This window comes from Ipomoea nil, unplaced genomic scaffold (genome assembly GCF_001879475.1).
Source record: "Ipomoea nil cultivar Tokyo-kokei standard unplaced genomic scaffold, Asagao_1.1 scaffold3069, whole genome shotgun sequence".
Classification (NCBI taxonomy): Eukaryota; Viridiplantae; Streptophyta; class Magnoliopsida; order Solanales; family Convolvulaceae; genus Ipomoea; species Ipomoea nil.
In genome coordinates, this window is record NW_017619497.1 from 4,506,018 (window position 1) to 4,575,192 (window position 69,175).

The 69,175-nt window shown below is 31.7% G+C and overlaps 6 protein-coding genes and 1 non-coding gene across 10 annotated transcripts; 5 read left to right on the top strand and 2 right to left on the bottom strand.

The window, feature by feature from the left end:
* Positions 1 to 414: 414 nt before the first annotated feature.
* LOC109164653 lies at positions 415 to 2,778 on the top strand. The gene is made up of 2 exons (XM_019313178.1): positions 415 to 585; positions 2,422 to 2,778. The coding sequence occupies exons 1-2, from the start codon at positions 421 to 423 to the stop codon at positions 2,515 to 2,517; spliced, it is 261 nt and encodes an 86-aa protein (XP_019168723.1). The 5' UTR covers positions 415 to 420; the 3' UTR covers positions 2,518 to 2,778.
* Positions 2,779 to 2,943: 165 nt separating this feature from the next.
* TRNAA-AGC lies at positions 2,944 to 3,016 on the bottom strand. Its single transcript has one exon. It is a non-coding gene; the product is annotated as a tRNA-Ala (tRNA).
* Positions 3,017 to 9,925: 6,909 nt separating this feature from the next.
* Positions 9,926 to 12,400, top strand: LOC109164649 (endoglucanase 1-like). Its single transcript, XM_019313174.1, has 7 exons — positions 9,926 to 10,173; positions 10,260 to 10,469; positions 10,597 to 10,797; positions 10,888 to 10,980; positions 11,061 to 11,222; positions 11,323 to 11,434; positions 11,758 to 12,400. Exons 1-7 carry the CDS (start codon positions 9,967 to 9,969, stop codon positions 12,243 to 12,245), a joined length of 1,473 nt encoding a protein of 490 aa, XP_019168719.1. The 5' UTR covers positions 9,926 to 9,966; the 3' UTR covers positions 12,246 to 12,400.
* A 5,748-nt stretch (positions 12,401 to 18,148) lies between these two features.
* Positions 18,149 to 20,063, top strand: LOC109164777 (growth-regulating factor 8). Its single transcript, XM_019313325.1, has 4 exons — positions 18,149 to 18,368; positions 18,504 to 18,653; positions 18,774 to 19,038; positions 19,287 to 20,063. The coding sequence occupies exons 1-4, from the start codon at positions 18,149 to 18,151 to the stop codon at positions 19,837 to 19,839; spliced, it is 1,188 nt and encodes a 395-aa protein (XP_019168870.1). The 3' UTR covers positions 19,840 to 20,063.
* A 7,005-nt stretch (positions 20,064 to 27,068) lies between these two features.
* LOC109164578 (NAC domain-containing protein 43-like) lies at positions 27,069 to 29,901 on the bottom strand. 4 transcript variants are annotated; one of them, XM_019313085.1, is made up of 3 exons: positions 29,533 to 29,901; positions 29,013 to 29,281; positions 27,069 to 27,942 (listed from the first exon to the last, which is right to left on the bottom strand). In XM_019313085.1, exons 1-3 carry the CDS (start codon positions 29,702 to 29,704, stop codon positions 27,253 to 27,255), a joined length of 1,131 nt encoding a protein of 376 aa, XP_019168630.1. In that variant the 5' UTR covers positions 29,705 to 29,901; the 3' UTR covers positions 27,069 to 27,252. The 4 variants fall into 4 exon arrangements, with proteins under 4 accessions (XP_019168630.1, XP_019168629.1, XP_019168628.1 ...); XM_019313084.1 differs by having other exon boundaries at positions 27,069 to 27,945; XM_019313083.1 differs by having other exon boundaries at positions 29,010 to 29,281.
* A 30,578-nt stretch (positions 29,902 to 60,479) lies between these two features.
* On the top strand, positions 60,480 to 63,133 carry LOC109164576 (alcohol dehydrogenase-like 4). The gene is made up of 10 exons (XM_019313080.1): positions 60,480 to 60,839; positions 60,935 to 61,071; positions 61,178 to 61,227; positions 61,301 to 61,629; positions 61,753 to 61,835; positions 62,039 to 62,114; positions 62,247 to 62,308; positions 62,438 to 62,533; positions 62,606 to 62,767; positions 62,930 to 63,133. The coding sequence occupies exons 1-10, from the start codon at positions 60,737 to 60,739 to the stop codon at positions 63,038 to 63,040; spliced, it is 1,209 nt and encodes a 402-aa protein (XP_019168625.1). The 5' UTR covers positions 60,480 to 60,736; the 3' UTR covers positions 63,041 to 63,133.
* LOC109164577 (alcohol dehydrogenase-like 3) lies at positions 61,108 to 68,807 on the top strand. The gene is made up of 9 exons (XM_019313081.1): positions 61,108 to 61,141; positions 66,382 to 66,469; positions 66,547 to 66,875; positions 67,001 to 67,083; positions 67,773 to 67,848; positions 67,973 to 68,034; positions 68,173 to 68,268; positions 68,348 to 68,509; positions 68,610 to 68,807. The coding sequence occupies exons 3-9, from the start codon at positions 66,701 to 66,703 to the stop codon at positions 68,718 to 68,720; spliced, it is 765 nt and encodes a 254-aa protein (XP_019168626.1). The 5' UTR covers positions 61,108 to 61,141; positions 66,382 to 66,469; positions 66,547 to 66,700; the 3' UTR covers positions 68,721 to 68,807.
* Positions 68,808 to 69,175: the final 368 nt, after the last annotated feature.

Sequence of the window (69,175 nt, forward strand, 5' to 3'; positions counted from 1 at the left end):
CGAAATGGCTAGATGAGAGAATGAAAAATGACTTCCCAAAAAAAATGATAAGTCATTTTTTCAAAAAAAAATTAACTATTTTCCTTTGACTTCTCTTTTTCCTGACTAGCCAAACACCATAAACTCGACAGATTTTTAAACACACCCTTAAAAATTTGCTACCCGCTCATTACCAATTTTCTTTTTTCAAATTACCATATTTGATGATGGTATTGGTCTGTTAAAACTTAAAACCATCAAAAAAAAGAATTTCATTTTAAATTTATCAAGCTCGAACTTAAATAAATAAATATTCACAACTCACATTTTATACGGGCCACTCTATAAAGCCCATCCATATATGGGTTTATATGTTCCGTTGGCCCAAAACTAACACTAACCAAACTGGGCCGCTTTTCGTGAACAGATTATTATGGATTTATGGGTAAAACAATAGAGAGAGAGAGAGAGGAAGCAGAAAGAATGGGGTTCGTGCTGAGGGTGAGATTCGCGTCTTTCTTCACCGGAGCAGCGGTGGCGTCGGCAATCGGACTTTACGTTCTCCACAATGATTACAAGACCGCCCATCATGCTCTCTCAACGCAGGTCCTATTTCTATCTCTCTCTAATTACTGAGAATTTATCATTTGATTTTCTTCAAAATTAGCCCTATTTTGATACTCGAAAGCGAACAGTGTTGATCTTCTGCGTATTCGTTAACTTAATAGGATAAAAAATTGAATGTGAGGAGATGCTTTATGCATTGCAGGACTGAGGATTCGAGCAAATGTAACTAATAAATTGTTAGGACTAGCTGTTTATTTAAGTTTTATGTTGCTATGTCGGTGGAAGTTCAAGCTTCATTTGGATTTTGATTGCAGAAAGATAGTATGTTGGGAGTTCAAGCACTATAGTGCTTTGAACTAGCTCCAACTTTAGGAGGTATGCTATAGCAAAATGATCTAAGGATTAATGTTTCATCTACTTGTCATTCTAGGTCATGAATCAAGATTTAGATTTATATGTAGGGATTTCAATCTAACCCGAAATCAATGGGTTGGCTAGAAAATACTGGAAAGTTAGTGGGCAAGGATGGGAAAATTTTTAGCACAATAAAAGATCAGCTTGATTAGCCTGATGGATTGAGCGGGATGGCCCGAAACTGAGTGGGATGACATTGTTTGAGCTTTTTTTACATTTCTAAACTTGAATGTGGAGATTTGGATTTTGAATTGTCTGTTGCATTATATTTTTGAGTTGGGGTTTGAAAATGGAGATATGGATTTGATTAAATGATGTTTTAAGATTATATTTATTAATGTAAATGTGCTTGTTTGTTAAAATTGAAAGTTTAGGATGTTAATTTCCCAATATTTTAGTTAAGGTCCTGAAAAGTCTAATTGTCCGAGGTTTTAGGGTTAGATAAAAAAAAAAAAAAAAAATTAGCCCAATAAAGAATCAGCCTGATTATTCTGATCCAATAAGCCCGATGGCCCGAGTGGGCTAGCTCAATTGACATCATTATTTATATATTTGGTGTTTGGAGTTCAAAACTAGACATAGTTGTGCATAAACCCTTTAGTCCCGTTTTCACTCTCTTTGTCAATCAATATTGCCAACTTTTTCCTAATTTGTCAGAAGTAGAAGGAAATTTCAATTTTTTCAGATAGATGCTGACGTAAAATTAGTCAATTTTGTGCTTCACTGCTTCTTATTGAAATTTGAAAATGAAGAATACAAAAGAATCATCTCCCTCAATCATGAGCTCTCCTAGCTCCTTCATAACTGTGGTATCAGTTACCATTCTACAGCCGATTAAGTGGCCATCAAATGATTGCTGTCATTATTATTATATTCTAGCACCTGCAGAAATGTCAAACCTAGTTCCAACAGCCAAATTTCGTTACCGAAATAACCTTTTTACCAGTGCTACAATCACTTCCATTCGATGTCTAAGTTTACAATAACTTATTTGTTTCCCAATTGGCATCTTAATTTGTAAATATGTTTGTGACCATAATTTGAGTTCATTACCATGCTTATAATTTGAGTCCATTAGCTCTTTTGTGGTGAAGATCCATTGAGTAATTGGCACAATTTTTTGCCCTAAAGTTGACTTTTTTGCCAATCTCCAAGGTGTGAATGATATGATGAAATTGATACTCAGACATATATTCTCTTCCTCAGCATTAATCGTTCATGAACAATGCATTTTATACGTAGTATCTGTCAGTAAAATTCTCAACCAAAATGAGTTAACACTAGTATTTTGATTACTCAATCCAGTGGACATTAATTGATGGCCAGTGGCATTGCAGTTGTTCAGTTTGATTGGTCTAATCTCCTCTATCAATCTATGCAAAAAGCAATAACAATATATATTCTTATGGTTTTATACAAGTCTCAACCACATATGATCGTTTCTGTTTTTGCTCTCCTCAGATGAATGGTGTCTACGAATCTCTAAATGGACGTATTTCAGCATTAGAAAAGGTGAAAGCAGTGGAGGCAACAAAACAAGTGGAAGCTGCTGAGTAGACTGCCCCATGCATTCCATTTCTAAATTTTCTTGATCTTTATTTTCCCGCATTTATGGGATCCAAAGAGTATTCATAAATGAAATCGTAGTTCATCATCCTTACGGTTGCTGCTCTAGAGGAATTGCAATTGTTCTGAGCTTTGCTCTGGGCTTGTTAATAAATTCACCCATCGTTTGGAAGTACTTACACAGTATCTCAATCTTAGGAACATATGAATCTTACCAACATGATGAAGTATTGAATTTTAAATTTTTAGGCATTGCAATGATATTGCCCTGCAGAGTGAAGAGTTTATAATACTGACATGTGAGATTAAATGTGAACTGTCAACATTTAGAATCGATAGATACAACGCCTTGTGTACATTATGAAATGTGAACCCCTCTTATCTTAGGAAAACAAAACAGATTTCACATAGCAAAATTGGAGATGCGGGATATCGATCCCCGTACCTCTCGCATGCTAAGCGAGCGCTCTACCATCTGAGCTACATCCCCTTTTGACTTCTCCTGCATTGTTTATTTATATATCGCTTTATTGATTTCGAAATTCAACGATAACCTTCCGGTTGACGTTGCAACTGCAGGTTTGCCTAATTTGATTGACTTTGATCTTTCTCAAAAAAATGTTAACATGTTTTTATTTTTAAAAATATATATAAAAGAAGACGAAGAAGATAATTAAGGCATGCATATATTTATTATATATTGACTAACGTAACCTATCCTACTCCCATTCAGCTAATGTCTAAATATGCAACAATTATTTAGACATTACAACGTTAACTTTTCCACACAAGAAATTAAAGTTAAGCTAACACTAACAGGTAGAATATGATTCTTATATTATGTCATGAATTTGATTATTGTCAATACAATTTCTATTGAACTCGTGACACAAGATGTTTTTGTGTGATTTATATCTTCATTGTTATTATATATTTTTTTCTTTTTGTACTCAAGGTTTTCAGTTTCACCGTCGGACACGTGACTAACTCCCACGCTGAATTCTAGGCACTTCTAATAGGTGAGACAATTGATTTAGTAATTTAAGACTACTTCATACCCATAGCTAACGATCAAACTCTTGACATTTGATTAAAGATATATGAATCTCTTTCACTCAATCATGCTATTACACACAATAACAAAATTTATTGAACGCACACACTTAAATAATAACTAAGGAGTACAAATTATCCTCGTCACCCAAAGAACACATCCTTCGAATTAAAGTTATTATTGTTGGCTTGTCAGAAAGACACAATTTCTGCCCAACATATAAACTATAATAAGTCTTCAAAATTCCCAGAAATCAAGCCGCACTAATCTGTCTGAATTCATCAAACGTATACCTACTTGCAAATGATTTCCATGTTCTTTTTATTATTAATATTTTTAAAGTTTTAGATTGAGAAAATATTATTTACTATATCTTTTTCTCTAAATCTTATATCATGTATTGGTGTTTGCTGGGTAAGACGTGGATAATCACTTTTCATATTCATCAGTGGAATAAGGGTCAAATAGACCCCCGAATTGCACATCAAAGTGCAATTAGGCTATCGAACTCAAAAATAATGCGGTCATCGAACTCAAAAACAATGCAATTAGGTCGCTAAACTACACAAAATCACACAATTAAGTCTAAAATGACCTATTGACGTGGCGGTTACCAATTTTAAAAATAAATTTTAAATAAAATAATTAATTAAAATATAAAAAAAAACAAAACAAAAAACAAAAAAAAAAGTGCCGGGGGCAGTCTTCGTCTCCCAAGCCATGGAGACGAAGGTCTCTTTATCTCCATGGCCGGAGATGAGGGATGGTCTCCTACCATGGAGTCGAAGACTGCCGGAGACGATTCGTCTCCAGCACTCCCCACTTTTTTTTTTTTAATTATATAATTTTAATTAATTATTTTATTTTAAAATATTTTAAAATATTATTTTTAAAATTGGTAACCTGCATTTCAAGTAAACAGGTCATTTTGGAACTAATTGCATAATTTTGTGTGGTTCAAGGACCCAATTGCATTGTTTTTGAGTTCGATGACCTAATTGCACTTTGACACCATTCAGTGGCCTATTTAACACTTATTCCTTCATTAGTTAACCATTAGTTAATTGGTTCTCCTACAAACTAATAGAACCATTTAGTACATATAACAGGAACATGAGTAGAGTGCATGATATTTTGTTTAAATTCACGTACTTATGGAATATGAGTGGAGCAACAATGTTTAAATTTGATCCAGCCTCGAAATGGATGGGCAAGTGAGTGAAATATGATTCTCGTATTAGAAGATCACAAGTTCAATTTCTGTCAGCACCTCGATTTAATCTGTCACGTACACATTATCTTCCTAGTTTGAATTATCTCTCCTGCACTCAACAGAAATAGCTATTAGATATTTGGGTTAGTGGGTTTGACAAACTTAATTGATAGCATTAGCTGATTGTAGAAAGATGTTTAGTAAACTAACTCTTAGCTGATTACATACAAAATGACTTATTGGATATCTCGTTGGTAAAACCGAATAATAATCCCACAAAAATAAGGATTATTATTTTCTGTAGAAAAAAGGAAGGAAAGGATGATGAGATAGGCTCGTGTTTGGTGTAGGATTTTTAGCAAGAGTCAAGCGATCACTATTTCCTTAAAACCTTATTTGCTACCTCCCACAAGTGTTAGGAGCTACATCCCACAAGTGTTAGGAGCGTTGTAGTCTAGGCTTCCCAAGATAAAACTTGCTACGATTCAATGTTTGAGCACCCAAACAAGGAATTCGGCGAACTAGAGCAACGTTTTGAACACAATTCGGCTAAGAAAGAGTAGAAGCAGAGAGTTTTTGAAGCTAGAAAACGGGTAAGTATGTGAACTTGTTGTTCTGTAAAAAGCTCTTGCACTACCCCTTCTTATATAGGGCTTGAGTATTAAATAGCTCTTAATCTTGGCATTAGGAAGCCGGTACGGCCTAGCAATGCACAAACCATCGAGATTAGGCTTGAACCAAGCCTTTTTCGCTCTCAGTTTGGGATTTGATTTGCACCACCACACCCCCCCCCCCCCCCCCTCCCGTGTGAGAGAGAGCATCTATACTATACAATTCAAAAAACCTCAAAAGAGCTCTTGTATAAATAGTGGGGCAAATCCTCTTCCCAAATCAATGTGGGACAAAAGCTTCACTTTTTCCCTTCATTTTTCGAACTCAATGCGTCTAATTTGAGAATCAATATCTCATTCACCCATTATCCGTTTTGAGCATACAATATATCAATATCTTCGTCTTACTACGAAGATCCCGAATCCATTTTGACCCGACTCAAATCGGAAGTGGACCCCACTGATAATTGTACCACAAAATAGCCACTTAACATGCCATTTTATGTCATTTTAATCTATTTTTTCCAACATGACTTTCTCAAAAAGCTGATCAAAAAAACTTCTTTGAACAACTTTTTGAATTTTAGCATTTTGGATCTATAAGATGTTGCAAAGAGCTAATTAATCAAAGACTTAACTAAGTCAAAAAAACTAATAATTGTCAAATAAGTCAAAATTGGCTGATAAGCTAACTAAGTTACCAAACATGGCACTATATATATATATATATATATATATATATATATATATATATATATATATATATATATATATATATATATATATATATATATATATATATAGAAGAGCGCTCATATGCGGCGGGGTCTTACGGTGCGACGGTGCGGTCAAATTCCAGAATACACCAACAGTGTTAACAATATGCACCAACAGTGTAATAAAAACACACCCCAATGAAATTTAATAAAACATCACAAAATACACCACAGACTCAAAAAAAACACACCATATAACTCACCACCCCCAATGGTGTATTTCCGAACAGTGTATGGTGTTTTTACTCACACCTAATGGTGTGTGTTTGGTGATGCAGGACTCTGTTTACTCTGTTTTGTGTGGTGTATTTCCTAACGTTGATGGTGCATATTTGGTGAACTATTGGTGTGGCCGCACCGTAAGACACCTGAACTCGCCTATATATATATATATATATATATATATATATATATATATATATATATATATATATATATATATTACAAAAATAAATAAATAAATTACGTGTTAGATTACGATACTTTAGCATGAGTTAATATAATGGATTCAAACCAAAAAATATATAGATTTTGGTATATGTGTAACAATATCCATTTTATCCGGTAAATTTTTGGAGGTTAAGTCAAGAAAAGTATTTTTGGTTTAGTTGGAGTCAAAGTTTGTGCAGTTATTTTCCCGTGAATTGTATATTATATTAGGTATGGAATTTTCATGGATTGCGCCGCTAACGTACAATCTTGTTATTAACAATTTGCGTGACCTTTCCATGTGATATTCATTGCATACATCCTGCTCTATCACATGTTATAACATTTACTATTATCTACTTCAAACATAACACCGATTTAATAGAATCGCTCTTAATTTAAAGATCAAAAGTTCCTAAAGAAGAATTGTGTTAGACCGATAAATTAAATTAAAAACAGTCTTTTAAGATCCTAATGCAAATACATTGTATGTCCTTTAATTTTTAAATAAAAACCAAACGTGTTTTGATTATATTTAATAGTCTAAAAGTGATTATATATATATATATATATATATATATATATATATATATATACACACACAAACACAATTACACATTGATTAAAAGTGAATTTTGTCTCTCATCAATTGTGGTTGGACTAAAGTATGTTGTGTACTCTACTAGACTTGATGGGACCGGCTTGGATATATTCTTTTAATGTTTTGTGTCGTATATTAATTAATTGATTGAGAAGATAATAATTATAAATTACGAAGTATTAATTTTTAATGCACACTTTTTATAAAATAAAAAATAAAAAAACAAAAAAAAACAAAAAAAACAAAAAAAAAAAAACAAATGAGAGCATTATATTATGCTCTTATAGGGAAACCAATAAATAAATAAATAACAATGAACTCAAGAGGTGATTTTTCAGGACTAATATACTTCTTGGACCATCCCTCTAGTAGCTAAAACATTAAAGACCCAGTTGACATAAGAATGTAACCAGTTTAGATTATCTAATTGACCGGTTCGTATTAAGAAGATTCATAAACAATTTTCATAGAAAATCAAATTTAAAATCTTGTAATTACTAAATAAATTGTATTTTCTATATATTTAATATCAGTTTAATGTAAAATACTGTTAAACAATATTGATCAAAATTTATATTGACAAAAGAAAAACAATTGTGCTTATTATAATATATATGGCTGCTAAATCTATGTTATCTTCACTTTTTAGGCGTGCATAGATTGAGGAATCAGAGCTAAATTACTTGGTTGAAGTGATTGGGCAATCCGTGAGCCGATAGGTATAGACTCCAACAAATTATTTTCTAAGCATACCAACACATACGCCAAAACAACCTTCCACATTTCTTCTGACAAAATGTGCAAATGGCTAATCCTTTTGGACTTTTTTTTACTCCCAATCCACCATAAATTACGCCCTTCATAAATCGCAATTCCACTCACTAATTCAAACCAATTACTATTTCGTATAATGATTTTTCAAAACACAATTGACTCCAAATTTTAAACAAATATATATTATGGGCAGGTTTGACAATTAACAATAACGAATATATAGTTAATAACAAATTGTACGTATTACTTGATAATTGATAGTGTTAAGTCAAAACATGATTTCTCGAGTCAAGATTGTAGACTGAGGTTGATATAGGTGACATGCAAAAGGTGTGGGCTAGCGGATTGGCCTAATGGAAAGACAACGCGAGCCTAAGAGAAAGACAACGTAACTCGGTTCAGGAGGAGGCAATTAAAGACATAAAGGACACTTGCATGATTTTCTTGAGAAAAAGAAAAAGATTGGATAACTTTGTGTAAGTGTAAGACAACTTCCTATATTTGAGAAGTTTATATTAATTAAACTAAGGTTGATGTAATAATAATATATAAATAGGAGTATTATTGTCTCCATATTTTATATTACATTTATTTTCCTTGCAACATTCTTGCCTTATTTCTTTGATTGAGTGCTGAGTTTGAGAATCTTAGTCATACTAGATAATGAATTATATTAATTATTTTGACCAACTAATAGTATTAATTATTTCAGAAAATATGTGATAAATTTAGTTGTTTACTGTTAATTGTTAACATATAAAATAACTTATAAAACTCGGTTTCACAATTCTAATTTGTCTATGTAAAATTACTAGCAAGCACGATGCACAAATTCTAGAGCTTTATAAAAAAAAAATTGTAACTTAAAATTATATGAATTGTATTTTTATGAAATTATATATAAAAAAAAAAGTAATTTGAAATAAGTCTAATAATTTCTCATGAGGAATGGTTAAAGAAATGCCAAATATATTAAAAGAAATGACTTTGAGCGTGTGTTATATAAAGTTATAAGTGTAAGCTAAGGTCTATTTTATTCACAAAATATCAAGGCACAATATTTTTAACTCATAGTACAATAGAAACCTTTTGGATGGAAAAAAAAAATTACAAATTAAAGTATAACTTTCTTCTCTATATATATAGTAAAACATAATAATGCATAACTTATTTTACTTTTTTAAAGTTTGGAACTCTAACTACACGGTCTAAATTAAACTATAACTAACACTAATGATTTTTAATGTTTAAGAATCTTAGGTATCTCTAGTCTAATTCTAATTTATTAGTACATTATTCAAGCTGAATCGTGGTCATATATCTAAAAATTCAAGTTTTAATGGTATAATATTGTCATACAATTTAAATTAATTAAATCAGCAATTATGAGGGAATAATACAATTTGTACAAAATTTTATACGATTTTATATTATTTTATTCAATTAATTCAGTACCACGAAAAGTGACACCTACTTTAATCGTATTCAATGTTACAAGATTTTGTATAACAAATTTGGGGAAAGTAATATTGTCTTTTGTCTATAAACATTATTGAGATGATTTGTTTGTTATAATTACAAAGTGATAATTAATGTTAGTTTTGTCGTTTAAGTTTTACGAAGTCGTGAATACTTTTGACACGACATTAACATGTATCGAGGTCCGGGTTCTGATTCTGGTCTGTATGCACTGACTACTTTCTTCCCCATTTTGCTTCTTTTCTGAATTTCTCTTCCTAAAAACATCAAAAGATGTCCCATTTAACGCAGCTAATCCCGTGACCGATGTGACACTCTTTTTCTACGTTTTTTTGTTGAGAATTTGTGTTGGGTCCCATTCACAGAAAAAGCTTGGTCAAACCACCAACGAACTTCTCAACCGCCATCTATTTAACCCAAATGGGGGTGAAGCCTTCCCTCCAAGTCTCAAACAACCTAACACATTCTCTCTATTAGGAAAGTTAGAAAGAAAGAAAGAGAGAATGGGTGTAGTTTACATGCATGTTTTGTGCATAACCTTTCTCCTCTCCTTCATCTTTTCTTGTTCTGCGTTCACTTCCCGAGACTACTCGGTTGCCCTCGAGAAGTCCATCATCTTCTACGAGGGCCAGAGGTCGGGGAAATTGCCGGCCAATCAACGTCTCGCTTGGAGGGGAAACTCTGGCCTGTCTGATGGCTCAACTTCCCATGTAAAACCCTATATACCTAATTAGATCAAGACTAAAACTTATTAGCAAACTATATATTCTAAATGTGTTTTGTTTTGTGTGTTTAGGTTGACCTGGTTGGAGGATACTATGATGCTGGGGACAACGTTAAGTTTGGGCTGCCAATGGCTTTCACAACCACGCTCTTATCATGGAGTGTTATTGAGTTTGGAGATTCAATGCACAATCAGCTCAACAACGCCAAAGCCGCTATCCGATGGGGCACAGATTATCTGTTGAAAGCAGCAACGGCCACCCCTAACACTCTATATGTCCAAGTGAGCAATTCAGATAAGACTGGGTAGCTCAGTTAGTTTTTGGGTGGCAGATTGTGGGCAAGATAATATATAATTGATTGATGCATCCAAGAATCATGGTTTTAACGTGTGTTTTTACCTGGAACAGGTTGGGGAGCCGAACCAGGATCATAGGTGCTGGGAGAGACCAGAAGACATGGACACACCGCGAAATGTGTACAAAGTTTCGCCGCAAAATCCAGGGTCCGATGTTGCAGCTGAGACGGCTGCGGCTTTGGCCGCCGCTTCCATCGTCTTCAAAGATTCTGACCCCTCTTATTCCACTCAATTACTCCGCACTGCAATGAATGTGAGAAGCATATATATTAGCTTAATTAACCAAATTTGCTTGCTATCAGAATAGCGAATTATGAACTATATATATATGTGCATCTTGCAGGTGTTCAACTTTGCTGACAAATATAGGGGTTCTTACAGCGACTCGCTTAGTTCTGTGGTCTGTCCATTCTACTGCTCATACTCAGGATACCATGTAAGACAAATGTGCAGTGGCTACCTATAAATTCTGTCTTAATTTTGGCTAATATATTGATTGGTTTTGATTATGTTCAGGATGAGCTTTTGTGGGGAGCATCTTGGCTGTATAGAGCTTCAGGGATTACCTCGTATCTGGATTACATTCAATCAAATGGCCAAACGTTGGGCGCAACAGACGATGATTATTCCTTTAGCTGGGACGACAAGCGTCCTGCAACCAAGATTCTCCTGTCCAAGGTTTCTATCACTTTGAATTTGGCTTTCCATGTTTGAATTCAATTCTTGACTCTTGAGCTGCATTTTTGTTAGTTGGAGTAACAATAATGTCTCAAAACAGGGCTTCCTGGACAAGAATATCCAAGAATTTCAGCTGTATAAGTCGCACTCAGACAACTACATTTGCTCTCTCATTCCTGGATCGCCTAGTTTACAAGCCCAATATACCCCAGGTCTGCATCTCTACCTCAATAATCCTAGCTAGAATTCTATGGTCTGACTGTTTACAATGTTAAAGTTCGATTCTCAGCGGATGTGTGACTTATTGATTGCCAACTAGAGTCATAAGACAGATGCTTATTGACCTTCTTATTTTGCACCAGATAGCTAGTTAGAAGTTAGCTGGTTCATCTTATTATGATCCTTTGTTGATTAGGGTTATAAGGCTAGTGGCTTTTTTGATTTGAGTCAGTCAGCCAACTTAGTATTCTCGGGTAGTAGTGATTGTGAATTTTTCTGACATTGCCTATGGTGTACGGATGATGTTTAATTGCAGGGGGACTTTTGTACAAAGAAAGCGAAAGCAATCTCCAATACGTTACATCCTCGTCTTTCCTCCTACTAACCTACGCAAAATACCTAAACTCGCACGGCGGAGCAGTGTCGTGCGGGTCGTCGTCTTTCACGGCGGACAAACTCATCGCGGTGGCGAAGAAACAAGTGGACTACATCCTCGGCGACAACCCGGCAAGAATGTCGTACATGGTCGGGTTTGGGCAGAAGTATCCGCAACACATTCACCACCGGGGCTCTTCTGTGCCGGCGGTGAAGCAGCATCCCGGCCGCATCGGCTGCAGCGATGGTTTCCAGTACTTCTACTCCGGCTCGCCCAATCCTAACGTTCTCGTCGGAGCCATCGTCGGCGGCCCTGATAATCGGGATAACTTCGCCGATGACCGGAATAACTATCAGCAATCGGAGCCGGCAACCTACATCAATGCTCCCCTTGTTGGAGCTCTGGCTTTCTTTTCCGCGAGATCTTAATTGAACAATGTGCTCTTCTTCTTTTCTCTTAGATCTTTAGTTTATCCATAATGGATTGGTATGATCATCCTCTAAGAAGGATTGCATCTGTATGGAATTCTAAGCAATTCAAAATTCCTCAGAAGATCGAAAAGTTTAGCATTTTGCAACATGCATGTCATATATACTTCTGCCAAAAATCTTGAACCAGAATAATATAAATTTGTAAATGCTTAAAAAAAAAAAAAGATAAACTTTTTTTTTTGAATGATATTGGCTCTATTACATTGTAGTATAAACACAAAGAACCAATAGGCTTGAACTCATATGGAAGTCCAACCCGGGTACCATTAGACCACATAGTCTTGGTAACTAATATAGACAATGATTAAAAAGTAGAAAACGAAAATAAAAAGTTGACAAAAAATTTAAATAAACAAAACTTAAATATGTCATAGGACACTTCTATTACTATTTCAAATTAGTGGTCTTGACTCTTGAGCACGTATTAGATCGTATATAACCAAATATTAGTACAAGAAATCTGTTTACTTTTAACATAATCCTTATATTATCATTGTTGATGTTTGAATCTAATATCTTCTATCAAATACTGTTCACTGAACTATTGAGCTAAGCTCGTGCGGATATATATTTTTACTGGGTAGAAAGCGGTGGTAGCAACTAGTAGACAAGACAAGAGGTGCGGCCCGCGAGGGTAGGGACCACAGTTGGTGGTCCCCACCTCATCCCAAAGATAAAAGCTGGTGGGCCTTAATATCACGTTTCTTTGTTGAAAATAGTAAACGGCGCCAGGTAGGAAACGGACCACTACAAGTCCGTTACGGTTCTTACCAGATTACTCTTTGCAACGCAATGCAATCATTCACTATTCCTCGAAACTCGGTGCACAAATCGACAGATAAATACAGAATAAATTTCTAAAATAGCAAATTATTACTCCGTAATTTTACTTATTAGTATAAATAAATAAGATAATATTTTCTTTTAAATGAAAAAAGATAATAATTTATAAATAGTTAGGTAAACGAGCAGGATAAGTTTATCAGTATAATTTGAAAAAAAAATAATAATTATAACGTAATTAAAGCTTATACTTGTGAAAGAAGTAGAATCTTTCACTACGTGTGCAATGCCATGTACTTTTACAGCTTAAGTCCCGATCGATCCTAAAATTGAGCATTGAACACATAAAAGTGGACCAACCTACAATATTACCTCTAGTAACTTTTTTTTTTTTTTTTTTTTTTGACTTGATTCATGTGATCTTTCATTTTTTGTTTTGTCTCTTTCAATAAGAATTTTGGTTCGTGTATTGAAGAATGAGAGATTTTAAACAAGTGTAATGGTTGAAACTTAAATTTTTTGTTCTGGCGTGACCATGTGGTACAAGATGAACCATTATGTTTTATTCATCTGCTTTAATCAACTTCTTTCATATGTCAACGCGATACAACATGTTCAATTCCGATTCCAAGTCTTCCATCTCCTCAAAGACCATTTTAAAATCTCCATAAATCACCAAATATTTCTTCCCTTTTTTTTAGGTTCTCACCCAACATTTCATGATTCACAAAAATAAGGTAAAATAGTAAGATAGTGCAATTTTAACCTCAATTAAACCAAAATCAGTATTCAAAAATGCACTAATTACATAACAATCAGGAACCGTTTAAAAACTTGTAACATATTTTTAGAAATTAATTTATGAAAATGACTCTTTAAATTTTTTTTTGAATGCTACTAGCTCTATTACAATGTAGTATCTGTTCATATACTTTCTCAACCTACTGAAACGCCTCCACTGAGGCTCGAAATCACAATCTTCCAAATGGAAGTCCAACCCGGATACTATTAGACCACATAGTCCTGGTTGACTCTTTAAATTTAATTTGGCTAAAAGTTAAAAAAAAATGACATTTCCTGTTTAACAAAAAATAATAATAATAATAATAAAATTATTTTTTAATGCTTGCTTCATCTTCTAAAAAATAACAAAAAGTTATTATAATTTATTTCCTATCAAAGATTAAATATTTTAATGATGCTAATAATTATATTATTATTTATATTAAAATAAAACTATAAATTAAAATTTATAATAGTTATATAGATTAACAATAACTATAATAAAAAGATGTAAATAAATAATTTTTAACTTATAATTTATAATAAGAAATACATAAATTAATAAGCATAGTTTTTTTTTTTGACAATGTAAAAAAAAAAATTAAAGAAAAAAATTTACTTTAAAAAAAAATATTGTGTTGTGGGTTGGATCAGGCTAAGAATTTTATTATTAGGCACTCATACGTAGTTATACAATGATACAATGTAAAAACTATGAATTAAAGACCCATATTTTAACTGTGCATTGATGAATGTAATAATTTATAAATAAATTAATTAAAAAATAATAATTTTTCTCTCTACAGATTAAATTCCCAACACCCGACAGAGCATTTGTGAGGATGTAAATCATGATAAATCAAAAAAATTTAATTTTTAATTTTATGGATTGTTGACCTGGCCAAACCCACATTTTTATTGTTAGTCTCGGACCAACCTGACCCATATTTTAACTTAAGTCAATCCGATCTAAATAATAACTAAACATATGGCAAGTCAACCGTCAATATGACATCGCTTAAAGAGAATAATTGAGTGTGAGATATAGATTTGAAAACATGTATTCTGATTAAAAATTTCAAAAATATTTTTTCATCAAAATGAGTCATTTTTCTTTGATCAAAATGAATATATTTTGTTGACTTTATTTTCTATTGATAGTTAAATTAAATATTAAAAAATTCTCATAAATCAAAAAAAAAAAAAATTATCTTATATAACATTGTTTAGTTCAAATTATGCGTTCACTTATAACTAACATAGCATTATTGTCATGTAAAAAAATAGGTAAAATAAAATTAATATGATTTGTTAATTACCTTTTATTGGATATTGTAATGTTACTTTAAAATATGCAAATTTTGTCATTTATGCTGCACATATCATTCTCATAATCTTAAGTGAGAACACATGGTAAAATTATATTATCGTAGTCTCACATTATGTTTTTAAAAAGTAATCACATTTCTTAGGGATTGTTTAGTTCAAGAATATAAGATTAGCCTAAGTGATGAGATAACTCCCGAGAGGTAATATGAGATCATGGTACAGTAATGTAATAGTAACTTGTGTCATTAGTTGGGATCGTGATGATATAACAAGTTTAGTTTCGGTTATATTTTAGGTTATATTCTGTAATTTACTTAAATTCCCTTACAAATAAGTAAATAAATAAATAAATAAATATTGAGTTAATTTCATTTTTGGTTCTAGATTTATAGGTAGTAGTCGAATTTTAGTCGTTAAATACAATAACATCTTGATCTTTTTTATACAAAGTTAGTTTACTGGTTATATTTTTATTTATATATTTTTTTTAAAGTTCATAATTGAAGACAAAAATGCTCTTGTATTTTACAGAATTTAAACAGTTTCGTTAATAGATGACAAAAAATAATCATGCCACAATAATACTAGGACTACAGGGGGGTATTTTGAAAAAAAAAAAAGGACTAAAAGTGAATTGTCACCTATAAATTTAGTACCGAAAATGGAATTAACTCAATAAAAATTATACACACATATATAATTGTTGTATAATGGTTAGTTGATAAGGACAAAAATAGAATATTGAAAAGTAATATAAGAATACCTAAGAAGATGGAGTGATCACATTATCTCTAACATTACATCAAAGTCCTATGTGGTAGTAATATAAGATTATCGATGCAATCTTATAACTTGAATCAAACAAAGTTATATAACATTAACATATATACTCATATTACCTATGTAATGTTATAGAGTTCTACTACATATACTTCCAAATTTTACTCATTCACTTTTACAGTTTTACTCTTTCATGTGACAGATAAGTATAGATTATTTTCATTGTGTGAGTTCCAATAAAAATGTTTACATCAAGAATTTAAAAGTGAAATTCAAATTTGGAAGTAGAACTTGAGATTTCACATAGTAATTTCCAATGTTATATAACTTCGGCGCATCATTAGAGTAATTTCACATCTCATAAGCTAAACACCCCTAAAACTCGCTACTTATATGTCTACATTGCATTATACATGCATGTCTGTATGGGCAGCTTAACTGGTCATAGATGTGAAAGTTGAAAAAAATGATTAAGGATTGAGTCTCACTAGAAGTAAGGCTACTGACAAGTTTCATTTAAACTAAATCAATATTGATGTGTTTTATCTTGCTATCATATTTTATTCTGATTATTATGTTGCTTTATTTATTTTTGCTATCATACTATTGGATTAAGGCAAAGTCTTCTATGAGACCGTCTTATGAATCTTTATCCGTGAGACGGATCGAAATTTTCTTAAGTATTAACATTTTCCTTATAAATAACTTTTTAACTCATAAATATTATATATTTTTTCAAAAGTAACACATTTTTCCTAATACGTATTACACTTTCTCTTTTGCGTAACAATCAATTTGTCTATAATTAGTATTACATTTTTCCTCATAAATGTTACATTTTTCATCATAAGTAATAATCAATTAATTTATTATTGATTAGTATTATATTTTTTTTTTCTCATAAGTAACTTTTTCAACTTCTAAATATTACATTTTGATTGAAAAGTATTACATTTTTAAAAAAAAAATTAAAGTATCACATTTTTCCTCATAAGTAACAATCAATATATCTCTTATATATTATTATTACATTTTTCATCATAAATATTAAATTTCTATCTAAATCTGACCCGTCTCACGAAAAAAGAATCTGAGAGACAGTCTCACAAGTCACAACATACTTACCCTAAGTAGCACTACAACATACAAGACATAAGCAACGTCACTTGAGAATAACAAAATAGCAAATTGGTAATTGGTATTAATTAGTTAATACCTAATTTAGTTCTCAACTATATTGATTTTTTTTTTTTAAATAGTTAGTTTAAACATTATTTTTAAAAACTTAATTGGGGTCTTAAACTTTGATGGTTTTATCTAATTGAGTTTTCTGTTAAGATAATTTGATAATTTTTCATTTATTGATACCCAATTTAGTTATCGCACTCATCAATTATATTGATTTTACCTAATTTAATATGTAACTATAGGGGTTAACACTCAATTTAGTTATCGATTATAATTATTTTTCTCGATTTTGTTCTTGATTCTAACCATCGAGAACTCAGTTAAATACTCTATAGAAGTTATAGAACCATCAAAGTATATGACCCAATTAAATATAAGAAGACTTTTAAAACTACATTGAGAGAAATCATTATAATAAATAACTAAATTGAGTATTAAATACTCCGTGTAATATAAGAAAAATATTATATGAATTTTCATTCTCTATTCTCATTTTTTACTCATACACTTAAATTTTTGATCTTAACACTTTTACAGGAACTATATAAAGAAAATAACACATCAACGTGACCGCATCGACCATATTAAAGAGTAATTTTAAAAGAATTAAATTTAAAAGTACATGAAGTAGAATATCATGAATTGAGGGGACCGAAGTCAAAACAGGTATTCACCTACTGGGTTGTGTTCCGTTAGGGCGTAATCCGTAACGGGGCGAATTTTGGGAAGCAATGGAGCATTACTCTCGCAACGTACTAGCACATAACCCAAAGCTTCCAGCTGCGAAATGGCGGCACCGCAACAATCTAAAACCAAATCTCAACAACCGTCTTTGAATATATATATAAATATGTTATTATATAAATATATGTCTGTACAACCTCGCAGAATAAAAAAAGAACGGTTTTTGATGAAGCTTTGCCTCGCTCTCTGAATTTGATTCGAGTATTTAAGGAATCGCAGAGTGGATTGCGAGAATGGGGAGCAGAGAAAGGAGTGGGAAATTGGCGGGGCTAGGCGAACACGACGATGATTCCTCCTCGTATCGTTGTACTAAGAAGACTACTAGGCTTAATCGTCAGTTTCAGTTCTCTCCTTCTGAAACTGAGGGTTCTTGCTTCGGTGACGGCGGAAATGGAACTTCTGCTGCTCCTGCCGGTGGGCCCATTTTCTTTAACTCTGCTGCTCCTCTTACCGGTACACACAAACCCAACTTTCTCTTTACTTCTATATACTGATTTTTTTTTAAAAAATATTTTTTTTTGCTTTTGGGATGGGTTCTTTAGGGCTCGTTTATAATATAATTTGATTGAAAATTATGGTGAGTTGCAGGGGGGAGCATGGGGTCTGAGAAAGCTGTAGTTTTTACAGCTTCCCAGAGGCAAGAATTTGAGAGGCAGAGTTTAATATACAAATACATGATGGCTTCGGTTCCTGTTCCTCCTCAGCTTCTCATTCCTTTACCCAAAACCCAATCCAACAGTAATATTCCTCAATTTCCCCTTTTTCTTCACTTTCTTGAATTCTTGGTAAAAAAGGGAAAACAAACAAAAACGCAAAGGGCCTTTTGGGTCACACTTGTTTTTATCTTTTTGTGTGAAGAATCTGGGTTGGATTTGAAGTTTCCGGCCGGGTCGGATCCGGAGCCGTGGCGGTGTAGGAGAACAGATGGGAAGAAATGGAGGTGTTCTAGGGATGTTTTGCCTGACCAGAAATACTGCGAGCGCCACGCTCACAAAAACAGACCCCGTTCAAGAAAGCCTGTGGAAATTCAGTCTCACAAAAACTCTCCTAATCACAACAACAATTACCCTGTCACTGTGCCCAGTTTTCAGTTCCCGGCAACTGCCTCTTGTGATCAGAACAGGTTTCTTTTGATTCCTAAATCCTAAGCTCTAGTTTTCTGTTCCATACTGTGTCTGTTTGATTGGGATAAGATTCGAACTTGAAATTTTCCTTAAACGGAAGATAACAGTAATGCCATCAGACCACAAGGCACTTGGCATAGTCTGCTTTTGTTGGTATCCTTGATTGTTTATGTTGTGTGTCCAGTGTTTTGTTCTTTTGCAAATAGATGTGACTGGACTTATGTGTGTATGTGTGTGGTCACTGAAGGAGCAATGAATGGTTTGCCAGACAAAAGCAGCAATTCGTCTTGTCACCGCCACCATCAACGTTGGGATACACCATTGGCAATGCCATAAACATGAATACATCATCGCTGTATAGGCCCGAGCTTAGTAGTAACGAGCAAGGATTCGTGAACCCGAATCTATTTCTCGAAGGCCATGAAGCGAGGAGTCATCAGGTGAATAGCGCGTTTCTTAGCCACAACATGGCGTTTCTACAAGCAAATGCCGGGATAGTCCACCCAACACAGCACTTCATTGATGGACTAGACAATACTGATCATAACAGTTTAAGCTGCAAGAGTTCGGATAGGAAGTTGCCGTTTTGTTCTTTTAGGCTTTCAGTGCCCGGAGGGGGCGAAGATAACCACCACCAAGGGCTGAGCGTCGGAATGTTGAACCCAGAATCTCAGAGCTCGTCCTCAATAATGCCCGGTGGACCTTTGGGCGAAGCGTTGTGTCTTGGCACCGCCTCGAATTTGCCATCGCCTCACGGGTATAGCAACAGCAGTGGTACCAGTAGCTGCAGCCTCATCTGAGGATGGAAGTTGTGGTCTTAATAATCTCATAGGGTGACTTCACTTGTTCATTGCTATAATCATCTGTGTTGGATGTTGTTGCAGGTTTAAATTCTTAGGCTATGATCTTGTGAAGCATAAAATTCTGCAGATGTTATTACCTGTTTTGCTCTTCTGTTTGACTATGTTGTTCACTGTCCCATAATGCTTTCATTTGTTTATTGCTACCTACATACCTTTCTCCTCACATTGTTACCTGTGACATTTTTCTGAAATTGGAAAAAAAATGATTAGAAGTATAAATTTTGAAGTATATATTTAACTCAACATTCAATACTAAATCGGACTTCTCATAAATCAATCAATAAAAAAAATCATAACTATATCTTGCAACCGGGGTTGACCTTGTAAAATAGAATTTAATACATGTTTATTTTTAGTATACTATAAGTACATTTTTAGTGTTACAATATAATCAAAACAAACGTATAATATACTAAAATTTAAACAACAGTATAGTAAAAAAGAATATGTGTATTGAGGTTCAATATATTCAATTCGCCTCGTATATATTCACTCCACATGGAACAGGTTTTTTGGGAATGATAGTGGGTGGTAGGTTATGGACAAGTTGGATTCAAATTTTATTTACATAATCCGCTTAGAACTCCACCCGACCCGTTATTAATTAATATATACAGAGTAAAGTAAGTACTAGTTTGAAATTATTATAAAATTTTCTAGAACTTTTACTAACTTTTTACTATTTTTAGTTCTAAATTAGAAAGTTTATTTTTTAAAAAAAATTAATAATTTAGTTATTATATTTAAATATATATTTTTATTATTTTATGTTTTAATATAACTAGTAAATTTTATTATTTATTTTGTGTAAGTAATTTAAATATTATTTTAAATTTTTTTAATAAGATAATAAGTGGTGGGTACCCGTAGTGATCGAGCACCTGCACCTAGTAGGCTGGTAGGGTAGGGGTGTTTTGAAAAGTCCACTCCTTGCAAGTTGGGATAGGAGTAGATGGAGAAAATATAAAGTAATTAGGGTGATGAATGTAGCCCTTCCTGACCAATCCCCGACTATCATCATTCCTAATAAAAATAATATGGTATGTACCATATGCATAGAAATAATGTACACTTATACATAAAAATAATGTATCATATACATAGAAATAATATACTCCATATATTGTCCACATAGTTGTGTGGACTATGGACCATAGTCCTAACATTGAAAATTTGCCATATGGGTTGAACATGGCCAGTTCAGACCTTTGAAGGCTACACATTATAACTTAATTACAGTCGGGCTCAATATCTTCATTCAAACTAAGCCCACATTGGTTCATATAATCAAGATATTGGGTGGTTAGTTCAGCAAGAATTAAGAAGTAATTAACCATGTAACAAACAGGGTAAGCACATTCACTGTTTGAATATTAATGTAACGGTATTCTTAAAAGTAAGTTAAGGGTCCGTTTGGAAAGCAGGAAAATGACTTCTGGAAAATGATTTCTGGAACTTATAGCTAAGTTAAGTAACTTTTGAACTTATAAAGAGAAAATCCAAATAAGAGATAGGAGACGATGAGTATGATACATTCTGCATTAATAAATGAAGTACATTTTAACCAACTTAGTTGGTGTGAGTGACCGTGTACTTTAATCCCTTAAGAGATGTCGGGAGTTCCTTAATTGATCCGACCTGCTCAAGACACCTCATGGTCGGACAAAAAAAAAACAGTTTATCGGCTTATCGCTTGATGCATGTAATATTATTCAAATGAATTTATTTTGTATTCATATTTATATATGGGACTATTGAATAGATAATATGCACTAAGATTATCCAATAGGACCGGATAAAGAAGTCATGCGTAAGGTTACGTGACTTACGTCCTGGACTGGGAACAGTTTGGATAAGGATAAATTGCAATATAAATCCTCTTCTTCTTATTTCCAGTTTAATTATTAAATATTTGAAAGAAAATAAAAAGAAATAAAGAATTAAAATTACAATTTTCGCCAGAAAATTTATTATAGTCAATTTTACGTACTACAAAATTTGTAATCTAAAAGCATAAGTCTGAAATTTTATGATTGAAAACAAGATTATATTTTTCTGAGAAAACTTAGGAGATCGAGTTTTCGACGTCAATGCTTACGGAGTATTTTTGAGAGCTGCTATGTCGTCGTTCTAGGATATGATTATGATTGACATATGTGTTTATGTTTGTTCTTTGATATAATTTGCTTGGAACTTGTCCAGTAGTGGGGTGGGTGGGTCATCTTCAACAAGTTATGATGTCAGTTTTATTCTTCAATTCATTGTATGATTGAGTTTAATTTTGTTTTTGGATTCTTCGTAGAATACATCGTGAGTTAGGATCCGAGTTGAAAATACATTCTTGATCAATCGGTCGATTTGGTGTTTTCTGAAGTTGCTTGTATTTGGTGTTTTACATTTATGTAATAGCCTACATTGCTCCTCTTTAGGGTAGAATATATCAATTTCTCAATCTTGCTTAGAAAAATCGAATCAATTTTGACCCGACTCAAATTAGAAATAGACATCACATATATTTTTATCACAAAATGATCACTCTAAATGCCAATTTTAAGATACAAGTAAATAATGTTAACTCATTTGTTGAAGAGATCAACTTTTAAGAATGGGTGGTTCTGTTTCCTTGTATCTATTTGTGTCGTGTGTCATTATGATGGGTTCATTAACTCCAAAAAAAAAAATAATAAAAATAAAAATAAAAACATAAGAAGAACTCTGTTTTGAAGGGTAGGAATTTTACTATCTTAGGTAAAATGTTCAAACTCTAATTAAGGCCCATAGTTGTTCAAATACGCTAAAATCTTGTAACCTAACGATATAAGTTATAAATAAAAATTGACAGAATTGCTATATACTGTCGTGATATTTATTAAAAAAAATAGCAACCTAAGACCAGAAATTAAAGAAGGAAAATAATATGTTTAAGGAAAGCTAGCATGAAGCTAAAGAAAGAGCAGAGCAGAGTACTAAAGATAGAGTGAAATGAATTGAAGTGTCAAATCATAGTTAGTTATCGGGAAAGAGAAGAGTAGATCAGAGGTGAAGTGTTGGCATCAGTGGGATACATGATAATAATAGAGAGATTAAAGGGTAAAACATCAAATCAATATAATGTTTAATTAGACGAGATGGGAAATTGAAGGTGTAAACAGATGAGTTAATGGGGGCTAATTTAATTCTCCACCACTGCCATGATTAAAGGCATAGAAAAAGAAAAGGAATTGGAATTGGTTTCAACGGATAGAGAAGCAATGTGGTCACTCAATCGATGTCTTTAACGTTAAAACGACCACATCAAGGCTGGTGTGCTCTTTGGGAATCATCAATCCTCACTGTACCTAATTAAGTGTCGGAATTGTGATGATGATTATGTACCTTAATTTTTCTTCTCCCAAGGATCTGTCGGTTAAACCCCCCCTTTTTTAAAAAATAATCTTGTAAAACTCCTTTAGCGTAGTAAAACACTAAAACCCATGTTAATTAATTCTTGTCTGCATTGAGTTGTGACTATGGTTGGAATGGACGGGGGAATTTCTCGTGCAATTGTTATACCATGGATTATGGTTTATCTTACATTGTAAATACTGGGTCTAAAATAATATTCAGATTATGTACTTACAGTTAACATATTATATGTTTGAACGCAATTAACATATTATGTGTTTGCCGTTAATAAATTATATTTTTGCACTTAACATATTATGTACTTTCAATTTATTAATAAGTGTATAATTTACTAACTGAAAGTACATAATATGTTAACTACGTACGCATAATCTGAATATTATTTTGGATCATAGTTCAAGTAGACTCTTGTCCATGGTATAATTTGCCTTTCTTGTGAGCTATTTAAATAACTAACCACCATGAATTATTAGATCAAACAATCACCCCTCCCTAATGTGTTATCTTTTTGTTGGATACATGGTTCTATATTTACACATAATTGTGAACATATATACAATGTAATAAAGTCAGTAGCATTTAAAATAGAAATTTACTCATAATTGGACCGGTCAATTCACCAATAATCAATGAAAATAAATAATTTTCTTTTTATAATTGGGAGTGGTATGTAACTGTAAGGATGGAAGCATTTTCTTTTTACAAATAACATCTAAAAAATCTATGCTTTTAGACGAGGTTAAATTATGTGCAATATATATATATATATATATATATATATATATATATATATATATATATATATATATATGAGTTCAAATGAGAACATGATCTTCATGTAAAAATTGAGGACCAATTATAACCAATTATCAGAATTCATTAATAATTGACGATTCTAATAAGAAAACATACAAGTTGGTCGCATGAGTAGTTAATTCAGTTGGTCATAAATGTGAAGTTAGAGAAGAATGACCAAAGATCGAGTCGTACCAATGATAATGTAAAAGTAACCTCTCAAAGTACGGGTTCCATGGAGTTGGGTCTTCTAACCTTTTGGGACGAAGAAAACATACGGGTGAGATTTAGACATTTCAGCTGCTCTTTTAGCATTAATCTATGTGAAGGCCGTGTGAAAGTGTTTCCAGATGAATGACTAGCCTCTAGAAGAAACACATCCAACAACTTCATTATTGTGTATTTCCTCTATATATCTTAGTACGAAAAACTTTAGGAATCCCAAGTTCCATCCTGAAAAGTATTCTAGTATTATTGTCAAATTAAGATTGGTTGAACCAGTTTAGTTGGTATGAGTGGTCGTGCATGCGCACTCTCATCTTTGAAGTCAGGAGTTTGAACTCCCTCTCGTTTGGAAAAATCAATTTGGTTAGTATTTTGCATCTTAATTGAGCCGGTCTGGTGCGAATGCGATTAGTCTGAGTATGGTACAAACTGGCTGACAAAAAAAAAAAAAATTAGTTGACAATTTGTAAAAAGACTTAAATGATTTTTTTTTTTCAGTTTTCTATGTAAAAAGGAAAATACTACATATACTCATTCTCTACTTCCAACTTTTACTCTCATACTTAAAATATTGATATAGATACTTATAACAGGGGCCCACATGAAGAAAAATAACCTAGTCCAACACATCAAAAGTAAGATTTAAAAGTACATGTAAAAATAGCAGTATTTCATTGTTTTTCTTATCATCTCCACACTTGTCAATGCTAGATTCTTTGACATCCAATCGGATGGATACCATGTCCACCCAGTTTATGTATGCCATAAAGTTGGGGTCGGCTCACTGAACACTCATTATACCGTGGCGCATGATACATGTTATAAGATATATCACTAACATATATGTTATTTTTAGTGTATTATATATTTATTTTTTAAAAAATTAATTTTTAAAATATTATTGATTTATTTTTAACATGCTAAAATCAAACATATAATACATTAAAAATAAACATTCAGTATACTAAAAATTAATATTTATTAGTAATTTATATTACAATGTAAATCATAATCTACAATACAATTTATCATCCCCAAATGCCCTATTGGGTCTCTCATGCTGCTTTAGGTTTGGTCTTGGATACTACAAATTTTTTTGTTCTAATAATATTATATTATCAGAGCACTCACAATACTTGCTGGTAATTTAGATTAAAGCAAGAGCCAAGAGGGAGAAAAGTTAATGGCCTGTTTGGTAAAAAGTTGGCATATAGGTCAATTTTAGCTTATTTGACTACTATTAATTGTTTTATTTAGTTAAAATATTAATATAAGTGTTTGATTAATTAGTTTTTTGCAATTCTAAAAAGCTAAAATTTAAAAAGCTACTTCAAGCAACTTTTTCAATTAGCTTTTTGAGAAAAAGAATTATACCAAACAACTATCAGCTAACAGCTAATTTACCAAACATTTTTTCTACCACAGCTAATGTTATCAACTAGTTATATCATCTAATTAACACAATCAGCTAACAGTCATTTACCAAATAGCGTGAATCTTTTTTTTATTTAAAAGATGAAAAAAATGTTAAAAGTCATAAAGTGGTTGCTAGTTAGTTACCACAGCACCCAACGAGCCTGTTGGGCAACATTGGTGCACACAACATGCACCCGCATAATGTTTTTTTTTTGGTTCGTTTATAAACCCACAAGACAGTTTTTTTTTTTTTTTTTTTTGGTTTCTCTTCTTTCTCCTATATTCTCTCACCTCCCAGTTACACAATTTTTGACCAAAAAAAAAAAAAATAAATCACTATTTATAACCATTAGGGATGTTCTTAATCCAATAGATCTTGAAAACACATATAATCTTTTTTTTTTTTCTATACAAATTAACTATTATATATGTTGTATATATAACACACACACACACACACAAAATAAATTAAAAAGAAGAACAAAAAAGAATATGAACTAGGGGTGTAGACGGGTCGAGCCGAACTCGAGCTCGATAAACAATATGTAGGTTAGAGCTCGAAAATTGAAGCTCGAGCTCAACTCGGTTATGAAATGAGCCGGCTCGAGTTCGTCTCGAGCTTATAGTTGATCCAGATCGAGCTAAGGTTTAATCAAGTGGCTCGCGAGCTGCTCGGCTATAATTTTATATATATATGACTCACAAACGGCTCGATCAGTCACGAGCCTAAAACATTTGAGTTCGATCTCGACTCAATTACGAAATGAGCCAGCTCAAGTTCAGTTCGAATTTGAACCGAGCTTTGATCGAGAGGCTCGCGAACCACTCGGCTTATTTATACCCCTAATATGAATACACAAAACAATTATCACGGGTGCGCGATTTTCCATAGGATCTCCAACACAACAAGTACCTTGCTGACCTAAATTTCGTAAAGTTGGTTATCTTTTTCGCTGTTAGCACTACTATCACTTTCATCAGCTACTTAAGTTTTGGTGATCATCACCTACCAAATCATGAATCAAGTGGAACCCCATTATATTCCTTTTTTTCAAATGTCTTCTTATTCCCGCGGGTCCCAACCTCAACAAAATGGTATCTTTGCACTTTTAGCATGTGTTCTTCAACAAACATATATATTTATTTATATATTTCATCCATCACCTAAAATCATACAAAATAATGCATACAATCTAGTCGACATGTTACATAGGATGATGTTGTAATATAATATTGTATTCATAGGAATCATATGTGTATATATATATACTTTAATAATAATAATAATAATGATAGAATTCAGAGACATCATTATGATGATAAGATTGCCTCCTATACAAAGATTTTCAATCAAATCCCTATTTATTTGTAAAGTATGATTCCTATGATACTCGTAATCATATGTTATTTGACTACTAAAGCTACGTATTTTATTTTATTTTTATTTTTTATTTTTATTATTATGATATGATACTAGGATTTTTTGAACGATTTACGTAGCTAGTATAGCTATACCGACAAGTGGGACAAGGGATCGGACGGTGATGATGACGAGTTGGTGTAGCTCCAGAATTCAACGTCGTTGCCGCCGGCGTTGACCTGAGAGTTGTGGTGATGATTATTTGGTCTACCAAACGGACGGTGATGATCGACGATGGGAAAATACAGGCCGTCGCTGAGGTCATCGGCGACGTAGCTTTTGGAGGTTTCGACCTGGCCGTTGAGCTGAGAGGCGACGAGGCGGTCCAGAGCAACCCAGTCGGCTGGACCGGCGGCGGTTTTCATATCGTCGGCCGGTTCAGTGTTGTTGCAAGACGGTTCGGTTTCGGCCAGCAAGTCTTCGAAGGCGTGGTTGGGGAGATGATGGGGAGAGAGGATTTCCATGGCGGATTGGGTTTCTAGGGGCGGAAGGTGGAGGAATCGGGCGGCCTGGATTGCATGGGAGAACTGCATGGTATCGTCGCCGTTGATGATAATATTGTTGCCGTTTTTGGCTCCGTTTTGTTGCTTGGAGGATGACGACGACCTTCCCATGTAGGTAAGGATTTGATCGAGAACGCCGTCGTTTCCAGGATGGGTTTGAACAAGACTACTGTGGGGACTCTCAAGAGCCTTGTGATAGTTTTTCTTCTTGAAAACCCGGCAGACCACCCAACCCTCTTCCGGTGCACTGCTCAATTCTCCGACCAAACTTGTGCCCTGCTGCGTTACGTTACAAACATCATTAATTACCCACAACATATATTTCAATTAAATATAATGTTGTATATATGCTTTATAAAATTATATCTTATGTTTTGTAACTTGATTCGTACTCTCTCTATGTATCTCTGACAAAGTTATAAGATACAATTGTGCAGAACACATAATAATGTAACTCACAAATTAAAGTCAGGACACTATTGTGTACCTATATACTTATTTAAATTTTACATTAACACTAATCCAAATAAAAAACTTAAAAAAATTATTTTGTGCTAAGCTTCATGCTCTAAACCCTCATTTAAAAGATGAAATGAATATGAATATTTTTAATCATATTAAGTAATTCGCAATTGAAAAAGAAGGAAAATATTTTTTTTATTTCTAAAATGATCTCGCTATTTATTTTTTTTGACATTGTACGTAGTACTAGAGTAAAAGACACTGAGATAGTTTCCAAAACAATATATAGTAGAAAGATTACATTGCGGATTCATAATGATATCTCTTGTATCAAGTATAAATTAAAAAATATTTGTTTAAAAAAAAACTACAATACCTAATACAGACTCAAAGTCTTTATCATTTACTTTCAAAAAATACTACTACATATAAAAGTATCATTTTTATATACACATAAACATACGTACGGACACACATAGTTTCCATCAGTCATGTTCCTTGTTAACACACACACACACACAAACTAAAGGAAAAAGTATGTTTTCTGAACACAAACTAGCTATGTCACAAAATGTTATATTCCTTATCTATTTAAAGTATATATATATACTTTTTAAATACAAATTTTACCTCATATATTATAAAATCATTGATAAGTGAATGTTCCGAATAAACTTTTTTTTTTTTCCTCTCATAAGATTGATCTCAGTATATAATTACAACATAATTAACAGCTTAAAATTACATTATTAGATAAAATATATGGTTAGTTGGTTACCATCTGATTTTTTTAATAAAATAAAATAAAATAGAGTGTATTATTTATCCGACATAAATTCATAAATGAAAAGACATAAAGAAGGGCGGGCGGGGTAGCTTACTACGGTGGTTTCAGGGGAATTGTCGTCCAACCTGTACTCATGCATGATCCAATCAGATTTTTGTCCGTGAGGGGCTCGACCTTTGTAGAACACTAAGGTCTTCCTCATACCGATTCTCTTGCAGTTGCTGTATATCACCTTATCCCTCCCGGTGGCCTTCCAGAATCCGGCCGCCGTTGCCCGGTTCGTCCGGGTTCCTGTCGGATACTTCTTGTCCTTGTGACTGAAAAAGTACCAGTCGTTCTGCGGCCCCGATCCTATCTTGCACTTCTCTGAAACACACATTAAAAAACAGGACAAATTGGTCAGACTGTTACCTTGATAATCACAACTTCATAAATTTCTTTCAACCAGAATAGTCTATTGACTTTCTTGGTTTCAGCCAGTCAGCTAGACTGGTATAATTCTTTGAAGATTTAGGGCAAACCTTTTGTTACTGGTTGCAGTTTTCCCTCGTCACCGAAAAACAAAAAACAGTAAAATTGGATTGGATGGGGGAATTGCAAAAAGATGTATTTCTTGCCTTGAATATCCCAGGGTTCAAGCTTGTTGAGATCGACGTCGCGAATGACGTCGAGGTCAATCTTCTCGGAGGTGACCTTCTTCCTGAGGTAGTAGTGGAGGAGCTCTTCCTCCGTGGGGTGGAACCGGAATCCGGGAGGAACCTGGGACTGACCATTCACGGAAAGATTCATGTCTTTCGATCGAGTTATTAAACCTAGTACTGCTGGCTCTGCTGTTACAACGATTCTTTTTCTTGTTTTTTCTTAATGTGAAATGAAGAAGATTGGGTAGCTCAAATAGGTGTGGGAGAAAGGTGAGAGAGACATTAATGGCCGGAATGAGGAAATGAAATGAAGAAAGGTGGGAACTGAATGGTGAGGTGTGTCATTAAAGGGAGAGGAGACATGATGATACATATATATATATATAAATATATACATACATACACACACATAAATGGGGTAGGGGGGGTTGGGTGCAAATTATGCATGAAAAGGTTTTCGTATCATTATCATGGCCAATACTGTACTTTACAGTTAAAACTGGGGTCTTTTGCTTACTAGGCCATACCTAGCTTCAACAGATCAACCACCACCCCATGATAGATTTTCACAATTATTTATGAAATAAGAATTAAAAATGAAGTTGTATATATTTCATCACTAGGCGTGTACTGTCAATGTCACAATATTTAGGAGACTAAAAATAAAATTATCCTATAATTGTATATATAGGCATCTATGCTTAGATCAAATTAAATATATTTTACCTGATTCAATATAATCCTAATTTGCTTTTGCTTTACTAGTCAACGATTTTAATGTTTAAACCTAGTTTAGTATATTTAGAATTTTTCTTTTAAAAAAGTTTAATTTCAAAATTTTAGTTGTATGAATTTAAGCAAGAAGTTTGATTATTATTATTATTATTATTATTATTATTATTATTATTATTATTATTATTATTATTATTATTATTATTATTATTAAAGTTTAATTTCTTGTTTTTGTTATTATACATATACCCAACATTTGCCTTGTGTGGTGTAACTTTTTAAATAAATTACATGTCAACTTAGTAGAGTTAGATTACATAGTACCCGCACGGGTTTAGCTCAATGGTTCGATCAGTAGATAGTATTTGCGAGAAGAGTTAGATTACGTAGGTTTTTTGGGTCCTATGATTAAATAATGACCAATTTGCCTCCATGATTAAATAATTAAAAATGATTTACATTTTCCCTGACATTTGGCCGGTGATTTGTTCGGGTAGACCAAATTGTTAAAAATTGCATAGTTACGGTACTATGGTTGTGGACTGAAATGAACTAGACTGCAATAGTCATAGGACCAAAAGTAGAATTTTCTCTTATATATAATTAATTATAATTGTCAAAAAATATACATGTTTAATATTAAATTTTAAAATTTTAAAATTGTAAATATAATTGTGATAAGTTATAATCTTTATTTTAAAGCTAAAATGCTTGAATTGGGGTCTTATGATATTGCCCGATGTTGGAGTTAAGTACTCCGTTGTCTCATGAAAATGCGCACACACATTTTTGGTCATGGCCGACCTAGATAAATAATTAAAAAGTAAGAATTTATATTTTTATCTAATAATAATATTTACTTTAAAAAATGACTAACTAACTCTTACTTGTTAAAATGCAGAATAAGTTTAATTCTATCTATCTTTATTTGCATCATTTTATTTAAGAGTAATGTTATATTTCCTCTTAAATCCTTCTTCTAATATTCTTTCTGCCTATCATTACTTGATTGATTCTTTTTTACACTTGATTAATAATTAAAAAAAAATTAATTCATAATGAAGTTGATCAATTCATGGGTAGTTAATTAATGTAAGAAAAAAGTTTTATTGTCACATTAGGAGGCAAATAATAAGAGGGGAAAATAATAATATTCTTTATTTAATCTATTACTTTATTTTTATCATAATTAAAAATATAGAAAAAATTAAATGAACAAATTTGATAGTCCGTAAATATTTCAATTATATATGAAAATGATCATATAAGAACTTGTTTTTAGGAGAAAATTAAGAATCAATTTTCGACATCTATTTAGCAAGATTTTACGGTTCTAGACCAATGAGGAAAAATATTGTGATGATATTTTTGTAAATTTCTCAAACTTTAAATGTATGTTTTCTAACACTATACAATATAATGCATTTTTAGTCAAAGTGAAATTGCAATGCATTTAGGAACAAATTTTAGAGTTTATGGTTACTTTTTTTTTGGTTGTTTAATGTTTTGCTTTTTAATTATTTGGTTTATGAGTTCACTTTTTATTAGTTTAGTGTTTACTATTTAAGTTTGGGATTTATTCTCCATTTTTTTTTCTCAGATTGGATAAGATCTGTTTGATCTTTTTCAAATCGACGAGTTCAAATGAGAATAACCCCTCATGCATGTAAAAAGTGGGGACTTATCTCAACGGCCCATTATTGAGTGTTTCAGTAATAATAAAAATGCATGATCAATTTTATAATAACTACAAACTTTTGTAATATTTATAAAAATAACCCTGCAATTTTTTCCCTTTATCAGTTGTGTGGGTTCAAATGAGAACAACCATTTTGGTAAAAAATGATGAATGATCTTAGCTGCCTATTAAATCCATCGATGATATGAGGGTTTTAGTAAAAATAAAAATAAAAATATATTATCAATTTTATAATTATTACAAAAAATATAATATTTATAAAACTAATCCCACACTTTTTATCTTCTAGACTAATATTTATAATATTTACAAAACTGACAGTAGTCACAAACCGTTAGGTTGATATTTTATTTTTATATGATATTATTAAATAGTGTTAGAGACCCTACATCATAATATATATTATGTATATTCCATAATTATGTAAAACTGGCTTTTACGAACTTTCCTGTTAAGTCTGTACCTTTTGCCAGATCTTGATCGACCATTCAAATTAATTAATTAAAGCTGGCTGGGGACAATATATTGCCTTACTAGCTTTCCTGGTTGATATGGATAATATCATTGTCCCATCTATCTACATACAATATGATGTACATAAATAATACTATAATTTCAATAATCTTGTGGTCTAGTGGCACAAAATAATTCTCTTAAGAGATCATGATTATGAGTTCAATCCCTAGTAGAGGAGGGTAACAGAGTGTAGTATTAAAAAAAATATTATAATGTTCATATGTATATGGAATATACATATACATAAGTTATTTATATAGCTTATTAAATTATAATAAATTTCGTGTCATCTTATCCACATCCAATAAATATTTAGATATAACATTTTGTACGTAAATACTATCCAGCGACAAAATATTCAATCCTAGGCTTTTACCCATGTTGGCTAATTAAGATATTTCTGCACTTATTCTACCTTGCAAATTTTATTTATTTTTTATTGATCTGGCCAACCTAATTAACAAACTCAGGTTGTACTAGGTCGGTGTGTCTGGCTAGAACCCTTCATTTTGATTAAGGGTATAATCAATTACTCCTGGCATTGATGTATCATCATATTGTGCAAATTTTATGTTCAGCAACACCAACACTTTGGAATAAAATTTGATATGACCTCATTACTTGTAAAGATCAAACAGTCATTATTAAGTCAATTATTTAAATACAATTCCACTGCAAGATATATAACTAGCTTGAACGTTAAAACTTTTGTCATACAACCCCAACACCTACTAACTTATTTTGATACGAATTGTCTTGTCAAACGTTTATTGTTATGTCAAAAGTTTTAACTAATAACTTTATTATTTTTTAAATATTGTAATAGCAAGTGACACGTTTCTAATTGTTGGGTTACGGCTCGGAGAGTCGAGTTTAGCATCCTATCATCGGACCATGGTATTGATTGCTACTCAAGTATAAGAAAATAAAGCATATTTGTTACTATCTATAGTTTTTGGTGTAGGGTAAACGTATGATTCTACAATTGGTATCAGAGTTAGGGTCACAGCTAGGTTTGAATCCTACTAAGAGCATGTTGTGCAGTTGGAGTTGGCATGCACTTGGAGGGGATTGTTGGGCTGCAGCGCAGAGAGCAAGTTTAACATCCTATCATCAAACGTTATCAGTATGACTATAGACTTGACTCTCCAAATCGAGCAAGTTTAGCATCCTACCATCAAACGTTATCAGTATGATAATAGACTTGACCCTCCAAACCTTCTAGCATGTGTTGGGATTGGGGGGGGGGGGGGGGGGGGGGGGGTTGTTGGGCTGCAACTTGGCTGTCACAATGGCACCCAGCTGGTGCGTGCACTGTACGCGCCAAGCGTGCCTGACACTATTTTTTTAAAAAAAATTCAAAATTAATTTTACTATTTTTTTTTTTTTTTTTTCTCTCCCCTCCCATATTCTCTTTAAAAATCACAACCGGATCAACTGTTGTGGATGCTCCTAGAAAGATATTTGATGGTTTTTTATTTTTATTTTTTGAATTATGTGGATATGGTGAGCATGGAATTTTGAAGTGATGATGGCAGTTTTAGGGCGGGTACCCTGCAGCTTAGGTTGTCTGAAGGGTGGGGCAGGATGGGAGTGAGTGCGTCAAGAGAAGTATGACACTCGACCTTAAAATCTCAACAAAAGCTCTATCGAAACCACCGCTTTCGTCACAAAAATCTCTCTCCCCCCTCGTCTTGTCGCAGGTTAGTTGCACGAGCAAAATGAGAGAGAGAGAGAAAGAGAGAGAGTGAGAAAAGAGGTTGGAGAAATGGCGCTTTCAGGATGGAATTGAAGAGGAAAACAAAGGCAATATATATAATATAATATAATCTTTATATATATATATATATATATATATATATATATATATATATATATATATATATATATATAAAATAAAACAGAATCTAGCCACAAAATTTGTCCTGTGTGAATGCATTTTGATAAAAACAATATTAACAAGTATGAATGCATTAATTGTGTGGGTAGATGTATTTATACATATTTTTTTTTTGAAGTTATTATGTGTATTATTTATATTTTATAAATTATATTTTATTAGTATAAGTCAATTTCTATATATATTAAAGCATAATGAAGTATGGAAAAAAGTTTATTGTGTTCAAATTTATTCGCAAAGTTTTATATTTAATATAATTTGTGTATATATTCATTTAAACCTCAATTATAATTAATTTGACTCCACATATATAAAGAAGAGAAATTAGATATAAAATAAATATAGTTCTTACATAAACAATTTTTTTCAAATAAATAAATTTTTGGTGGTGATTTTCGACAAATATCTCTTGTTACTTTATTTACAAGTTTTATTTAAATACGTTAGTTATTATATAATTAAAGTAGTTATTTCAAATTCAAATTAAATTCCTTTCAAAAATAATAATTCAAATTCAAATAATAATACAAGTAACAATAAACTTTAAAATCAACATAATAATAACATAATTAAACTTTTAAAAATATTAAATATTACATTATTTAGTTATACTTACATTTTTAATCAAACTAATTATGAGCTCAAGAACTCAAGTACGCTTTTCTGTTTCCACAACCATTACTTTCTTTGCTAATTCAGAGGATGTCAAAAATTTTAATTGGTAAATTTGTTAAATTAATAATAGTTCGTGCATCGCACGGGACAATTACTAGTAATATCATATAATGGCCATCATATATGCCTCATGAAAGAATTAATTTCAATTTTGGTTCCACGACTTTTGAGGTTCTATCACTTTTAGTGCATAATTTTAAAATTTTAAAATTTTAGTGCCTAATTTTAATTTTTTTTTTTTTATCAATTTTGGTCCTTCCGATCAAATTAATGGTGAAATAATGTTATCAGATTTTATATTTGTAGGGGTAAAATCGTCATCCCAATGAAAGATATTTAATATCTAAATAAAACCATTGTAAAATCAGATCTATGGGTATTTGATCGATGGGAATAATGGAGAAGACGGACAGAAACTAGATATAGATCTATAATATCTATAGCGTCGATGATTGGCAAACTCTTCTTTTTCTCTTAATATGATTTTTCTTTTATTTAGATATTGAAGATTTTTTTTTGGGATGGCGATTTTGCCCCTAAAAATATAAAATTCGACAACATTTCGCTGTCAATTTGGCAGGAAGGACCAAAGTTAATAAATAGAGAAAATTTTAATTTTGGTCCTATGACTATAGGGGTCTTGTTAATTTTAGTCCTTGACTTTTAAAAGTGTCAATTTAGTACCTTAACTATACAATTTTTGTCAATTTGGTCACTTCGGTCAAATTGCTGGCCAAATTCCGCCAGAAAATTTTAATTGTTAAAATAATGAAGGTATTTTGATCATTTCACGTCTCTTTTCTTCTTCACAAGCGAGTCCATCCCTTCCTCTCCTGTTTCCAGCGAATGCAATGAACTAAAATGATGGGGAAATGAGGCTTAATGATATTAAAGATAAGGTTTACAGGGAGAAAGAACGTCGGAAACGGGAGAGAAAGGGATGGACTCGTCGGAGAAGAAGAAAATACGCGTTAAATGACCAAAATACCCTCATTATTTTAATTATTAAAATTTTCTGACGAAATTTGACCGGTAATTTGGCCGGAGTGACCAAAATTGATAAAAATTGCATAGTTAAGGTACTAAATTGACACTCTTGAAAGTCAGGGACTAAAATTAACAAGACCCTATAGTCATATAACCAAAATTGAAATTTCTTCTTAATAAATATAACAAAGTTAGGCACCGAAAGTGATAAAATCTCAGGAGTTGTGGGATCAAAATTGAAATTACTTCCCTCATGAAATCAACGACTCCAATAAACCCTCATCTCACTCCAACGATAGCAACGCTTTATATTCTCATTGATTTCTTTGTTGTTCCCAAAAGGCTGAATCTCAACTCTATGGGCCTCGTACGCCCCAACCCTATAGATGCTAGACATTTACTTATTGTGCACAAGTAGCTCCATCACTTTGAGAGGTTGCTCATAAACGATTGCTAGTGAGACTCGATCCCGAATCATTTATTTTTAAATTTCACTCTAATGACCAATTGAGCTGCATATACTTCTACCTTTTACAATTTTCTTTTACCAATTTGCTCCTTCATCTAAGGAGCGGAGGCATGTGTTTGCCGTGGGATCCACCACAATTTTTTTAAAAAATATTATATATAATACTGTTTTTTTTTTTTAATTTTACCCCATTCAAAATATTTGATTACCTCACATGAAAACAAAGTGTAAATTTTATAATTATTAAAAAAAATTAAATTTATAATATTTATAAAACTAACACCGCTTTTTTTTTTCTCCCATTTTTTCGCAACTATCAATTGTCGATCTGTCCAAATGAATAGATCATATTGGTTTACACTTTTTTACCCATGCATGTGCATGTTCTCACATGAACTCTCCTATAATATATATTAACACTATGTTTTTTTTATACTAAAACTCTCAGTCATTGATAATTGATAAACAAATAGACGGCTAAAATAAGTTCCTTTTTTTTTTTTTTTAATATGAATTCACTCCCTCATATATATATATATATATATATATATATATATATATATATATATATATATATATATATATATATATATAGGGACGCACTCAGGTGCGAATAAGTGCCCAGGAAGGAAATGCGAACGAATCAGCGCGCGACACGTGTCCAGCTCTAATAACTTAAAAAAAAACGCGGTGGCATTTTCGTAAATAATTGAACATCGAAGTGCAAGTAAAATCTCTTAAAAGTGCACCTATTTTCACCTATAAGTGCATGTAATTTTGCCTTGTTAGCATTCACTTTCCGCAACCATTCATGCACCTGGGTGTGCTTATAACTATATGTGCAACTATTTATAACTATAGGTGCAACTACTTATAACTATAGGTGCAACTACTTTCACCTATTAGTGCATGTAATTTTGCCTTGTTAACATTCATCGATCTGAGTTCAGCGGGTAGTAATACTCCTGAAAACCACTCGCAAAAATTCATACACCTAGATGCAACAACTTATACCTATGTGTGCAACTACTTAGAACTATATGTGCAACTACTTAGAACTATAAGTGCAACTAAGTATTGATGCTCAGTGTAAATTTTTACTTGCACCTATAATACATTTTACATGCACTTGTAATACATTTTACTTGAACTTCGATGTTCAATTATTTACGAAAATGCCACCGCATTTTTTAAAAAAATCAGTGTTTCTCATCCATTAGATCTGGACACGTGGACGAACAGAATCCATTCCTATTTCGCGCCTGGGCGAGCCGTTCGCACCCGAATGCAAGTCTATATATATATATATATATATATATATATATATATATATATATATGTTATATGTTATATGTCAATGCATGTCATATATACTATACATTGACAATTTTCGAGGATTACTGATTAAAATATATGCATGTTTGTTAAGTTAACTCTTCTTGTTGTTTTTTTAACTGTTTTTTTTTTTTTTTGGTTATTTAATTTGTTTGTTTTGGTACTATGTTTTTATTTATTTATTTTAAATAGTTGCTCTATTTGATTCTAAATGTATATAAGGTGCGTTTGTTTGGTTAATTTATTAAATTTTTTGAATGATACTGACTCTATTACAATGTAGTATCTGTTTATATATTTTCTCAACCTACTGAAACATAAAGAGCCAATAACACCTCCACTGAAGCTCGAACTCACAATCTTCTAAATAGAAGTCCAACCCGGATACCATTAGACCACATAGTCCTGGTTAATTTATTAAATTTATGTTGTGAATTTGAATTTAATTTAATAGAATAATGTACAGATTGTGCACTACTTGTGTTTGGAATAGCTATCGTTATTAAGTTTTATTGCAAGGTAGTTTTTAGGAAATCATCAATAGCCTTTTAAATAAACAATTCTGAAGGTGTCATTATATTCTTTCACCCACGAATAATGCACAATTATCTACAATTTAATATGTATGAATTTGTTGGAAGTTTTTAGCAAAAATGACATTTTAAGTTGTTATTTTGTGGTACAAATATATGTGGGTTAGTTTCACTTCCGATTTAAGTTAAATCAATGTGGATTCGGGTTCTTCGAAGACGAAGAAATCGATATATTTATGCTCAAAACGAATAATTGGTGAATAAGGAATTGATTCTCAAAGTGGACTTATTTAATTAAGTTGGAAAAATGGTGATGGGAATGCCTAAATAAGCAAGCTTTTGTCTGACATTGGAAAAGGGAGTAGGTTTGCACGAGTATATATATACAATTTCTAGAAGAAGCTTGAATTGTATAGCACAAATGCTCTGATCTCTCTCACATACACGCAGAGAGAGGGGGGTACAAATCAAATCGCAGAATAACTGTGAAAAGGTTTGACTTGTATGTACCCGCGACCTACCGCCTACATATGATTTTAATTAGAATCTCAAAATTTTGATTTCTTTATCTCTCCATCTCTCTCTCAAATCATTTTTTGAAAATTTTTGCCAACACTTCTAAGAAATACGAAGTGCTCTCCTTGTGTTCTAGTTTAGCAAAAGCAATATAACTTGAATGTTAAACTATATTACTGTAATCCATTTTATCCTGATAGACTGACGCTACAATGTTCCTAGCACCATTGGGAGGTAGCGAATCGATTTTAAGAAAAGTGTGTGTTAGTTACATATACTTGAATTTCCTTTATTTTGTACCATTAACCGTTGAACATGTTTAATGTATATTATTCACACTTCAACCATGGTCTAATCCTGGCTCCGCCATACCTTCATTATCATGATCATTATTGCAACACCAACTAGGATAGTATGAGGAATCTCCCATTATTACATTTTCCACTCATTTCATAATATGAATCATCTTTCGACTTGGAAGTATTGTTGCAGTCGCTGACTCTTTCTTTCGTATGTCAGTATATTTAGAATGAAATGGACTTCGTCCCAATTGTTGTTAGACAACAAGCCCTCAATACATATATATACACGACGTGGAGGCTTTAAGGTTGAGGTTCAACCTTTTGAAAGAATATATATATATATACACGACAATTTACGTGTGTATTTCCGAATCATTGAATTAATTAACTAAAACAAAAGATATCAATTTCGAGTTACGTTATTAGATTCCGCCGCTAATTAATCATTATAGTCCACAGCATTCAAAAAAAAAATATTCATTATATTCGACAAGTTTAAACGAAATACCGTGTATCGATGTTGATACAAATTGAATCATTTTGAGTTGGGCAGACTCCGCTGATAATTGTACCCTATGAGTTTAAATGAAGCATTTTCAATTATATTTTAGGTGACGAGAAAAATTCACAACTCATAATTTAAGAATAGAACGTACACCTTGTGCTTAGATGACATGTAGTGACCTCTCTCATGTGGGGGGTTATGAGGTCGAACCTCAGTGGAGGCGTTGTTGACTCTTTGTGCTTCATTAAGTTGAGTAAGTATGTTTGAACATATACTATAATGTAATAGAGTCAGTAGCATTAAAAATGACTCCCTTGAAGGAAGGTCACAAGATAGAATAATTTTCAAAAAAAAAAAAAAACTAGTTGTTATCAGTCTTGTCATTAGTGAGATGAGATGTTTCAATAAATTTGATTTTCCTCACTCTAATTAATACGGAGTAATTTAATATTAATTCATTCATTTTCAGAAACGTGCATTTGATTCCGATCTGCCATGCTTAATTTAATTTATATACTTTTTGTGAAATAATTGCACTTCGATTAGACGTTTATTGTTATTGTTATTATTATTATGAGAAATACGGAGTATAAGTTGTAGTCACAAATTTTTCTCAAAATCATGTTTTGAGTAACGTTTTAAATTTTAATTTGTTGGTCCAAAAAGTTATATGGATATCAAATATTTATTTTAACGGGTTGACTTCATCAAATAACTAAAGTGAGTTAAATAATTTAAAGTTAATATTCCATCTATTTCATTTTATGTGTCTGGTTTGATTAACTAAATTTGACTAAAGTTGTTTTTAGTTCAATATTTCATAATATTAAGTTTAGTATTAGTATACAAAATTTATATATTTAGAAAAATTATACTAAAAGTAATCTTAAACAAAAAATAAAATAAAAATAAATATATATACTAAAGAAAATAAACAAAGAAGAAATAGCTAGTTTGATCATATCAGTAAATACTTGGTAGTAAATAAGGCAAGTAAAATGAGAAAAAGAAAGTACAAAAATCTATTTACCAAATAAGGTGTATAAAAATTAATAAAAACAATAGTTTTTTTTAATAGTTAGGTGATCTTAGTTTTACCGTATTAATTCCAAGCCCACAAAACTCCACCCCTAAAATCGCTTCAGAGGTAAATTGCGAATCGTGCATCTAGCCTATCGATCAGATCCTAGTCATCATAGATAATGGAAATAATAGTTGAGGTGATTGTATGTAGGTGTTAACGTTGTATCTAAATATATGCATTCCGGTGTTGGCTGAAGTGAGCAGTTGTTGTTCTCTTATGTTTTCCATGCAATGCTGGTTTCATGTTGTTTTCATGAGACGATGTGTTACCTTATAGTGCTACCACCATTGACTCCATCATCCAATTCACGTTTTATTATTATTATTGTATATATTTTTACTCCTCATATTTTTCCTAATTTGGTAAACATCTACTTGGTTCTATTTATCCACAAAATTCAAACAAGTTGGTTCAAAAATCAATTAACAGCTACCAATCATCTGTAATTTTCACCTCTATTCGTAAAGTAATAAACCAACGTTTTTTTCAGCTCAACATATTATATATATATATATCTGTTCATCCCAAGACTTGCCCATTATTTATTTTCGACTGACTACGTAAAGTCATGAATGAATAAATATTAGAGGAAACTCGCATGGGCAGCTTAACTGGTCACAAAGGTGAAACTTTAGTAGAATGATGACTAGGGATCGAGTCTCACCAGCGGTAATGTGGGAGTAACCTTTCAAAGTGAGGGGAGTTCCTTGTGCGCAGTGAGCACAGGTCTAGCCTCTGTGGTTCATGTTCGGTTGAGTTACCATGATTTACATCCTTCCAAATGCTCAGTCGGGTCGGGGTGTGGGGGTCCCTATGACTGATTGACTTTGGATGGAGATTAGTTGAGTCTGGTACATATTTAAAGGTGTCTTTTATAATGATTTACATCCTCCCAAATGCTTTGTCGGGTCGGGATGTGGGGGGCCCTATGACTGATTGGACTGATTGACTTTAGATGGAGATTAGTCTGAGTCTGGTATATATTTAAAGGTGTCTTTTATAGACTACAGTTAGGACCTACTTAAAACTATCCTATGATCTAACGAAAAAAAACATTAGAGGAAAAATGGTCAAATAGAGCCTTCAATTATATAGACAAAAACATAATTAGGTTATTGAACTTTACAAATTGAATTAAATGTTTGAACTCATTAAAATAGTCCATCTAAGTCCTATTTACCAATAATTAGGAGGTAATCAGTTAAAAATTATAGTTGTGGTATATTTTTTGTTAACATGCATGTCTTTTTTAATTTTTTTTCAAATTAAAGATTGTCACACTTGACTTTTCTCAGTCTTCTATCATGTCATTGTTGCCGTCGATCGTTGCATAGTCGTCACCGATCGGTGTGTTGATGGTTGACCGCTGTATCACCTTCTTTAGTCGGAGAAGGTGATGACCAGCGCCTTCTCTAGATACGAAGAAGGCGACATTAAAGAGGGCAATGCAACAGTGCCTTCTTTGTTACAATGGGGCAACTGACTATGGGACAACGACAATAGCAACATAACAGAACAATGACGATGGTGAGATGTTTCTTGTGAAAGAAGAAAAAAGTAAATAACGTACAATAACAAATGATACTTTTTTTATTAATTATTATTATTATTTATTAGGAATAATTTAAGTGAAAGGATTACCAATTAATGGATTTTAATGCATCAAAATAACTCATTGATGTACTTATTTGAAACTTTAAAAAATTTAAATAGCTGAAATAACTATTTAACTTTTTTTTTCAATATTTTAATACATTGGTGATGTAAAAGGAAATGAGACAATAAGTGGATGGGCATGATGGGATTATGGGAATTACCAATGTTAGTTGAGTGGGAGTGAGTAGTAATTAAGGTTGCATAGTGGAAACAACATAGGTACATAGCTGATGATTGCAGTTGTGTCCCTCTTTCTCCATATTCACTCACCATAGCTACAATATTACATATATTTTCTATACATATAAATGACAGCACTAACATAAAAACTCCGTTATAAAGCTCACCACGCTGTCTTAACCCTAATGATGATAATTATTCCCCCAAATTCTACCCTTAATTATGATTTCAACCCAAAAATTGACGACACAACAACCGATCCTTTTTACTAACAACTTCTATTTGCCACTACTGGTAGTTGGTTAGTTGTTGTTGAACTATGATTTTTTTTTTTTTAGTTTTATGTTTTTTCCCTTTTTCTGCCCTCCACTTTTTATCTCCTCCGTTCCCCTATGTATTCCTATTTTCGTCCGCATGGACAGCTCAGTTAGTCACATGGGTGAAAATTAAGAACAATTGACCCAAAATCAAGTCTCACCAGCGGTAATGTAGGAGTAACTTTTCAAAGTAATGGGGCTCCTTGTGCGCAGTAAGTAAAGATATAATCTTTGTGTTTAACTAAGTTATCATAATTTATATCCTCACAAATGTTCTGTCAGGTCAGGACGTGGGAGACTCTTGGGATAAGGAATTCAATCTTTTGAAACAACAAAAATTCCTATTTTCATTTTAATCAGATTAATTAGTGTGTTGTGACGTAATGCACTATCTAGAAAGTGTTAATCACAAATTTTCACTCATACCCCTTGTCTTGCTGATATTTATATTTTTATCTCAACCCTCAACCTGGTGAACCTGTACATCTATAATTATTGTCTCGAATGATCAAGTTTGAGACTGCTTAAATGGGAATTAAACTTTTTGAAGAGGCATGCGAAGGTACGTGGAAGAGATGGTGTGAGTTTATTCTGGTTTAATTAATTAGAGATGAATGTAGTAATTTGATATAAATATGATTAGTTTTGGTGTGAATTTTTTAATTCTTGTTGACTGGTCGAGGGAAACATGTAATTATATAAAAATATGATAGAATAAATTTTACTTTTGGTCATTTGACTATTATACATGAATTACATTTGGTCATTGACTATTAAAATTTTTTAATTATGTGCATGACTATGTAATTTGTATCACATTGTACGTTGTAACTTGTATTAATTTTAATTTTTAAAGTTGTAAATTTTAAAATTATAATTTTCTAATCTATATATAAAGTATAAGCTTTAACTTTAAAAATATACAAATAATATAGAGTTTCACAATTATATAAATCTGTAATAATATTAAAATTATATTTTGAAAATTAAATATAATTTATAGATTTAAAATGATTTTAAAATTATTAATATAATTTTTAATAAATTAAGTGGACTGAATTAGGTCTATCATCTAAAAATGTAAATTTGGTAATTAAGCTGGACTCAACCCATCTAACATCACTATTATAAGTTGTTTACAAAGCTTAGACATTAATGTTTGGGAAAAAAAAAAAAAAAAATTGTTGACTACTTGTTTGACCATTTCAAAAAGCTGCAGTAATAAATTTGATGCTTTGTAGACAACTTTTGAAAAGGATATAAATTAGGTGTTTGAATGTTTAAAAAAAACACTAAAACTTTTTATGAGGTCTGTATGACATAATTTTAACTAATATTTTTAGTAGAATACTATATGCATACATCCATGTGTAAAAAAGTGAATTACAATGGTTAGTAAATATAATGTTAGTGTTGAAAGATGTAAAACCAACTTTTGAAAAGGATAGTAAAATTAAACATAATTCTTATACTTAAAAGTAACGAGTTTGATTCTTGTCAATATATTTTACACAGTATTTTAGTGTAATTTATTTTTCATGGTATAATTTGTAGATTATTATACAAGAATGATCACTCAATGATGTTTACTGTCTACACATACTCAAATAATAATTACAGGATTTTCTTGCCACCTAAAAAAAAATGTAAATTCGAAACTAAGGGCATCTCCAGTAATGTATTTTAATGATTTTTTACCGACTTTTAGGCTTAATGGGAGGGGAGAGAGAGAACTCCTGCAAATATTAACGCGCGGAATAGTTGATAACAGAAATGTTAATATAACAGATTTAACTTTTATCTAAACAACTAGTATTTTCTATGAGCGATGCGCAAAAGTAGATGCCCAATATTAATATTTTATAATAAAATCTTAGGTTTTAGATATTTATATTATAATAATAATAATAATAATAATAATGTAAAATATTTTTATAAATTTGATATTTATATTTTAAGAAATAACTACTCCGTAACATATAACTCCAATATATAATGTGTATATATTATTATTATTATTACCGAGTATTATTAATGAAGAAGATAAGAAAATATATGGCGGATGCATGTGCATGGTAATAATAGTGGAAAAGATAACGAAAGTTATAACGGTAAGAGTATGTTTGTTCAAAATATTGTATAGTACAACTCTTATAACATAACTTAAAAAAAAATTAAAAAAAATTAAAAAAAAAAACAACTTAACGGAAAAATGGACATAAATGAAGGGTATAACCTTCATTCACACTTATTAGTTTTTATTTAGATATTCCGAAAGTCATTTTAAGACTGCTAATTTAAGTTGGTAAGACATCAACAATGGAGGGCAAATTATTGTGTGGACCATGAATACTATATACATTTTTAATATATTAAAACTACATTATTTTTGTATTGAAGGTACATTATTTTTGTATATTAAAAATTTACTTTCAAAAAATGTACCTTACGTACATAAATAATGTACCCTTAGTATATTAAAAATGTATTTTTTATTTATGGTCCACACAATTGTGTGGACTGGTCCATGCAATAATGATTGACAATTGAGTATATGGGCCAAAATCAGTTGAAATTGGGCAGACGTTTTTGGCCCATTTTTATAATGGGCTGTGAAAGTCCAAATTAATTTGGGTTGTTAATAGGTTTTGAACCCAAATTGCAAGTGATTCTGCATGGACCGCACCGTGCAATTTGGTAGCTCCAACTTGCAAGTTGTGAGATAGAAAACTTAATTATTATGTCAAAATTTATACTTAATAGTGCATAAATACCACACCATTTGCAATTAAAAATAGGGTTGGGGCAATACCCAACACATCCAAGTGCAATTAAGTTGTTATATCGTGAACCTAATTCAAAATTACGGTGTTTAATAGCTTTTTAGAAGTAATGCCTTTAGCAATATCGCTTTTTCATGCAATCAAAATCAACTTTAGTATTGCATATACAAAATATGTTAGTTACAAGTTTATAAAATCAATACTTTAAATTCATAATAAAAACTTGCTAATGATAACATGTCACACACGATTCAAGACTACATTTAAGCAAAAACTAAATACAACCACATAATTGTACTAATAAACAAAGAATAAGAGTACTAAGCCAATACAAGAAGTTTAGAAGTTAATTAGAATAAGTGCAATACTAAAAGTTTATAAACTTAATACATTTAACTCATAAAGTAGTGACATACTCAATTTATGAATGGAACCTCTAGTTTTAAATTTATTTACTTGTCGTCCACATATTATAAATTTAAAATAAAGTTAGAATTACTTGACACGTACGATACACTTATAACTAACGAACTATGTATTTACATATTTAAATTTATGTAGTTACAGTTAACAATTTAATCTATGCTAGAACGCAAGCTTAATGTTTTTCTCTTTTCAAATTTTCATGTAAAAATTAAGTTATTTTCATTTTGTATAAGGTATATACTTATATTACTTGATATCAAAATCGTGTATTAATCTGTAACACCCTAACTCCTAAACCGAACAAATATTAAATGCCACAATATACATACCAAATCAGATCACTTACCATTATTTCACCCTTGTCAGTCTTAAACAAAGTACTGTACATGCATTCACACGCCAACAAATTTCATATCAACTAATTACTGACAATTACCAAAACATGATAGATTAGGTACAAGAAAGAGTTGTACTAGCTAAGGGGCATTATGCAACAATAACCTGCAAATTAAAACTCATAAAATTATCAGATAATACTTTTTATATTTAAGTAATTAAGTGTAAATACTAGTTAAAGTAATGTATTTTTATTGTGACTACTATTACCTTTTGTTTTTATAACTCATCAGCTTTCTCGCTTCACTAAATTATATGTTGCACCTCATGAACTCACCCTAAGCTCATAAATTAAGTTAATCTAGTTTCAGAATTCAACATCAAACTCTGTACACTTATGTACATAAGGAGTCCGGCCAACACAAATCCAAACTATCAATGTTTGTGACAAAAATCGAACCTCACCTACCACTGTAAGCAAATCTTAAGTGAAACAAGTCTTGGGCACTATTACTTAGAAATACCCAGGTTTTCCGCTTCACCCTTAGACCCATGGGAAGGTAAATCGAGCACACCAAATTGTACACTGTACTTCTGGAGTTCTCGCACAAAGGAGCTCAACCCATTTTGCGGAACTATATCTCTTGGACCCTCTAAATCCACTCAAAGTCCATGAAGAGGACTCTAAATTGAGTCAATTTAATTTTGAGACTCGACACCTGAATCCAAACTCTTAATATTGTGGCAAAAATCAAACCTTGCTTAACCCTATCATCGACAGTAAATATTAAATGAAATTTGTAATCAACTAGACCAATATAATGTAATAAGAATCCGTCACCTCAACAAGTATTCATGTGCTGAAATCATAAATTATCATTAAAACTTTACTCTGCAAAACTTGGTATATATGCTAGAACACATGAATCATGATGATCTGATTACTACACTGATTTCATGAAGTTTATAACAACAACAACAACTTACAATTACCAATTCAACAACATACTTCAATGTCGTCGTATACTATACTATCCGGCCATCACGACAATTCTAACGACAGAAGCCCGTCTTTCTTGGAGGAAGCATTTCTACTGCTGGACAGACTCCACTGATCGGAAAACGCTACCGAGGAAACTCCGGCACCGCCACCCGTTCCGCATTTCGCGACGGTCCTTATGCTCTCGATCAACTCCTCCGTGGCGGTCTCCTGAGACAGAATCTCCACTAACTGTTTCGGGCTAATCACTAACTTCACCTTCCAAAACCCACTGCTCCCGTACCCGAACCCGTGCCGGGAAAACGACGCGCCGGTGTAAGATCTCTTCAGCAATATTCCCCGGCTATCAAACGACATTCTGTACGAGGCTACCAGAGGCGGCGGAATCTGCGGCACGCTATTCGATCTCACGTGTCCGATCTCGAACGTTTCCACGGCCTCGCCGGCGACGGCGCCGGCGCTGCTTCTTCTGCTCTTGTCGAGCGGGAGGAGATAATACGAATTTCCGGCGAGCAGCACTTCGTGGTGGGGCAGAGGGTTCCAGAACAGGTCGTGGCTCCTGAAGATGCCGTGTCCCGGAAACTCGTCGGCGATGGATTCCACGGTTATCGGCGCGTAAAACTCCATGACGCCATTGGTGGAGGTTATTACCTTAACAACATCCTCGTTTTCGGCATCTCCCACCCCTCCGAACAAGCAATTCCCCATCTAGATCAGATGATATGATTTTGTAGTCTTTAGCTTCTTCTTCTGATCTGCTTCGTTGTTTTGGAGGGTAGTTTATAAAAAGGAGGGAAAGTTGCGCAAACAAGTTTTTGGTCGTCGTCGGTGGAATTTTTCTTTAGACCCTAAAGATAAAGAAATGAGAACTACTTATATATATCTTTGATGCTTACTTCTTAGTACTATTACAAGTATATTAATGGTCAAAAAATTTGTCTTCATAGGACAACGTGTTATAGGAGTTACAAAATTTGATTATTTATGTCCAAAATGGGTGGTCAAGTAGGTGAAATATGATTCTGGTATCAGAAAATTATCACTTCAGAGTTTACTCAATCCACACTCTGGAATAGTGACTGAAGCACTCATACAGTAGTTTACTTTTCATGTGTGAATTTACTCTGTGCATATCTTCAAATAGTGATTAAATGACTAAAACGCCCACACAATCATTTACCTCTCATATGTGAGTTTACTTGGTGCACACCCTGACTGAAATATCCACACAGACATTTACCACTTATGTGAAACTTGCAAGCTGTTACACTGGTTTACTAAGTGCAACAAGATATGCTCATATCCAACCCATAAACCACCCAACAAATAAATATGATGTAATAATTTAATATAATAACTTTAATCATTATTAATATGTTATGGCACTCATGTGTATATATGTATGATATTCTTATTATAATGGTGGAAGCTAAGGCGAAAAGCGACACTATGTCCATGAATTCAGAACTCATCATCCGCACAAACTATGTTGTTATGTTGATTATTATAAAATAATAAAAAGCAAAGACGCCTTAATTAGCTAGCTTGCTTTCACTTTTTCTTTATCAAAAAACTGGGCCAACTCCATGCTCATCTTTTGCCCCTATATTTTGTTAAAGTGAAGAGATAGATGCACATCCCAACTTCCTCTGTTTTCCCTTTAGGATGATGATGATTACCCTCCACTTATCATTACAGTTTTGAAGACTGAGCTTTCACTTTTTTTTTTTTTTTTCATTCATTCTTTTTTGTTATGCAATTTTGCGTTTTAGTTTTAGTGTTCAAGATATTATTATGAAAGAGATGTTGGATATATGTTGGTAAAACACAATAATAATATTATGAAAGAGATGTTGGATATATGCTAATTGACCTCCTTATGGTCATTTGCTGACTAAGATCACAAGGTAAGATTTATTTAGTGTATATTCTCAGATAATAGTTGAGGGTTCTCTTCATATATTATTCAAAATAAAATTACTTTTTCTAATTTTTTAATTTACAATATTTAACTATAGTAAAGTTGAAAGACCAATCAACACAAAGTTCTTGCTTCCTGTGACAATTCAGAGTTTAACCTAAGTAGTCATGATTTATTATCCTTTAGGGTTCTAGCAGGATGGATCTTGAGAGTTCACAATTAGTTCAGCGAAGTTGGAAAATCTGATCTCAAAAAAATAAAATAAAAAAAGGAATTGAGGTAGAGATCGATGTAGGAAATGAATATTTTATTGGTTTATGGAGTGAGCGAGATTGAAAAGGAGATTTCATACTACGTTAAATGAAGTGCAAATGTGCAATGTTATGTTACCCACTGGAAAAAGAGACAAAATTATGAGTGGCAGACCACGGGAAACCTGGAAGGGTTTTCCAATTAACTTTATAGAGCAGCGGCTGCATGCACTACGCATTTTTATTTCTTTTTTGCTAACTCTGAAAATGAAATAAATCCAACTAGCTAGTGCATGCATGCTGTATGCATGTGGTCTAGCATCTAATAAAATATTTGTTGCTATTGCGATGGAACCGCTTTAAACTAAAACAAATCTAAAGGGAAAGGGAAATGCAGCACGCACGGACTTAGCTCAATAGTTTAACATACAATAGTTGAAAGAAGAGATCAAGGTTCAAATCTTGATAATCACGTATAGTGTTGATAATCTTCTTAAATGTTATACCGGGCCGAAATGTTGGGATCCCTTGGAGTTGGAGATTTAACCTTTTGGAAGAAAAAAAATACATTAACAAGTAGTATATTTATATTAAAAGTATTATGTTTCACTAATAACACTAGTAAAAAAAAAAAGAAATTGTTGCCTTATAAAAGATATTACACATTTGAGATCTGTTTACCTGAGACAGTTTCAGTATACAAATTTTTGTAATAAAATGTACTTTTTAAATTTAAAGATGGGAATTGAATATTCCACTCGACAATTCAATATAAATGTCTCATATTTCTCCAAAATATTATTTTTGTTCCTATCTTTATTTTGTGTGACAAAGGCACAAAGCTTTATCGATCATCGTATTAAACAATACTTGAAAACGATATGATAAATCTCAATTATTCTAAAATGTTTAGAACTTAGTTTTAAGTATTTGAATTACAAAATATATCCTTCTTTATAATCAAAAGATTAGTACATATAAATAATTTGCTCCAATTACATAAAGAGTTCAAGACAATACTTGTTAATGAGTGCCAACAACTCTGGGGGATGCAAAGGAGATTGGTGTCATGTGCTTTAGGAAACTACAAGTTCAACCTAAAGAGTGAGATTCAAATAGAGTGGGATAAACCAATTTCTTATAACATGATGATCATGTACATGAATGAATAATAGTCTAAAGGAACTAATTAATTGATCCGGAGTGGTCCGAATCAACTAAGTTCAAATACAAGTAAAAGCTAAATAGTAAAGAAAAATAAATCCTAGTTATATTTTGTTGATTAATAATGCTTAAGAGTACCACATAGATATTGTGTAATGGATTTTTTTAATATGATTGTCTTGACTAAGACAATGCTAATTTATACAAAGGAAAAGCTCAACAAATTAAAATCCTAAACACGTGTTGGGCCAAGAGACTATGTTAAGATCCATCGTCCTGAGACTTTTTTAAGAGTTTTTAAGCTGAAAACAAATATGATAAATTCCATTTCCCTTTTTAACTTGTTAGAATTCTTTCGAGTTAAACTCACCACATGCAAGTCTAGTGGCTTGTGGCCTGCTAAAGAACATACAAAATTAGAACTTCAACGACCCTTGGGAACCCAACAAGCCTCATAGTAGTAGTGCACATATTAGTCACACTAGATCACTTGCTGGCTATTACAATGCAAAATTGGTAGGCCAAGAGACTAAGTCAAGCCACACTCTCAGTCCACCACGGTTTTAGAAGTTTATTGGACTTTTTCTTTATACAAATTAAGAAATACATTACACAATATCTTTGTAATATTCTAAGCATTAATTCACGAAATATTACTACACTTTATTTCTCTTTACTATTTTATCTTTACTTACCCAAAAAGCTAAATCCCCAGCCTTAAGGACGAGTTAGTAGGCAGGGCCAAATGTCGCCGGTGCGCACAAGAAATCTGTCCACTTTGGACATAAGTCCCACACTGCCGCTGCCGAGGTTCGAATCTTGGTCTCTTACCCCAAATACTGTCCACTAAACCATTGAGCTAAGCCCATACATGTCTTTTTTATCTTTACTTGTATTCAGATTTAGTTGATTCGGACTAACACAGTTGTTTGGCAAGCACGGTATTCATTTTTTAAAAAAAATATAATTAAATTTTTTACCTCGACCAAAGGAAAAAAAGGGTTAATTGACGAAAAATCTGGCTAATTAACTATATATATATATATATATATATATCTACATCTACATCTACAATTTTAATAAGAGCAAATAATGTTAGGCCCTTAACTGGAATAAAAAAATGTCGGTACTAATTGTTTCTTAATGATTCTTAAATGTCGTTAGTATTTTTTTAATGATTTTCCTTATTTACCCTTTATTATATTATTTTCTTTCCTTAAATAACCTTAAATTCCATTAGTATAAACTTTATTAATGGAATATTCCGTTAACTATTTATTAATCTTAACTTATTCATTAATTTCTATAAGAAAGGTCTTGGGTTTGAACCTCATTCCAATTAGAGTTAGCATAATTGTTGAACATATACTACGAATATGTTAAAATATATTAAAAAATATAATATAATATTTAATATAAACTTTGGTCAAATAATTAGTCCGACTAAATACATAGCATTCAATGATTATAATAATATCTATTGTAACCTTATATTTTGAATTATTTATTATCATCATCTATTGACATCAATTGTCATTGACAAACTCTAAAAATAATTTGTTTCAACAACGAATGAAAATTAAAAAAAAAAAAATCAATGATTTCAAGCAATTATTTGCACAAATTCAAACAATGATAACATCAAAATCAAAATATATAAACGATCCAAACCATATCGTTAATTGCACTATATAATATTTGATGTTCTAATTTAAATAATTATATATCAATTCATATATTCTTAATATATTACAACAAATTCATTACGTGCATCGCACGGGTGTAGGGATGGCAATTTCAATCCGCCCCGCGGATATCCACCCGAATCCATCCCGCGTGGGTCGGGTTTTTTTGGGTGGTAGTGGGTGATGAGTAGGGTATGGGTCTTAAAAAAGTGAACCCGCGGTGGGTCGGGTTGGATTTGGGTTTTATGTACAAAACCCGCCTAGAACCCCACCCGACCCACCATATAGTTATTTATAAGAGTTTCTATGACTTTATGTAAATTTTTACTATTTTTATATCTAAACTACTAAGTTTATTTTTAAAAATTAACAATTTAGTTATTATATTTAAATATTTCTATTATTTTATGCTTTAGTATAAATAATAAATTTTATTATTTTATTATGTGTAAGTAATTTAAATATTTTTTTAAAAAAAAATTAATAAGATTATAAGTGGTGGGTACCCGTAGTGGGCACCCGCACTCAGTGGGGGTGGGGGTGGGTTTTGAAAAAGTCCACCCGATGCGGGTTGGGGGTGGGGATGGGTGGAGAAAATATAAGGTGGGTCGGGAGATGGATGTAGTCCTCCCCGACCCACACCCGACCCATTGCCATCCCTACACGGGTGCAAATACTAGGCAATATATATATATATATATATATATATATATATATATATATATATATATATATACTAGTTTTTTACGCGCATTGCGCGATTGGGATAATGCCCAATGTTTTTTTTTTTTTTTTAAATAAGTACTTTAAAGTATATTAAGGCAAGATTATATTGAAATTGTTCATGCATAGATAATTGAAGGTTGAATTTGCGTATTTAAATAGGTAATTCTTCTCCTAAAGGTTGAGTCCCCGTCCCCAAGGGCCCCCCACACTCTGACCCGACAGAGCATTGTGGGAAGTTGTAAATCACGGTGACTCAATGGTTCAGCAGACAGGACCAAATGCCGGTGCGAACAAGGAATCTGCCCACTTTGGACATAATTCCCGCACTGCCGCCGCCGAGGTTCAAACCTTGGTTTCTTATCCCAAATACTGCCCATTAAACCATTGAGTTAAGCCCGTGCGGGTTAAATAGGTAATTCTAAGTTTACAAATGCATGATAATATAGTCAAGATTGATTATAATTGTCAATAAAATAATTGTATAGGTATGGTTGAAACCAAATACGGGACATAAGGGAGAACAAATAAAAATTAGGGCATAAAATATTAAATATATACTAATATTGTTTGAGGAGATTTCGACATTAGGATTTGTGGTTAAGTTCTATTAAGACTTTAATATTAGAATTAGATTAATGGTGTAATTATAATTCTATATTAGACGTTAATATTAGAATTAGACTAACGGTGAATTAACGGTATTTAACGTAAAAGTTAAATGGATAATCATATAATTAAGGATAAATTAGAAAAACTTTTAAAAAAATTAAAACATGAACAATTTGAATCACTCATTTGATTTAATAATTTGGCGGTCATTTTTTCCATCCAATGTTACTAATTAAATAAATTCGTTGGTCAAATCCGCTAATATAATCCGCTAACTGCTGATTGTCAAACAAGGGCATTGCAAGGTAGTTCTCACTTTAATTTGTTGTGTGATTTGAATACTTTCTTTGTCACAAAATCACTCAAGTAGTTAATATGGTTGGCTTTATTAATTATATATTTTTTTTTAATTTTTTCATGGCATTAATAAAATACTTGGTAAATAAATATATAGCATTATTTTGTATTATAACTTTGATATTTAATTAGAAAAATAGTGCACAAAAAAAGATAATAGACAATGTAGTGAATATAATCAATTGATGAATTTGAATGTAAAAATTTTTACATTTGAGAAAAATAAAGACAATATAACTAATGAAAATATTTCTCTTAATTAATTTATTGATAATGAATAATTTTTTTTTTACTGAATTAAGACATTGTAAGGACAATGTAGCAAATATAATCAATTAATAAATTTGAATATAAAGAATTTTTATATTGTAGAAAAATAAATATAATTATTTCTCTTATTTAATTTGTTGATAATGAATAATTTTTTTGAATAAAGGCATTGTGGACACATAATTCTAAATTAAAGAAATGCATATCTATAATTTTTTGTTGTAGCTACTAAATTATTATTTTTATATAATTTAATAAGAGTAAAATAGAGTACTAATTATGCCAACTTTGATTGGGATGAGGTTCAAACCTAAGACATTTTTTTTTATTTATTGAAATTAATGAGTAAGTTAACGGTGAACTAACGGCAATTCTTAAAATTTTAACGGAATTAGTAACTGTGTGTGGGTATTTTAGGAAATTTTAGTGTAAAATTTAAATCTTATCGATCTTTTAATCAATCTGAGCCATTCATTTGATTAAAATCTGTGACCGCCATTTTTTCTACCCATTATAGGTCTCCGCCTTTTTTTCTACCCATTATAGGCCTAACTCTCTTGGGCTCTTATTAGTATAGTAGATATATATATATATATATATATATATATATATATATATATATAAGTCGATGAAAATGATACGAAAACTTATATTCTGTCGAAAAAAATCCAAAAAGTAAAATTAACAACAATTTAAAAAATAAAATTCCATACTAAATAGACAAGCAACCCCAAAATTATTTAAAGGCGGGTTAATATGGCTACAAACTTTGAGGGGTTACAATGACCTTGGTAAAATAAAGTCTCTGAAATTATGTGTAGTTTGAAATGTTTTGTAAAACGTTTGATAGTTTTATTAGGGTAATTCTATTTGCACCACAATAATTGTTATTTGCACCACCCATTTAATAGATGTGATAGTTTTATAGGTGCTGTAAATAGAAATTTGTTATTTACACCATCTTCATTAATTTTAGTCAAACATTATATAGATATTTTTTTAACAAATATTTAAAATAAATGACACTTACTAGTTGGATTTTATTAATTTAAAATCATTTAAACTGCCCTATGCATATCTATACTATTATTAAAAACAAAATCTTACTTTGTGTTTTTCCTCCCAAACTCTTCCACCCGAACAATTAATAATTAATAATTAATTAATTAAAGAATAATAATAATAATAATAATAATAATAATAATAATAATAATAATAATAAAATGGAAAATACAAAAAGATTCTATATTTTACTTATAATGTTAGGGGTAAAAAAGGAAAATAGAAAATGATCCCTAATTCACTTAATCTATACTATTATTAAAAATAAAATCATCCTTTGTGTTTTCTCGCCTAAACTCTTCCACCCAAATAATTAGTAATTAATAATTAATTTATTAAAGAAGAAGAAGAAGAAGAAGAAGAAGAAGAGTAATAATAATAATAACAATAATAATAATATTAATAATAATAATAATAATAATACAAAAGGATCTATAATTTACTTATAATGTTAAGAGTGAAAAAAAAAATGAAAATGATCAATAATTTACTTATCCATATCTATATTATTATTAAAAACAAAACCATCCTTAGTGTTTTTCCGCGCAAACTTTTCCACACAAATAAATAATAATTAATAATTAAATAATAATAATAATAATAATAATAATAATAATAATAATAATGGAAAAATACAAAATGATATATAATTTACTTATATTGTTAGGAGTAAAAAAGGAAAAAATGGAAAAGAATCCCTAATTCACTTAATAATAACAAGGTTTGCAGTAAAAAAAGGAAAAATTGATTTTTTTTTTTTATTACAAAGTAATGGGGATACCCATATATACAAGCTACTACGCCTCCATTGAGACTCGAACCTACCACTTTCCACATAGGAGAGCAACTTGGGACTATTGGACCACAATGTCTTTAGTAAAAAAATAGAATTTGATCTGTAAGTCATTAATAATAATAATAATAATAATAATAATAATAATAATAATAATAATAATAATAATAATAATATCTATACTATTATTAAAAACAAAATCAACTTTTGTGTTTTCCTTGCCCAAACTCTTCCAAACAATTAATAATTAATAATTAATTAAAAATAATAATAATATTATTAAAATAAAAAAATACAAAAAAGATCTATAATTTACTTATAATGTATGTAGACGTAGAAAATGCAGTACTTTGTATTGGTTTTATAAGAGATTTTCAGCGTGAGGTGTAACATATATATATATATATATATATATATATATATATATATATATATATATATATATATATATATATATATATATATATATATATATATATATATATATATATATATATATATATATATATATATAATATTTTTTATTCAATTGACTCATTTATGAATTGGTGCAAAAAATTTCGTGTTATATTACCATAATAATATTTTCATAATTAATTAGTCTATATTCATAATATTTCGTGTAATATTAATTAATTTTTGATTATATATATATATATATATATATATATATATATATATATATATATTACATAATACCATATAAGGAATACACGTTAATTCAAAAAAGGTAAATGTTAATACCTATTTCATTAATTAGTCTATATTCATAATATTCCGTGTAATGTTAATTAATTTGTGATTATATATATTACATAATACCATATATAGAATACACGTTAATTATTCCCTAACTCAAAAAATGTACACGTTAATAATATTTCCATAATTAATTAGCCTATATTACCATAATAATATTTCCATAATTAATTAGTCTATATTCAAAATATTCCTGGTAATATTAATTAGTATCATTGTCAGACTTGCACGACCTAACTACAAAGTTGTTGGTCATAAGTACAATTACACCTGGACTTTAAAACGGTAGGACCATTTTCTAACAAATTGACAATATTGGCATCCCACTGGCTCTAATTGAACAAGTTTACACATCAGAATTTTATCAATGCATGAAAACTTCTAAAGAAATTTGTAAGTTAATTTTTACTATATCATTATAAAAATATCTATTGTAACTATATATTTTGAATTATTTATTGTCATCCTCTATTGACACAAATCGTAACAATTGTCATTGACAAACTCTCAAAATAATTTGTCTCAACAATGAATGTAAATTAAAAAAATCAATGATTTTATTATTGTTGACGAAAATTATGTACGCCACTTTATTACTATTATTAAATTAAATAAAGTAGTAGCTACTAACAAAAAATAATACACATGCATTTAATTAATTTAGAATTAGATGTCTATAATGCCTTTATTTAAAAAAAAAAATTATTCATTATAAAAAATTTAAAAAGAGATATAATTTCATTAGTTATATTATCTTTATTTTCTATACAATTGAAAGATTCATTACCTTCAAATTTATTAATTTATTATATTCACTACATTGTCCATTGTCTTCTTTTTACATTATCTTGTAATTAATAAATATCAAAGTTATAGTACAAAATATGTTATATATATTTATTTGCCAAATATTTTATACAAATATAATAAATATTAATATTTTGTTCAATACTTTCACATGATAACCTACGACACACATCTCAGAATGCATGAAACATGTAAGGGAAAAACTACAACTACCAAATATCAATAGGTACGGTGCTTGCAACATAAAGAGTTAATAGTAAAACTAAGATCCCATCATATACACAAGACAAATCTAAAGCTTCCTACATCATAATCTCATTGCATGATGAATTCATCTATGCTACCACCAGTAATCCAATTGCACATGACACACTACCAATAAAAAAAAGGACATGTACTGAAGATGAAGACAATGACAACGCTACCCAAAAGAGAAATAAGAAGAATTAGAAAAATTTAAACCAAAAATAGTATTTATTTAGATTATCGTTTTTAGACTAGCATTATTACAAAGTTGCAAACATTTATTTTAGTGACAATAAAATTAATCTCTCATATATTATCTTGCATTTATATACTTTAAATGACCAATTTAAATAAACAAATTCATTATTTATTTACCTATGCATGAACATCTCTGATATAATATTGCATTGATATACTTTAAAATACTTATTTAAAAAAATCATTGAGCATTATTTTATTCGCTCAAAGCACGTAAAAGAACTAGTAATAAAATAAATGTACACTTTCAAATATTAGTATTGTTTATAATTTTCATCTTTAATTTTATTATCTAAATATATAATACAAAATTATATCCGCACATCATACTGGTAATTAGATAATTATTTGCTCAAATTCAAAAAAGGATAAAATAAAATAAAAAACCTAATCAATTCAACTCATTCCATGAATTGCACTATATAATATTCGTTGTTATAATTTATATAATTGTATATCGATCTAAATATTCTTAAAATATTATAACAAATCCTTAGTAATGCAAGTAGTCCTAAAGTAGAGTTCAATTCTTATTTCTTGGTTGCTGATTGACTTACTCAAATATATCTTACAATTTACATTATCATTTATATATATATTACCACTTTAGCATTATTGATATAATAATAATATTGTACTTAAATAAGAGTACAACATACCTAAGTATTTAATAGGAGCTGAGATGTGGGATCAGAGCAGGGGTGTCATGCCCATGCCACATGAATATTTGAGTTCAATTGTTGCTGGTAATTCATGCAGAACTAATTCTTGGTTGCAAACCATTTGGCCGGTCCTCTACCACTTAGTATGCTGACAGTAGGGACGTGAGATTAGTCTTCTGGCTATCGGTTGAAGGGATATTTTTAGGCAACAAAAAAAAAAAAAAAAATTAGTTGCAAGGTTGTATACTCCTTACTCTTATTGTCAAAAATAGAAATTCCGATCCATGTAATTACTTTATTAATAGTATAACTTACGGAGTATATGACAACTTCTCCGTGAGGCATAGTTTAACTTGTCAGCAAATCTAAAATAAATTCATAAATTTATTTTGCTAATAGCGCAGGCTCCGCAGCATGGGGTGAAGAGAGGTATGAATTCAGCTGTGTTATGAACACTAATATATAAATATTTGGAGCATTTAGGTCAGTTGAGGCACATCGTGCAATTTACCTTTTTCATCGATTTGTAGGACAGAAATTGTAAAGAACTCTTAAGTTTAGGGGTTCAAACTTACCTATGACAAATTTAGACAAACAAAAGAAAAACAAAAACAATAAACAATAAATAAATAAATCTAATATCGATCTAATAAATCAAAAAGAATTAACGAAGATTTATTATGAAAAAAAAAAATTATATTTCAGCCTTATTAAAGATCATATAGTATTGTTTCAAAAAAAAAAAAAAAAAAAAAAAAAAAAACATATTGTATGTGCTACATAGTACACACATTCTACATATGAGAGAGTTTGGCCCCAAAGAAAAGCAGGCAAATTATTAGGTGGACCATGGTCCACACGATTGTATGCATCATGAATATCAAGTACATTTTTAATATATTAAAAATATATTATTTTTGTATTGAAGATATATTATATAAAATAATATATCTTTAATATATTAAAATATACTTTCAAAAATATACCTTATGTACATAAATAATGTACCCTAGTATATTAAAAATGTACATTTTATTTATGATCTACACAATTATGTGAACCATGGTCCATGCAATAATGATTGAAAGAAGGAAGACTCTGAGCTGCGCTGTCCCGTTGGAGGCACGACTAACATGCCTAAAAGACACCCACCCAATTTGTGAACCCAACATTAATAATAAATATTGATGTACCAAAATACCAGAATATGTTGAGTTGCGATTAGTACCGCCTTTCAAAGCGTTGCACATTTATGTTTAAACAATCCGACCAAACCGAGACCAGGGAAATTATATTATACTCAAAATTTGTGCATATTGATCAAATTTATCGAGATTATTGAAAGACGATACGAGCACAATAACGTATATATTTATTGCAATTTCTATAATTATTTATAAATTGACCAATTAATAAATGCTAAATATAAATGGTGAATAACACTATCCTTATAGGGATTATTGGAATATCAGTAGGGATTATTGGAAGATACAGATACAATAATGTATATATTACAAGAATAAGGAGTATTTAATTGATTGACCGAATCTGCCTATCTTTTTGGGGATTATTAGAAGATACAAATTAAAGCTAGTCAATAAGAGAGGAGGCGCCTGTGAATATTCTTAAAGAAGAGAGGCAGGCAGGCCAGTTGTTTGGATGAGTTCCAGAATGGGATCTTTGGAGAACGATTCTGCAAAGAGTTCTTCCAATATTCCTGTTGATGATGATAGTACGGTCGGCAAGGTTATAACTTGCAAAGGTAGGTATTAGGTATTAGGTATTACACACATTTTGGTCGGCTCTCCGGCCTACCTTTAATTTCTTCATGTTTTTAATTATATTCTGGGCTGGCAGCCGCCGTGGCCTATGCCCCCGGACAGCCCTTGATCGTGGAGGACATTCTGGTGGCTCCGCCGCAGAAAATGGAAGTCAGAGTCAAGATTCTTTTCACTTCGATTTGCCATACCGACCTAAGTGCCTGGCTAGGCAAGGTATATATGTATTAGCTTCATTTCATGTAATCAAAATTATATTCTTCATTGAATTGGTATATATATATATTTATGTATCGATCTGATTTGTAGCTTTAATTTGCAGAACGAAGCCCAACGTGTTTTCCCTCGAATTCTCGGACACGAAGCCTCTGGGTATAGTATAACTAACCATCCAATATCTTAAACGTAACAAAACTTCATTTCATTTATGTTTATATATCTGCAGGGTGGTTGAAAGCGTGGGAGAAGGGGTGGGGGACTTGAAACCGGGAGACCACGTCGTACCAATCTTCAACGGGGAATGCGGCGACTGCGCCTACTGCAAATCCGACAAGACCAATCTGTGCAAAGATTTTCGGGTCAGTCCTTTCAAGAGTACGATGATTAATGACGGCAAGTGTCGGTTTTCCAGCAAAGATGGGAACCCCATCTATCATTTCCTCAACACTTCTACATTTACACAGTACACTGTTCTTGATTCCGCCTGTGTACTCAAGCTGGACCCAATGGCTCCCCTCAAAACCATGACCCTGCTTAGCTGTGGAGTTTCTACCGGTGATCTCACAATTTAATTATGGTTTATTATTATAATTATGGCACAAATTAATTAGTATTTTTGTGAAAGCTATGGTTATATGCATGGTGACAATAGATCGGAAAATGTTGGTTATTGGGCAGGACTTGGAGCCGTGTGGAACACCGCCGACGTTCAAGCGGGAGAGACAATTGCTGTTTTTGGCCTCGGAGGTGTTGGTTTGGCTGTAAGTATAATGTGGGGTCATATATAGGGTCATGGATTTCGCGTTTTTTTTTTTTGTTTCAAAAAAACAATTTATAAATAATACAACATTAAATAGAATTTTCAATATGATTTGAACCTTGATTGAAAATCATGTGATTTTATCTTAAAATCTCAACTAATTAATAGTACGTGCAATTATAAGAATCATCACAATGAACACAGGTTGTGGAAGGTGCACGAACTAGAGGTGCGTCAAAAATTATTGGAATCGACACCAATTCTAAGAAACGTATCAAAGGTATATATAATTCTGAATGCATGTATCTATATTTATTTATGGAAGCAGGTTATGTGTGTTGTATTCCAATCTAATTTTTCAACTACTCAGTATACATATTACATGGTTTGTGTATTATATTTGTTTGCGTAGGTGAAGCTGTTGGAATTACCCATTTCATAAACCCAAAGGAACTTGACAAGCCAGTTCACGAGGTTAGTAAAACAATCCAAAATTTGAATCCAAATAAAATAGACAAATAAGTCTAGTGTGAACTAAGAAATTTAATATATTCGAAGCAAAATAAATTAAATAAAAATAATGCTATTATTACATTTGGTCAGACAATTCACGAAATGACTGGAGGTGGTGTGCACTATAGCTTTGAGTGTGTCGGAGATCCCGATGTCCTCCGCGATGCATTTTTATCCACCAGTGACGTAAGTAAAATACATTTTAAATTTTTAATTATTACTTAAGAGTGTGGATTGATAAAGTATTATTGAGTTCAGGGTTGGGGACTGACGGTGATTCTAGGGATCCATACGAGCCCAAGGATGCTACCTCTCCACCCGATGGAGCTGTTTGACGGGCGGAGGGTGGTGGCGTCGGTCTTCGGCGACTTCAAAGGGAAGTCACAACTGCCTCACTTTGCCAAACAATGCATGCAAGGGGTATACTTATTATTATTACTAGTGTCACGTGTTGAGCATATAGTCATTAATGTGCAATACAATTATTAACTTAGACTTTTAGTTGAGATGAAGCACATGTTTCAATTTGATATCAGAGCCAAGTCAATGTATAATAAAATTGTTTTTTAAAATATGGAACAGGTGGTTAAGCTGGATGAATTCATCACCCACGAAATGGAATTTCAGCAAATAAATGACGCCTTCCAGTTGCTTATTGAAGGAAAATCATTGCGTTGTCTTCTTCGTCTTTAATTTGATGCATTTTCTCAGGAAATTGGCGAACATTATATTGAAGCAAAAATTTTAAGTTTTCAATGCATTTTATTAAATTACATTATAAATTACTGTGTATCAAAAAACATTATAAATTATTGTGATTTTTTGTTTTCTTTTCGTTCTTCTAAGTACTAATCCAAACACCTAAAACCATTTTCTTGTAATTTTTCTCTCATTTTCAATAAAGCAAATTAAGATGAGAGTGGTAGGGAACTCAATTATTGTATTCACAATGAAATAGTTCAATAATACATCAAGATATAACATATGGATACATATAACATTAGACAGAAGTAGACTCATACAAGGACATAACTTAGGCCTAATACACCCCCCTCAAGCACAACTGTACAAAGTTGGGAGGTGACAACATTGAGCTTGAAATGCAGGAATCGAGTTGCAGCCAGAGATTTGGTGAAAATGTCAACAACCTAGAAGTCATTTTATTACGAACAAAGTGATAGTCAACTTCCACGTGCTTTGTCCTAACATAGAAAATGGGGTTGGTGCAGAGATAAGTAGTCCCTAAGTTGTCACGCCACAATTTAGTAGTACCTGAAGATAGCCCGAGCTCTCAGAGCAAAAAGACAATCCAAGTGACTTCCACAATTACATCAACCAGTGCCTTGTATTCTGCCTCAGACCGTTAACAAAACACAAGTATTTCAATTAAAAAATAATTAACTAAAATCTTTTCATTCAATCAGTAAATTGAACTTTTACCAAAATTTACATACCTCTCGTCAACAGTCAAAGTTTACGACTTTACGGTATACAGTAATATCCTTGTTTCTAGTCCTTTACTACTATCTTTTATATCATTTATTATTATTTATTACTAGAGCATTGAAAACCAAACCATCATGATATTATTAAGCTAAGTCCTCATAGGAAAAAATTCGAGATGAAGAGAGTGAGAGTAGCGTCCCAATGCATTGTGAATATTGATGTATATGTATGTGTCTTATATTATATGAATCTTGTACGTGAAATAAATTAGTAATTGTTTTTTATGTTATGAATTTATGTATCTTGTGTTGTGAAATTTTGTGCCTATAAACACAAATTATATACTTAAATCAAATTTGAAAAATAAGTAAATATATAACATGTGTATATATGTTTTATGTTGTGATTTTTATGTATTGTGTTATGAAATTTGTATCTTTGGAATATGAATTCTGTAATTTACCATTTTGATCCAAGATTAGCGATGACAAAGGGTCGGGTGTGGGTCGGGAAGGGTTACATCTATCACCCGACCCACTTGATATTTTCTCCACCCACCCCCACCTCCAACCCATATCGGGTGGACTTTTTCAAAACCCACCCCCAACCCCACTGGGTGCGGGTGCCCACTACGAATACCCACCACTTATAATTTTATTATTTTTTTAAAAAAATAATATTTAAATTACTTACACATATCATAATACAATAATAAGATTCATTAGTGATACTAAAACATAAAATAATAGAAATATTTAAATATAATAACTAAATTATCAATTTTTAAAAATAATCTTAGTAGTTTAGATATAAAAATAGTAAAAAGATACGTCAGGTTATATAAACTTTTATAAATAACTACATACTAGTACTTATTTCACTATTATATATACACACAAACATGGTGGGTCAGGTCGGGTTCTATGCGAGTTTTATACCTAGAATCTGAATCCAACCCGACCAACCGTAAATTTATTTTAATTTTTTAAGACCCACCATCCATCATCATCCAAAAAAACTCGATCCATGCGGGGCAGATTGAAATTATCATCCCCATTCAAGATCTATAATATTATTTACCTACTGGGAACACCCCAAAGAAGCAAGACTCAGAGCTGTCCGTTCGAGGCACGACTAACATGGCTAAAAGACAGAGACCCAATTTGTGAACCCAACATTAATAAATGAAAAATACTTGGTGTACTCTCATTTTAAATTCCTAACTTGTACTCCCTCTCACATGTTCTTGATGTAGACATTTTTTTGTAGATCCACATGATGAAAATAACCAATCCTGGATTGCCACCTCAGGAAGTATAAATGAGGGAGTAGAATTTTGGGAGTCTATGTAGTAGAACTCTTAATAAATATTGATGTACCAAAATACCAGAATATACCAGAATATACCAGAATACGTTTTTTTTTTTTTTAAGGAAACAAGAATACGTTGATCGAGTTGAGATTAGTACCGCTTTTCAAAGCGTTGCACATACCGAGACTAGGGAAATTGTAGTATACTCACAATTATTGCATATTGACAAAATTTATGATAAATATTGAAATTCTTTAATTATTTATAAATTAACCAAATTAGATACCGAATGTAAATTTATGTGGCGGGCAACATAAATTTTATCGTGATTATTGAAAGATATACGATCACAATAACGTATAAATGCAATTTCTATAATTATTTATAAATTGGCCAATTAATAAATGCTAAATATAAATGGTGAATAACACTATCCTTATAGGGATTATTGGAATATTTGTAGGGATTATTGGAAGATACAGATATAATAATAATAATAATAATAATAATAATAATAATAGTGTATATATTACAAGTAGTACAGAATAATTGATTGACCGATTAATAAATGTAAAATGTGAATGTTGGGTAGCAGTATCCTTGTGGGGATTATTAGAAGATACAAATTAAAGCGTGGATTTTTGGTAGTTTATAAGAGAGGAGTCGGGTGTGAATCTTAAAGAAGAGAGTTGAGAATTATGGGGTCTTTGGAAAACGATTCTGCAAAGAGTTCATCCATTCCTGTTGATGATGGTAGTACAGTCGGCAAGATTATAACTTGCAAAGGTAGGTATTAGGTATTACACACATTTTGGTTTGATAGGTCTCCCGCCTACCTTTAATTTCACTACCGAAAATTATGAAATTTTCAACCCTTAAATCAAGTCGAAAGTAAAAAGTGGTCGAAAATAGCAATAAAAGTTTTTTTCAGATACCAAAAGTGGTTAGAACAAGACTTTCGACTTGATTTAAAATAACTTTTAGGTGGTCGAAAATTCCATAATTTCTAGGAGTGTTTGATTCTCTTTTAATTTCTTCATGTTTTCTCTGGCCTGGCAGCCGCCGTGGCCTATGCCCCCGGACAGCCCTTGATCGTGGAGGACATTCTGGTGGCTCCGCCGCAGAAAATGGAAGTCAGAGTCAAGATTCTTTTCACTTCGATTTGCCATTCCGACCTAATTGCCTGGCTAGGCAAGGTAGGTATATCGTATTAGTTTCATTTCATGTAATCAAAACAACGTCCAATTATATTCTCATCTTCAATCAATTGGTATATATATATGTATCGATCTGATCTGTAGCTTTAATTTGCAGAACGAAGCCCAACGTGTTTTCCCTCGAATTCTCGGACACGAAGCCTCTGGGTATAGTATAACAAACCCTCCAATATCTTAAATAACGTAACAAAACTTCATTTCATTTATGGTTATTATATCTGCAGGGTGGTTGAAAGTGTGGGGGAAGGGGTGGGGGACTTGAAACCGGGAGACCACGTCGTACCAATCTTCAACGGGGAATGCGGCGACTGCGCCTACTGCAAATCCGACAAGACCAATCTGTGCAAAGATTTTCGGGTCAGTCCTTTCAAGAGTACGATGATTAATGACGGCAAGTGTCGGTTTTCCAGCAAAGATGGGAACCCCATCTATCATTTCCTCAACGCTTCTACATTTACACAGTACACTGTTCTTGATTCCGCCTGTGTACTCAAGCTCGACCCAATGGCTCCCCTCAAAACCATGACTTTGCTTAGCTGTGGAGTTTCTACCGGTGATCTCACAATTACATTATGGTTTATTATAATTATTATGGCACAAATTAAATACTATATATTTTTGTGAAAGCTAAGGTTATGCATGGTGACAATAGATCAGAAAATGTTGGTTATTGGGCAGGACTTGGAGCCGTGTGGAACACCGCTGACGTTCAAGCCGGAGAGACAATTGCTGTTTTTGGCCTCGGAGGTGTTGGTTTGGCTGTACGTATAATGTGGGGTCATATATAGGGTCATGAATTTCGCGTTTTTTTTTTTTTCAAAAAAACAATTTATAATGAATAAGATTCAAATTGGCCACTGAACGAAAAAAAGTGTAATTAGACCATTGAACTCTCGAAATGTATACAATTTCACCGGATAGCAGGCTACCATCAATTTTAACAGGTTACCTGTTTACGTGGCAGCTGAGTTTGACATTTTTAATAATTTTTAAATAATTTTAATAATAAATTTTTTTAAAAGAAAATTTAAAGAAAAGCCGGCCACTCCCGTCGTTTTATTTTTATTTTTTTTATTTTTTATTTAGTTTTTCTCAATTTTTTTATTTTTTTATTAAAATTATTAAAAATATCAACTCAACTGCCACGTAAGCAGGTAACTTGTTAAAAATGATAGTAACCTACTATCCGGTGAAATTGTATACATTTGGAGTCTTCGGTGATCTAATTACACGTTTTTGCAGTGTTCAGTGATTTAATTGCATTTTTTTTTCGTTTAGTAACTTAATTGCATTTTCAGGTTACGTTCAGTGGCCAATTTGGACATTATTACATTTATAAATAATCCAACATCAATATGATTTGAACCTTGATTGAAAATAATGATATCTTAAAATCTCAACTAATTAATAGTACTTGCAAATTGCAATTAAATCATCACAATGAACACAGGTTGTGGAAGGTGCACGAATTAGAGGTGCGTCAAAAATTATCGGAGTCGACACCAATTCTAAGAAACGTATTAAAGGTATAATTTTAAATATATGTATTTATTTATGGAAGCAGGTTATGTGTGTTGTATCCCAATCTAATTTTTCAACTGCTCAGTATACATATTACATAGTTTGTGTATATTATATTTGTTTGCGTAGGTGAAGCTGTTGGAATTACTCATTTCATAAACCCAAAGGAACTTGACAAACCAGTTCACGAGGTCAGTAAAACAGTCCAACTTTTGAATCCAAATAAATCCAAAGTAAATTTAACAAATAAGTCTAGTGTGACCTGTGAAACTTAATCTAATCTATTCAAAACAAAATAAATAAATAATGTTATTATTACATTTGGCCAGGCAATTCACGAAATGACCGGAGGTGGTGTGCACTATAGCTTTGAGTGTGTCGGAGACCTCGATGTCTTCCGCGACGCATTCTTGTCGACCAGTGACGTAAGTATAATATTTTTTTAACTTATAGTCACGATTTAAGAGTTACATACATTATATTGGTTAGTATTCTTGAGTATAGGGTTGGGGATTGACGGTGATTCTAGGGATCCATACGAGCCCAAGGATGCTATCTCTCCACCCGATGGAGCTATTTGACGGGCGGAGGGTGGTGGGGTCGGTCTTCGGCGACTTCAAAGGAAAGTCACAACTGCCTCATTTTGCCAAACAATGCATGCAAGGGGTATAGTTATTATTATTATCAGTGTCACGTACGGACTATATATTACTGTATATATTTTTTCTTACTAACAATGTATTAAAAATATATATATATGAAACAGGTGGTTAAGCTGGATGAATTCATCACCCACGAAATGGAATTTCAACAGATAAATGACGCCTTCCAGCTGCTTATTGAAGGAAAATCAATGCGTTGTCTTCTTCATCTTTGATGCATTTTCTCAGGAAATTGGCAAACATTATATTGATGCAAAAATTTTATATTTTCAATGAAAACATTATAAATTATTGTGATTTTTTTCTTTTCGTTCTTCTAAGTTCTAATCCAAACACCTAAAACCATTTTCTTGTAATTTTTCTCTCATTTTCTATAAAGCAAATTAAGATGAGAGTTGTAGGGAATTCAATTATACATCATATATAAGTATATAACACATGGATACATATAACACTAGACAGAAGTAGACTCATACAAGGACATAACTACATAGTCCTAATACATCCCATCAAGCACAAGGTTGGGATGTGACAACATTAAGCTTGGAACGTAATGCAGGTCCCCAAACCGAGTTGCAGCCAGAGATTTGGTGAAAATGTCAGCAACATGATTTTTGGTGGAGATAAAATTAACCAGCAAGTCACCAGAAGCCACTTTATCCCAAACAAA

What these genes read in the sequence shown, in the direction of transcription:
- LOC109164777 (XM_019313325.1), top strand. Translation starts at nt 18,149, where the DNA reads ATGGGGAGCAGAGAAAGGAGTGGGAAATTGGCGGGGCTAGGCGAACAC. An exon ending in CTCTGCTGCTCCTCTTACCG is followed by an intron (nt 18,369 to 18,503) that starts GTACACACAAAC and finishes GGTGAGTTGCAG; the next exon opens with GGGGGAGCATGGGGTCTGAG. An exon ending in GCCTCTTGTGATCAGAACAG is followed by an intron (nt 19,039 to 19,286) that starts GTTTCTTTTGAT and finishes TGGTCACTGAAG; the next exon opens with GAGCAATGAATGGTTTGCCA.
- LOC109164649 (XM_019313174.1), top strand. Translation starts at nt 9,967, where the DNA reads ATGGGTGTAGTTTACATGCATGTTTTGTGCATAACCTTTCTCCTCTCC. An exon ending in CTAACACTCTATATGTCCAA is followed by an intron (nt 10,470 to 10,596) that starts GTGAGCAATTCA and finishes TACCTGGAACAG; the next exon opens with GTTGGGGAGCCGAACCAGGA. An exon ending in CCAAGATTCTCCTGTCCAAG is followed by an intron (nt 11,223 to 11,322) that starts GTTTCTATCACT and finishes GTCTCAAAACAG; the next exon opens with GGCTTCCTGGACAAGAATAT.
- LOC109164578 (XM_019313082.1), bottom strand. Translation starts at nt 29,704, where the DNA reads ATGAATCTTTCCGTGAATGGTCAGTCCCAGGTTCCTCCCGGATTCCGG. An exon ending in TGAACCCTGGGATATTCAAG is followed by an intron (nt 29,282 to 29,532) that starts GCAAGAAATACA and finishes TGTGTGTTTCAG; the next exon opens with AGAAGTGCAAGATAGGATCG. An exon ending in ATTCCCCTGAAACCACCGTA is followed by an intron (nt 27,946 to 29,009) that starts GTAAGCTACCCC and finishes AACGTAACGCAG; the next exon opens with CAGGGCACAAGTTTGGTCGG.
- LOC109164653 (XM_019313178.1), top strand. Translation starts at nt 421, where the DNA reads ATGGGTAAAACAATAGAGAGAGAGAGAGAGGAAGCAGAAAGAATGGGG. An exon ending in ATCATGCTCTCTCAACGCAG is followed by an intron (nt 586 to 2,421) that starts GTCCTATTTCTA and finishes TGCTCTCCTCAG; the next exon opens with ATGAATGGTGTCTACGAATC.
- LOC109164577 (XM_019313081.1), top strand. Translation starts at nt 66,701, where the DNA reads ATGATTAATGACGGCAAGTGTCGGTTTTCCAGCAAAGATGGGAACCCC. An exon ending in TTCTAAGAAACGTATTAAAG is followed by an intron (nt 67,849 to 67,972) that starts GTATAATTTTAA and finishes TTGTTTGCGTAG; the next exon opens with GTGAAGCTGTTGGAATTACT. An exon ending in CCAAACAATGCATGCAAGGG is followed by an intron (nt 68,510 to 68,609) that starts GTATAGTTATTA and finishes TATATGAAACAG; the next exon opens with GTGGTTAAGCTGGATGAATT.
- LOC109164576 (XM_019313080.1), top strand. Translation starts at nt 60,737, where the DNA reads ATGAGTTCCAGAATGGGATCTTTGGAGAACGATTCTGCAAAGAGTTCT. An exon ending in TAAGTGCCTGGCTAGGCAAG is followed by an intron (nt 61,072 to 61,177) that starts GTATATATGTAT and finishes TTTAATTTGCAG; the next exon opens with AACGAAGCCCAACGTGTTTT. An exon ending in CTCGGACACGAAGCCTCTGG is followed by an intron (nt 61,228 to 61,300) that starts GTATAGTATAAC and finishes ATATATCTGCAG; the next exon opens with GGTGGTTGAAAGCGTGGGAG.